This window comes from Etheostoma cragini, chromosome 9, assembly GCF_013103735.1.
Source record: "Etheostoma cragini isolate CJK2018 chromosome 9, CSU_Ecrag_1.0, whole genome shotgun sequence".
NCBI classification, from domain to species: domain Eukaryota; kingdom Metazoa; phylum Chordata; class Actinopteri; order Perciformes; family Percidae; genus Etheostoma; species Etheostoma cragini.
This window is the reverse complement of record NC_048415.1, coordinates 7,174,760-7,244,921: the sequence shown is the minus strand read 5'-3', so window position 1 is coordinate 7,244,921 and position 70,162 is coordinate 7,174,760. Positions and strand designations below refer to the sequence as shown.

Here is a 70,162-nt window from a genome sequence, read left to right as displayed (position 1 = left end):
ATATAATTTTTTAACTCGAGTGCAACCGAAGATTTGAGCTATATATGGGGGATGGGGGGGTAATTTAAAGAAAAAGATAAATATCTTCCTGGATGCTATGTTATGCTTTGTGAAAGCAGTGTTAATGTAGAGATAGTTATACCACGGGCAAGGTCCACAGTTTAAAGAATTAGTTTGACATTTTGGGAAATATTTGTTTTTGTTTTTTTGAGAATTAGACAAGATGATGTGATAACTCATATATCTGTGAGTCTGTCTGTTAAACATGAGGCTGGAGGTTGGAGTCAGGCTTTATGCTAGCTTAGCATAAAGACTGGAAGCAGCTAATCTGTTTTTTACAGAGATATATGCTGTTTATGGAAGGCAATGTCAGTCAGTTGATGTTTGGTCCAGACTGAAATATCTCAACTTTTAGATTGAATGCCATTACTTTTTACATTCATCTTTAGATGATGAATCCTACTGACATGTGATCTCTATAGCAGGTTGATGATTGTGGTTTGGAATGAAATGGACTATAACTATTGGACTAATTGCTAAACAGATTGGTAAAAACATTCAAGGACCCCTCAAGACGAATTAGAATAACTTTGGAGATTCCTTACCAGACTAATATGTTAAACTTGTTAAAAAATAATTGCTAATGTCAGTATGTTAGCATTGTAATTGTGAGAGGTTTAGCAGTTAGCTCAAAGCACCGCTGTTCCTAAGTCCAGTCTTTCTGCTGAGGTAATCTAAACGTCTCGTGTCTTCTGCTTAACATTCTCTGCTCAAGAAATTGAGTCAAGATATATCCCAGGGTTGTTGAACTTTTCTTTTTAATAAGGTTAAGACAATAAAAGCAATCAATTTTCCTCAACAGCAGTGATGATGTTTGGTGACTGTGGTACCACTACTGGAACACGATTCGTTTACTGGGACCAGCTTGTTTTTGTTGTTGTTTTTTTCACCTTTATTTAAACCTCATCAGAAAACACTTGTATTAATCCAACATTTTCAGTTCCCACATCTAGCCTAATATGTCTGATCTGTTTTCTGACCTGTGTCCGTTCACCTCAGTGGTACCTGATCTGATTATATCATGAGCACACCCCTAGTCATCCAACCAGCGCTTGTATCCATGGCTTTATTTTGCATAATCGTAATGGTCTCTGTGAGATGTCAAATTGAATGAAGTTGTAGATTGAGGTTAAACTGACCAAAATGCTTCTTTTTTTCTTCTTTTTTATTTTATGTGCTTGTACCCCGGACAGTCAGTGCTCTGTTAAAGAGAATAAGCTGAATATTTTTAAAATGGATAAAAAGGAAAAAATATTATATTGTTTAATGTGTAATAAACACTGTGCTGATGATGTTGAACTTCCTGAATGCTCTGACACTCAATAAGAAGAACAAAAAAGTGTGTTTGAAGTGTAGCCGAAGATCTCTGTACTGTACTGTGTCGGCATTCTGCTAAATGAAACCAATCATGGTCCTTTTAGAGCTGTCGTAGAAGCATCTTTGACTAAATGTACGTCGAGAGGACTATAAGCAACATGTCAATACTTCTATTAAATGATAGAGTACTTTCGATTGGACCTACTGTAGTTTTGATGTAGTTATTTGGCTAATAAAAAGATCCACTTTTAGCTGTGCAGTTAACATAAACGTTGTTTTTTTATTTATGTACCGATTCGGTCCAAAAGAGCATTGTGGATTTCTCTGACGTTGACGATGATTGGTGCCATTTAGCTCCCACATTAGTTTGGTAACGTTTCTTTCAGTCATGTCAGTCCTTCATCTAGTGGACTGGATGGATCCACATGCCTGAGAGGAAGCTGTAACCTTATGGGTGAATCTTGAAGCTATCAGTGCAACAGTCACTACAGCATTATCTACAGAGGCCCCACACACACATCCGCCATCATGCATCTGTTATATATCACCACTACACTACGGCCTACATGTCTTTCAGCTTGAAATTCATGTTGCAGTACTAAACTCAGTCTTTTAGTCTTCAAATAATTCTTTGCATCAGTTAAAAAAATGGAATACAACTTTTACAGATATTCATCTCTGTGGTGAATTTGACCTTCAGTAATTCATTATTGCATGCCGAGCATGCAGTAACAGGTGGGGCATCCATGATGATAGATAGTACTGAAATGACGTGTTGTGCTGTCAGTTACCTGTATTAATGTTAAGAAGAGAGCAGGGAGTGTGTTTATGTGTGCTATAAGCCAGAATGCTTTTTGGTTCTGTACCGTTAACCTCAAACACATGTGCAAGCTGTTTGTACAGTACATAACAATGCTAAGATGAACTGAAAAACTTAGTTTGCTTCTTTCCAAAACCAATAAAAGTTATAACTGGATGTCTGTGTTTGCCGTTTTCTCGGTTTAATTTAGTCTTTCTCATGAATACGTACAAAATAGTAGCCTACTGTATATGTCTGGGGCTTTTCTGAGACACACCAGCAGCACGGCGAGATGTTGGACTGTCATTGCCCCGTCAGTTCGGTCGGACTGAACGTTGGACGTGTCATGGTCCACAGAGCATGATTCTCGGTGACTTTAGTGATCCACAGAATTTTTATGTAGCAAATTTGTCATTTATTCAGTAAAATAGAACTCGCTAACAAAATTAGCCCTCAGTGTTGTACAAACATTCATGGCGATGTCTTACAGCAACTCTGGTGATCAAGCTAACATGTTCACATATATTATTTTGTTGACATCCGGATCGATTCCCGTATTAGGTAAACACACGTCAGTGTTCTACTCGTCAGTTATAAACTGTCCAAAAGTTTGGTTTATGACCAATTTAATGGCAAAACTAATTTAAATCACTTCACATTATTTGTGTGTATTGCTAGTTGCTAACACACCAAACTATGATGGTAAACATCAGAAAGGTAGCATCTCCATTGTGAGCATTTACTCAGTGACAAGGACTGCAATTTTAAAAAGATGTTACACCTCAAAGAATGTAACTCCCGTGCAAGAATATTTATTTGACAAAATGAGTGAAATGATAGAATACAGATCATGTTTCCTATACATACATCAAAGCAGAGATGGACAAAGCTGCAACCCTGTGGATTCATGGCTACATACAGGACACAAACCAGGGCTGAGACACTGATATCTGTCCATAAGTTTATTATAATAAAATATATTCTTATGGTTGCTCACACCTTTCAGCTTTCAGAAACATGTTTACAAACGTACACATTCACATCTACAAACCTTACAAGGGAGAGTAATAACTCACAAAAACATTAAAAGCAATCATTTAAAGTGTGGACATGAGCATTGTTCTACATACACTACAGTGATGGTATTGTTTTAAAACATTCAGATTTGCTTTCTACTAAGGCAACATGGGAGAGAGGAGAGTTGTTTTGGAGAAAGGAAGAAGAAGAGGGGAGGTTGACTTCAGCAGAGGAAGGTGAGGTCGCTCTTCCGGCAACCCACCTGGCAGCACACGGTGGTCAGTATGTTATTCATATCCCGTTTGGTCAACTCAGAGCCCGGGGTGCTGCTGCTCAGGCTCTCCAAACTGACCCGCTCCCCTGTGGGCAAACCTGGAACAACAAAATGTGACAAATGATTAGGAAACACTTCACACAAACTTCATCTCTTAAAAATGTCAGTGTCGAGGATTTCACAGTTGTTTCAAACAATAATATGGGAAATGGATAACAGATCAGTCTTGTGTAACTGAGCTCTATGTTCCCATTAAATGAGGAAATTCTAATTGACCGCACAGATTAATTTAGTGCTATTTGTCTTCTCCGGTGTCACTTTACTCTTTCTAATCAGCATGACCGATAGGCTAACTGGGTTTGTTTGTGTGTGACAGACATTAAGAGAGAGACAGGAGGGCCCAGAGAACAGACTACAGCAGCATTTAATTATGATATGTGGGATCCTCAAGCATAATAAGGTAAAATAGCAGACAATGTGTCTGGCACCTGTTTGCATGCACACACCCACTGAACTACAGACGCTATATTATTGGTATGCAATACACAGTACATGTAGCAAGAATTACAGCACTAGAAAGCTTCAGATTACTGGCTTATAGTCATGTAACTTTTATGTTTAAGTCTGAGTGATAATATCTTACATTACAATTTTGCAGTCTCCAGTTAAGTGGGTCAAGATGCCTGAGTCAGTGAAAGCAACATTAAAACGCAGACATTCTTTGAGAGATAATGTCAAAAAGTAAACAAAAATGAGAATGAGAGCTGATAGAGGTCACTTTTTACAGAAAAATTCAAATTAAATGATTACATTTCCACAAAAGTTGGATAGAAACTGCACGATTCATACCAGACAGTAGCCGCCAAGGAGTTGGTCTGCCAATACAAACTGTGTGGTCAAATGCTTGTTCAAGCCTACATAACTTTAGTTTTTAATTCGGGCGAAGAGAAAGTTTACAAAAATAGCATAAACATGTCCCAATAGAGCTTTACTGAAGAGCTGAAATAAACTTATACAGAATGTTGAAAATCTTAGACAGTGTGGAGTACAATGACTTTTACAAACAAAAAAATCGTTTCAGTGAGATTAATTTAAAATAAGTAGCAATAAGTAAATAGGACAAATATGTAGACACCCACCTGTTCATTGTAGGCAACCCTGTGGTGTAACTACCACAAACGATTAACATTTAGATTCACAATTTTTCAAGTCCGTCTCTAAACAATACTCACCTATGAAACAATAAACAAGTTTTTTAATGCTGTAATTATTCCTTCTGTTCATACTGACCATAAAAATATCACTTCCTTACCAGCTTCTAATCTAAGTGATGGGAACCAAATCCAAATTACTCGCTTTGTGCAAAATTGTTGTTTTTTCTATTGTTAATATGAGACTTCATCAGTTTAAGTTTGTTAAATCAAGTGGAAATCGTCCAAATGACAGCTTTTTTAGTTGGGAATTCCCTCTTTGTGTTTGCCGGCGGAGATGCAGTGGAGGGATAGCAACAAAAACAGGTATTTCTCTTTGCCAAAAAGGTTGTAACTTTGGAAGATACACATTTAACTCTGACAGCTGAGCCCTCATATTGGCTTCACATAAACTTTACAATGAAAAATAAAATGTCTCATGGAGGGAGGACTACAGATTTTGTCCTCATCACATACACTGAAAACGTATCTCTTATGGCTGGAATGGACAGAAGGAATAATTAAAGCCAGCAAAACCTGTTTCAATGTTTATGCGGGCACTTGTATGTTGTAAGGTAGACTTGAACAATTGTGAACATATCCTTTAAGGTTGAATCTAGGCAGAAACAGAAGAAATCCTACACCAAAGCAAAAAAGTAAACTTTGTTGAATTATTGGATTAGAGATGTAGAAATGTAGAGAAGTCATCTCACCGTCCATGTCTGACTCACTGAGGACTCTCCTCCAACGGGAGCCCCCGCAGGTGTAAACAACGGCCCTCAGGAACTCTCGACCGCATAGCTTCACTGCCTTCACCTCTGCTCTCACCTGGACCACGCACACCACTGCACACAACAGCAGAGGCAAAACCACCAGAGCACGCATGCTTGATAGCTGACGGAGGTTTATGTCTTTGTTGGTTCCTGAAACTACCTCAGCTGCTCTGTCCTGTTTTCTGTTGGTTATCTGTTATTTTGCCGACTGTCTTTAAGTCTTCTTTCTTGAGCCAATGCCTGCATCCCCATGTGTTATATACCATCCGACTTTCAAGTCATCAATGCAGAGTATCTCTCCACTTCCTCCCTTTAGCCCATCCCAATCACTCTCTCTCTCACACACACACACACACACACACACACAAACACACACCCACACACACTCCTATGTTTCCGGTCATCCCCACTATCACCATTTTTAGCCGTCTAAGAGAGAGTTATGACCATCAGCCTTTTTCAACCCTCAACTGACAATCACATTAGATGAGTGCAGCCTCCTTGGTGATTATGTGATAGCACCGACCTTCACCACACCACACGGGTTAGTAAGTGATGCAAAGTGATTCCCAAACAGATGTTTCGTCTGTTTACAACGCTTTATTGGCCCGGTTGTGCTTGTCTTTATGAGCAGATTGGGCCATACGAGAGGAAAAAAGTCAATGTTGACAGTCCCATTAAGAAGGTCATTACATTGCTGCTGATGGTGCAATGTGACACTCAGCATGACATTTCAGTTCGATCATTAGCGGTGCAATTTAGGATGTCAATGAAATTATATTACGTTTAGTTGGACGTGTTGTGTGGTAGAATCAAACAACGATATAAAAACAGAATCCACCAAATTAAAAAAAATAAAATAATGAAAAACGTTTTCTACTTCATAGATCGGAAGTTATTACTTCTATTATTAAGTCTTTTATTTGCTGTCTTTGCTTTTTCGTAATGATAAAACAAGGGAAACTTGATTGACAGGTTTAGTAGATTGATGGAAGTCAAACAAACCTCACTAAGAACTTACGAGAATTTCCTGATAAAGTGATATTTAACGTGGTAAATATTTTCCTATTTCCTTATTTTAGAACTGAACCCAAACTACAATTTGCTACAGTTTTTCCAGGTTAAAGCCTGGATGCTTGTATGTTAAATAGATTCTGCATCAATATGGATATTTTATCTCAAACAATGAGTTCCTAAATGTTTAAATCAGTAATAACTGACTGACTTTTTAGCTGAAAATAATCATAACATTTGCTTAGTTCCAGACCAGAAAACCTGCCGACTTTCCAAATGTAGTCGAGACTTGGTGTTGTTTCATGTTGGTGACATTATCAGAAAAAACATGGGAAACATCTGGGAAAAGTTGAACATTATGTTCCACTAATACCTTATGTACAGCAACCACATAAAAACAAGATATACTGTACATTCAAAATGCATGACTTCTAACAAATGTTTTCATTTTTCTTTAGCTGAACGTAGGAGTTCAGCTAAAGAAAAATGAAAACATTTGTTTCAAAAACATTGGTTCAAAAACAATTCACACACATTTACATCTGCTGAGCTCCACGGCCGTCATGGTACCGGAGCAGATACGTTTGAAAGCTCTGCAAATAGCCCGTATGTGGACCTTAAGTTGGGATTGTTTTGTCAGTCTAAAACAGACATGTTCATGATCTCATTCTTTTCAGGTAAGGTTATTATGCAGTATCAGCAGACATCAGTTTATTCATTTAACCCGACTATGCTGGCTCCCTAACATGTTTTTGACCTTTATGATTCAGCTCTGGCTCCTAGTTTTCCTTACGCTCAGCAGTTTTTTATGTTTAAGTCTACAGTATTTTGTCTGTATTATTTTCACTACTGCGTGTGTTAATATAAACTAACCCTAATGATTTTAATAAAGATATAAAAGTATTTTTGTTCCATTATTGTCCTCAAATGTCTGGAGCGGATGTACATTAATTATCAGAGCTACAACTTCCAACTGTTCTGTTTACTGACTTAAAGGAGACGTGTAGAAGATTACCTTAAATTACCCTAAATTATGTAAAATGAGTTAGAGTTGGGCGGTATCCAAATTATGATACGTCAAACCTCCTCCCTATTTCACCGCGGTCTACAGTATTACCGTGACTATAAAACGATGACGTAAGGCTCAGACCTGTCACCAAACTGTTGGCTTGTGCCTCCTACTTTCAGAAACTGAATACCAAACACTAATATTGAAATAATCCCCCCCCCCCCCTCTCTTTCTCTGTCACGTGATGACAACCACACACAAGCATTTTTAGGCAACAAATAAATGATACTTAATAATTAATCCTTGTTTCCTATATAAGTGCATTGCGTTGTTTTAATGATGGTATTGAACCTGATACTGTTGCTATTTTTAAGACCCCGCGGCATAACGTATTAAAAGGTTTTCTGTTTATCCCTCAAAATAATGTCTAACTGACGTTGTTCACTGATTCTGTGCGTTGAGCCAACTATGTGTTACTTCACATGAATTCAAACAAGAATTGAACATGCACTTTTTACAGAGTTGTGAGAGAAGATTGGCTCTATAGCCGGCTGAGCTGCAGCTGTTCTGAAGAAGAAAAAAACAGTTCTCTCCATTGTGGGAGCTTTGATCAAACTGCAATGCTACATGTTTTCAGTATTCGGCCATAATATCACGACTGAGAATTTAAACGGAAACGTGAAAATAAATATCACAGAAGACCATGTTTCATTGTACACAATTTGAATAAAAATACAGTTGAATTGAAGTCTGCTTTAAAATGAGGGAACGGGGAGGTCCAGCTGACATAATCCAGATTTAAGAAGGGAGGAACTGATTAAAATTTAGCCTGAGAAAAACATTTAATCTTGTTTTTTATATACTGTTTATACTTTCCTAAAGGTGCTTGAACATTAGTCAAAGACAGTAAAGGGTACTTGTCCTTTTGGTAAAGATGCAAACACAAGATTGTTTATCATCAAGTATGATAAATGATCTATCAAGGAAACTTAAAATAAGAAGGGTTAATGCAGCATTTCTTTCATCCAGATACTGTCATAAGTATGAAGCCTGATTATTAATTTCACCACAATATACTATTTACTTGATTCATTTAAATGAAGTAGAATTCACATTTGAACTTTTTTGCGTTGAAAAACTAACTTAATGACCTCATTTCGGTGACCAAACATACACCCTTGATAATGTATTATCCAGTTTATTTATAGTGCCAGATACACTTTTGTAAGACTCAAAAATTCAATATCTACTTTAAAACCAAACCGGCAAATGTGATATTTGCAGATAAAATCTGTCTTAGTGGGATTGTTTGTATCTCAAAGAGACATTCAGTCGCCCATCTCTCTGAGAAGCAATCTCACGACAAGAGCCTCTAGATAAATGGAGGAAACAGGCACAAACCTAATTGGCTTGAGCCTAGTCTGTGTTTGTGTGTGTGTGTGTGTGTGTGTGTGTGTGTGTGTGTGTGTGTGTGTCCACCTGAAAGAAGAGCCAGAGAAAGACATTCTGTTTGCCGTGAGAGCTGACCATCAGGTTTTTTGTGTGTCATTGACTGACTGAAGGAATAATGGTTTCAAATTGCTGACATAAAATGCTATAAAGCCAGCAAAAGTGCACTAACATGGACTGCAGTACAGAATAATGTCAACAAAGGGCAAAGATTGCCTGTGATAGTAGTATATGCAGGGTTTGAATTATACAATGGCCTTTGCATGGATGTACAGGTCTTTGGGGGAGCCCACTTTTATTTTATTTTCAACTCTAACCCTAAGAATTGCATGTATAGTTTATCTGAATGAATGATTTTTTTTGCAGTTTTACACATAAAAATCCAGGAGGATCACACTACAAAAAACTTAAATTACATGTCAAAATGACACATTGTAAATATTTTTTGAAAATTTCACAAATCATATTTTCGGTGGAGCCCATGTCTTATTAAGCGGAGCCGAGCTCCCTCTAGCTCCCTTATAGTTTGTACATCCAATGAAAACAAATCAATTGTGCCAAAAAGTGTTTTTTACATATCCTGGCTGATGGCTATTGTCATTTGTTGTGTTTTGTTGCAACAAAATTAACTTTTTAAGGCACTTTTCATAGTAAAGTTACAATGGCGTTACAGAAAATAGCCTAGCTACTCATATTTGTTTTGAATGTTTTGCACTGTATTTGATTTACACTTTTTTATCAGAATGATGTGGAAAATAGAGATGTCATCTTGGACACAACTGTTCATATTTTGCTGTGAGAGGGAAATGTTTGCATAGAAGCAACAGGAGGACAGTGTTTCACATTAACACGTTGAAATATTTGCTCTTTAATGAAATTTATTTATTCATTTAAATTGCAAGTATATATTTCATGTTTTTTTGTGGATAGCCGTGTGGACTTGCTCACACGGACATTCTAGAAATTTAAAGCCAACAGTAATTACCCTGTTTGCTGTGAGTTTTCCTTACAGATCCAGCAATAAAAAAAAAACAATTCATAAAATGAAGTGATTTGCAAGGTCCCAGTCCAAGTCACAGTCTCACGAAAAAAAGTCTGCACCTTAGTGTTCTTCTCAGTCAGATCATAGCTGAAAACATTGGGCTGTTTTACTTTTTGTTCGTAAGCACGTGACTAATGTAACTATACAATGTGGTTATGTAAACAGAATTATTTCGTAGAAATTGGTTTTGTACCTGGTATTGAAATGCAGCATGACTCTGTGAGGAGGTGAAGTAATGCTACCACCAAATGACTTATTAAATGTGTTTGCAGACCATTTAACTTTCATCCTTCCCCCCCTCATTACGTCTACTTTTCCTGTTGTTTTGCTGTGATGTCCAAAGCTACTTTACCTGTCTGTCCGTCTGTCGGTCCGTCGTCTGTCTGTCCGTCTGTCCGTCTGTCTGTCCGTCCGTCCGTCCGTCCGTCTGTCTGTCTGTGTTCGTCTCGAAACTTCGTTACTCCTCCAGACCTGCAGGTGGCGGGGTAACATAAGAGCGAAGAGTCTCCCGGCATGTAGCTCAGTCCAGGAAGACAGCATGGTGCAGGCACAGACCTTCAACGTTTTTCAATCTGGCAACTTCAAAGTAATGCCACTATTTACTTATTTTCTGAGATAATCTCCTCGGAAAAATTAGACAGTAGTTGCGGTCCCAAGGTGAGTGTTTATTGTTCTGTGTATGTAGCTTTTTGTTTTCATGCTAACTGAGGAAGCTAACTGGAACAAGCTAACGTCAACCACACAGCTATAAGTGTCCATCAGCAGTTGATAACATGGATCTATCGCTGCAGCGGACACTCTGGGAATCTGTCACTGACACTGGCATCGGCATCTAGACTTTAAGCCAGTGATCTATGTCTTACATCTGTAGCTTATTTCCAAAGAGTCAATATGTCTATATGTGTATATAAATCACTGTTGACGACCTTGATCACACCTGTTTACTACGTGCATGCAGCAACTATCTTTCCTATAACTTCACATGTGTCTGTGTATTTTTACTCGGATCTTTTACTTGAGTAAAAGCAGCCTTACCAGCATCGGGATGACTGGCGCGATGAGGCTTGGACCTCGTCATAACTGCAGTTCTAGTTATGCTTGTATTATTAATCTGAACTTGCAAAGTAACTGGAAACTAAATCTGATAGACAAATGTAGTGGAGTAAAAATTATATAGTTACCTCAAAAATGTAGTGGAAAAGTAAACTAGCACGAACTTTAACTTTACCTCGGAAGTACCTCGGAATTGTATTTAAGTGTATTGCTTGAGCAAATGCATTTACTGATTTAATGCTGCAACTAACCATTATTTTCCTTATCGAGTAATCTGTTTTCTTTTTTAATTGATTGGTTTATTGTACAATCCCCTTGTGCTAACTTCAGCGCATGTTAACGTCATAATGAGTGTCTGGGTGAAACCTGCGCGTGCGAACATGCATCACTCTACATACAAAATTTATAAAAAAGAATTATTGCAGATCTCGTGATAACAAATGGCGGCCAATTAATTGGGGGATCCCTATCGCTTATTAACTTTCTGTGAATTGACTATTGCTTCAGCTCTAACGGACTTGTGTCATCCAAAAGGTTTGGATTTACCATGGAGCCCATAAGGAATCTGATCTGGCAGAGAGTCTACCAGCGGCTCCACAGAACCTCAGTACTTCCACGGAGAAACCATTCAGGTTGTGCTGAGCATGCCACTGTTCCTGCCTCCACCAACTCCAGACGAATCAAGCCCACACTCCTGGTGTCCCGCCTCTACCAGCCTTCAAACCTGCGTGATGTGGGGCAGGACAGCCGGTTGCAGGGAGACCTGACTTGTAAGAGTCAAAGGCTCATGCAGCAGGCTGGACTCATCCATCCGTCCAACCCCGGTTGTTACTACTATCTACCTGCCACCGTCCGCTCCATGGAGAAGCTGGTGAGACTAGTTTTTGTCGAAGAAATTATCTGGTTGTGTGATTTCCACAAACAAATGTTTTGAGGAAAATGTAGATTTGTCTGACATAAATCTGTGACCCAGCTCATTTTTTATTAATATACTGTATAATATATAAAGAAAAGACACCAATTCAAAGACTCATGAATCATACAATTGTATATTCCCATATTCTCAAAAAAAAAACTTTATGCATAAGGTTATTCAGTTTCTAGTGGATAGTTCACATAATTTGTCTGACAGTCATTCATGACTGCGCTCTAGAGTGAACGTTCCCAACCATTTTGGTTTGTGACCCAATAGAAAAATAGCCGTGTCTATTTTTGTACCCTTTTCACAGGTTGGAGTAATTAAAGTCTGAGTACTTTTTTTCTTTTGCAGATTTATTTATTCAAATAATTGGCAAAGTCTATTGGAGGAGCAAGGTTGGGTATAAATGTATACACGTTCTCATTTTGGTCCTAAACATGTAATAACTGCTGTCTTCAATCAACAGGTGAGAGTAATTGACCAAGAAATGCAGGGGATTGGTGGGCAGAAGCTGGACATGCCCAGTTTGTGCTCAGCTGATCTCTGGAAAACCAGTGAGCGCTGGGACTTGATGGGAAAGGAGCTGTTCCGATTGAAAGACCGCCACGGAGCCGACTACTGTTTGGGTCCCACACACGAAGAGGCAGTGACGACTCTGGTCGCTCACCAGACAACTCTCTCCTACAAACAGCTGCCTCTGCTCCTTTATCAGGTAGCAATTAATCTTGTTGCGACCAGTGTACTTGTTGTAATAAGCTGCAATTTTCACATCATGATGTATTTATTTTTTAAAACAGATCACCCGCAAATTCCGAGATGAACCAAAGCCGAAATTTGGTCTGCTTCGAGGGAGGGAGTTCTACATGAAGGACATGTACTCATTTGATGTGAGTGAAGAAGCAGCTTATGAGACCTATGACTCTGTGTGCCAGGCATACACCAGGCTCTTCGTCCGACTGGGTCTGCGTTGTGTTCAGGTGCAGGCGGACACGGGCAACATCGGCGGTAAACTCTCCCACGAGTTCCAGCTGCCGTCGGATATCGGTGAGGACCGGCTTCTGGTCTGTGGGAACTGCTCCTTCTCTGCTAATGTAGAAACCATGTCATCAGACAGAACTGTCTGCCCACAATGCAAAACTGGCACACTGGGGGAGTCAAAGGGTATAGAGGTCGGCCACACCTTCTACCTGGGTAAAAAGTACTCTGATGTATTCAATGCCACTTTCAGCAACGCCCAGAACAAACCTAGTATTGCGGAGATGGGCTGCTATGGACTTGGGGTAACCCGTATTCTTGCTGCAGCCATTGAGGTGTTGTCAACAGAAGAGGGGATCCGCTGGCCAGGCCTCCTCGCGCCTTACCAGGCGTGTGTTTTACCACCGAAGAAGGGCAGTAAGGTGGACGAGGCGGCAGTGTTAGCTGAGGAACTGGTTCACACTTTGGAAGAGACCATGCCTCGTTTGAGAGGGGAAGTTGTTCTTGATGACCGTACACAGATGACAATTGGGAAGAGGCTGAAGGATGCCAGCAGACTGGGCTATCCGTTTGTTATTGTAGTAGGACAGGGAGCGCTAGAGCAAACCCCCAAATTTGAGGTGATCTGTCAGCAGACAGATGAGACAATGTTTCTCAGTAAAGATGGATTGTTAGAGCTTCTGGGAAGAGTGGAAACTGTATGAGTAACAACTCTGAATGTATTAGCCTTTTTAGGTTGTGTGTACTTTGTAATAAGTGTGTGTGAGGTGGAGGGTAAAGAAGATAAAGGCTTTGTATGGTTTGTCTTTTGTTTATACAGTAAATTATGTGTGTGTGTGTGTGTGTGTGTATATGTATATGTATATGTATATATATATATATATATATATATGGTTACCATGAAGTAATACACAATTCATTTTTAGCAGCCTGTCGTGTTTCCATTCAAATAAAAACGTGACTAGTGAACAGAAATATTGACAGTTTACTGTTGTGTTTCAATACACATTTACTTCCGTAGCATACAACTGACATCATAGTACACCTTAGTGCTGGCATTTGGTTTATAACCATATTATGAAAGTGAAAGCAAAAACCCTTTTCCAGTAATGGATATTTAAGCTAAAAGTACCAACAACAACAATATGTACTGAAAGTACTCGTTTACAAGTGAACTTAAAGAAGTAGTAGGTCAAAAAGAAAAATGTGCTGTTTAGGTACATTTAAGAAGGTTACATAATTTATTTATTCTGATTAAAAGTGACATTGTTGCCAGTAAAAGTCAGTTTAAAGGAGAATTCTGGTCAATTTCAACATGTAACTGTTTTTTGTAAATGCGTAGTGCTGTCAGTAGCAAAACGAATGAAAATAATCGGTCCTGCCTACACAGAGTTATACTCGTGCTAGCGTTGGCACCCAACAGGTTTAAAACGGGCAAGTTTTAAACTTGCTTTAAACCTCTAAACATGCTTGAAATTTCCTTCAGGTCGATTTCAACGACCTGAAGGAAATTACAAATTACAAATTATAAAACTGGCCTTTAAGGTAATAAAATATACCTCTCGTCTGACGGCTGTACTCTTAAATAATTGTAGTAATTCTACATAATATGAAATATAGCTAACATAATATATTGCTTAATGTATTAACTTCATCAGAATGTGGCCCTCTGTAGTTTGCGAAATACATAATATTTATTATACTTATTTTTTATTAGTTTTTGGATGCATGATATAATAGTAAAAATTACACAGTATAATTCCTGATTTCTTGCATAAAATTTTATGTCCTTTTAAATTATAGAAATGCTCTCCATTGTCACATATTTCAGCTTCTGTAATCCAGTACAGTTAAAAAAAACATTTATCAGAGGAAATTGTCTGTGAATATATTTCTGCCATGTTGTTTTTATACTAACTTCCTTGACACTTCTTTCCTTCATCTGTAATTTATGTTCTGTCGAACAGGTTTTTTTGTCAAGGCAGGCACTTCCAGCTTCATTGTTCAAGTGAAGGGTTCGTTATTCAGGAAGCAGTTTTTAACAGAAAAGAAAATACAAGGATGGTAACAACCTTGAAATCGTAGGACTTTTAATATGCTAAATTCTCTTTTCAACCCCAGAAAACTGAATTTTCCCCTTGAAAGACATGATGACAAATATATAAGTCTCTAGTGGTCAAGACCAAGACACATCATCATACTCTGTCTTTGGTATTCACTGATATTGGTATACAGGAGCCATCATCATTGGAGCAGGCTGCTGCACATTCACGTATATAACATTTTGATGGTGCACGTTGACGACAGTAGGAGTTTTTTCACAATGTCTGAACTCACGATAAAAGATGAACTGGACAAAGAAGTCTTATTAGCTAACTTTAAAATTCTTACCTGATGAAATTAGACATCCTGGAAACAGTGTCAATGTCTTGGATTGGTAGCTGTATCTTGTGTGTCAACTGCTTGACACAAAACAAAGCTGTAAAACCTGAATCTATTCATTCAAGGACATTTTCCCATTTTGTATGTTTGACTCCAGGAAAGTTATCCTCATTCCATTGTTCTGTCACTACTTAGTTCTTTGCGATGTTCACAAACAAATGTTTTGAGGAAAATTTAGATTTTTCTGACCTAGATAAACAGTATTGATGATACCGCAGCATCATCAAAGACTGTTCTCACCCCAACCACAGCCTGTTCACCCCACTCCCTTCCGGGAGGCCTCTCAGGTCTCTCCGCACCCGTACCAGCAGGTTCAGAGGAAACTTCTTTCCTACGGCTGTCACCCTACTGAACTCTTGCTCTACGTCCCGTGACAGTTTAAACTACAAAGCCTCCTCCGGACAATTTACACTACCCTACCCCAGCCATACTGCTCTATTTATTTATTACAGATCTACCTCCGCCCACTGTAATTACATCTGTACATATATTCTACTGCTCTTCATACTATCGATCCTGCATGCACTTATTCTTACTCTGATAATGCTACCACTGCACATAGCTGTACACACTACATATCTGTTTACATGGTTTATTCAGTATATCCATGTTTTTTTATTATATATTCAGTTTTACACTGTATATATCTATATAATTCGTACTACTAGTATAATGCCACTGTTACTATATTGCACATATGTGCACGTTGTTCATGTTATATTTTTATACATTTTGATATTACATAGCCATATTTATTCTGCTCTTATAACACTGCAATGTATTTCTTGTCATGTCACGAAGCCACAAGTGGGGAAGTGACAAGACTGTGTGTGAATGAGGGTTTTCTGGATGCTTCTCCTTCTTTTCCTCTCTCTCTCGTCGTTCTTCCGGTTTTTCCCTTTCCCTCTCAGTGTGTGGGTCTCCAGTGGCTCACCAGCGCAGCGTCTTAAGCTTTGGCTTCTCTTTGTTTTTATTAGAAATACAGCTTATTATAGCTATGTAATCTCTGCCTGTTTGATAATAAAACATATTAGTTGCTGTCAGTTAAGGCGACGTTGGAACTAATATAACGGTACTATGTTTCCGCACGGAGCTTCGTGCACGTCGTACCGCCCATGCCCATGTGTAAACAAGACGCTTGGGGAAAACAAGTTTTTACGGCTGATGTTTGAGGCAATAATCTCATGTCTTAGTTAATAGAATATTTATTTAATACAAATAAACAGCGCTTCAAACACATATTTAATCCAAAAATGGCGTCCTCCGAGGTGCAACATGACAGCGACGATGGCATGGACGAGTTCATGGACAAATTCAAGACCCAGAGATATAAAAGGGGCTTCAGTGAAAACAACTGGGAGGAGGTAATGCTAAGCTGTAGCTAGAAGCTCTCGTTTACCAACATTAGAGAAGATAGTCATGCAGAAATGAGATGTTAACTTTAATGTCGTCGTCGTCGTTGTTGTTGTTAGCCAGCAAGCTAACGGATCATTTGATAGAGTAACGTTACATTGTCGGTCCATCCGCAGTGATCCTCTGTTTTGTGTCATTCAGGAATTTAATAAAGTACCTATGTTCATGAAGACAGCCCCTGAAGAGATCGACCCACACACATACCCAGACCTAGCTTGTCTCCAGGCCATTATCCATGATGAAGATAGACCCCCAGAAGGTAGGTGGGCCACCAGTCCCTCAAGCTTTTGAAACATCATTTGTCTTCAGTGAAAAAAAGCTTTTGTAGACTAAAACATCTTTTGATTCCTCCCCAGAGCAAGCAAAGACCCTGAAAGATGAAGGCAATGAGTTTTTCAAAGAGAAGAACTACGAGAAGGCCATACTGTCCTACACAGCGGGGTTGAAGAAGAAATGTGTAGACCAGGACCTCAACACTGTCCTCCTAACCAACCGAGCAGCGGCGCACTTCCACCTGGGTGAGGTTTATTATTTACATGCCAGCTGTACAGGTTAGGGGTGGGAACAATCATCAATTCTTACATGCGTCACGATTCTCTCTAGAACGATTCAATGCTCGATTCTGATAAGTTAATAATCTAACAATTTAGAACAAAAAAAACATATGTACACATGATCTAATGACATACATAAAATAGTTAGTCAAAAGACATACAGGCTGTTCATCTACTTTATCCCATTGCATCTGACCACCTTTCATGTTCTAAGAAGCCAGTTCTCCACCTTTAAACACGACTGAGCCTCTGACATGGAAGATTACTGTGAGAGACGGCGACTTTCACAAGCATGTTTAAGGCTTAAGCATGGAATGACTACAAAAGAAGAACCTTCAGTGGACAAAATATTTAATTAAAACTTGTGACAAATACTGGATATGTCCAAATCTAACAAGCTCAGATTTATATGTACATTTTTAAAAATCATGAATGGAAATGTAAATTTAAAATTGTTGCATTGAGATGCACCAATAATCGTTTTAGAATCGAATCGTTGGCTTCTGAATCAGTATTGTGAGGTGCCCAGAGATTTCCATTTCTAATACAGATACATTAGCAGCTTTCAAGACATGCATGTATTGCTTGCACCAAACATGGTTTGTTATGCATATAAATAATAGGTGGTCTACCAGGTAAGTTTTTTTTATTTTTTATTTTTTTGTAAATGTCATATGCACAACAATTGCAGTGAAGCGGTTGTTGGCAAGGAATTTCTTATTTCTCAGGCTACCTCTAAACAATGCTCATACAAATACATATTATAAAGTCTGTAAAATCTAAATAGAATCTAAGACATAAGATGCTGTACTCAGCTGAAGAGCATCCTAGTGCTTATGGCACATATGCATATGGAGCTTGCCTAATTTCATCCTAATTGTTTTTCTGGTTTATATCACACAGGTAACATGCGCTCTGCCTTGAACGATGCTGCAGCTGCAAAGAAGATTAAGCCAGACCACCTTAAAGCCTTGCTTAGAGGTATGTAAGCATACCTTGTAAATATTACAATAGCATAACAGTACATGGTAATAATGAGAAAGTAGAATTGCTTCCTAAAATTAGGACAATAAAGCAGTCCTGCATATACAGTATGTTGTGTGTGTCTCTGCAGGGGCTCAGAGCTGTTTAGAGCTGCGTAACTTTGCAGAGGCTGTCCAGTGGTGTGATGAGGGACTCAAGGTCCATCCCACGGACAAGAAGCTGCAGGAGCTGAGAGCAGCAGCAGATAAACACAAGGTACAATCCCTAACGAGTTGAAATGAGATTTTAATGTGGAGGTTTTGGTTTCTGTCAAGCCCAAAGCCCTTTTTTGGTTTGTGTGCTTCAGAGAGCAGCAGAGAGAGATGCCAGAAAGAACAAGCTCAAAGAAAAAAAGCTGCATGGCGAGAAAGAAGCTCTTCTGGCCGCTATAAAGGTAAGCATCCTTTGTTTTATTTTAATTTTTTTAACTGAGTAAAAAATGAAACTACAGCGTGCTCGCAGCTAAGCATCAAACATGTGGTGCTTTGTATGAGCATTTGTGTTTGAAAATCAATATTATTAAATCATTTGTCAAATCTGACTTATTTTATTTCTATAAGCCTGTGTGTGTTTTTTAGTTTTTTCTCTTCCAATGATTATCAGATATATTTTTGTGTGCTTTACGCAGGATCGAGGCATCAAGCTCCTTCAGTCGGCGAAGCCTCGTCGGCGCTGTTCCGACAGTGAGGACGAAGGCTCCTCAGCAGCGACATCACCGCTGAGCCTGGATGGCCTCAGCTCTCAGGAGGTCACGGGGGCTCAGGTCTTCCTGGATGAGCAGGGCTCTCTGCACTGGCCTGTTCTCTTTCTCTATCCTGAACACCGGCAGACTGATTTCATCTCTGCTTTCTGCGAAAACAACTGGTAACCTCACTCCTCTTTTACTCCCAAATTTGTCCTGATTTGTTGTATTTCTGTGGGTTTCTTCATAGGTCAAATACATCAGAAGTTCTTTAACCAGAATCCCAGCTGCAATAACTGTGTCTTTTTCTTTTTGTTCAGTTTCATGGATCATCTGGCGGTCATGTTTGGAGAAGAACTCCCACCTTGGGACGAGGACAGAAAGTACCACTCACAAAATTTGCAGGTTTGTGTGCTTTTCCTAAATGTTACTGGTCTCTCAGGACAAAGAAGATTAAGCAAAAGGCACCTGACATAATTTTGTGCAAACAATGTCGGTAATAATGTGGTGTAATTTTTACTAAAATATTCTGCATCCCTAAACTAATAAAAAAAAAAAGCATAACAAATAGTATTTCTTTGCAAACTATAGAGGGACACATTCTGATGAAGAGAGTTCATTAAGCAATATATAATTTTAGTTATATTTCATATTATGTAAAATACTGTTTCATGATAACTGTAAATTAATCAAGTGTACAGCAGTCAGACGTGAGGTATATTTTATTACCTTAAAGGCCAGTTTTATAAAAATGTAGCTTGAATCATATTAAATGATGGTACATTTTTTATCCTAATAACTTCATTTGACCCTTCTCCACGCTTTTCTTCTAGCTGTACTTTGAAGATGAGGAGAAGGAGACATTCTATCAAGTAAACCCAGAGATGTCACTTTTAAAAGTGTTGCAGCATAAAAGGTATATTCATTGAGATAAAGTCTTTTTTTTAAATTATTCTTGATATTTTTATGACATACTATACCATGAATTTTTTATGAAATACTGTAACAAATATGACATGTGAAGCACCTTGTGACATTGTCTGTAAAAGGTGCTTTATGAAAGTTATTAGTATGACTTGAGGACTTTTTCAAGATTTGTGATTAACTGACAGGTGTTTTTATTTTTTGTAATGGACATTGTAAGTGACATTTTAACCTGCACATACTTTTTGTCTTATAAGGCCTCTACATTGAGGGGAAAAAAGTATTTGATCCCTTGCTGATTTTGCACGTTTACCCACTGACAAATAAATGATCAGTCTATAATTTTAATGATCGATTTATTTGAACAGTGAGAGATAGAATAACAACAAGAAAATCCAGAAAAACTTATGTCAAAAATGTTATAAATTGATTTGAATTAATGAGGGAAATACTATTTGACCCCCTCTCAATCAGAAAGATTTCTGGCTCCCAGGTGTCTTTTTTTACAGGTAACAAGCTGAGAATAGGAGCACGCTCTTAAAGAAAGTGCTCCTAATCTCAGTTTGTTACCTGGATAAAAGACACCTGTCCACAAAAGCAATCAATCAATCAAATCACAGCTTCTGTAATCAAGTACAGTTAAAAAAATTTTATTAGAGGAAATTGTCTGAATATATTTCTGCGGTGTTGTTTTTACATTAACTTCCTTGACGCTTCTTTCCTGTATGGTTTGTCAAACAGGTTTTTTGTCAAGGCAGGTACTCCCAGCTTCATTGTTCTGGTGAAGGGTTCGTCATTCAGGAAACAGTTTTTAACAGAAAAGAAAGTAAAAGGATTGTAACAACCTGCAAATCTTGGGACATTTAATATCCTAAATTCTCTTTTCAACCCAAGAAGACTGAATTTCCCCTTGAAAAAGACATGATGAGAAATATGCATGTTTCTAGTGGTCAAGAACAAAGACACCAAATAACAAAATAAAACGTAAGATTTCTAAATGTGGATTCTTTGTGTTTATGTGTTTTTTTGAAAAAAACTGGCAGATTGAAAATGGCGTTAATCAACTTTATCAAAGTTTTGTTTTTTAAATTTTCACTCTTGTAAATGTTTTTTTATATGCATTTTTGTTAAGTGGGTCGTACTAGGGATTTTGTGGCATTAACCAATTTTCTCAACAGTTAGACTTCATCGTCATCTTCTGAACCACCCCAAATATTAGGAAACCTCTGCCCTCGAATGGCTGAGCTGTGAGAGAGAGAAATTAAATGACTTAAATAAAGGAGTACTAATTTGTTTGGTCCCCTAGCTCACAACAAGCTTAGGTAGTTTTATTCTTTTAGTGAATAATCAAAAGCAAGTACAAAATACAGTAATAATCTTTTCCCATCCTGCCCTAAAAGCAAAAATTGTAAAAAAAACACAGAATTGAAAAGAAATGGTAAGTGGGTAAGAAGAGCAGAGCGGAGCGAGATAAGAAGCCACAATAAAGAGTTCACATCAACTCATATTTGTAGTCATAGTCAAGAAAACACCCTCCCTTCTGGAATTCAGGGTATTTTCACCATTACGTAATCACACAGTTGGCAACAGCAAAATACATATGTTACAGTTTGTGTGACCCCTAGCACAGTTAAAGGGTGCAAAAGGTCACACCTTTTTCAAACAGAAACTTCAGAAAAGAATTTGACTTGATGGTAAACAATTACTAGATTCTAATTGTCATGATTATTAAGAAACTTAAAGTTCTTCATCATCATACTCTGTCTTTGGTATTCACTGATATTGGTATCCAGGAGCCATCATCATTGGAGGCTGCTGCACGTTCACGTTTGTAACATTTTGATGGTGCACATTGACAATGGTGGGAGTTTTGTTACGATGTCTCAACTCACGATGCATCTGACACCAGTTGCACCACCCGCAGAAACAGGAAACTGCGATGTCCTTACAGAGAGAACCCTGCAGAGGATCGAAGAAATGTTGTAAGTTAAACATTGCATCCCTTTTATTAAAGTTTTCATGTGAAATCCAGTATTAATCCCCTTTAAAGCATCATACCTTGATACCATATTTATTTCGCATGGCAGCCCTCAAGGACAGGCCTGCAGGAGGAGCCGCACACAAAGGTATCCCCAATGCTGCTAATATGGCAGGGCTGAATATGTCACACAATGGGAGACAATTGTTCTCTCCAAATCTTCCTGAAACTGTGCAAGCAAGGCAAGGGCAGCACCAGAAACCATAGCAACCTGAAAACCATGACACACCAACAGAGTTGTTATACTAAACAAGACCTTTAAAGGGGAACTATTACAAAGTATTTTTAGGTTCATACTTTTATTGTGTTTTTTTTACTAGAACATGTTTAAATGCTTTAATGTTAAAAAAACAACAAGTCAGTAAAAAAAAAGAAGAAGTTGCTGGATAATGGCAGGCCACTCTAAAATATGCAGTTTTATTACACAGCACAATGCCACAGATGTCAAGTTTTGAGGGGGCGTGCAATTGGCATGCTGACTGCAGGAATGTCCACCAGAGCTGTTGCCTGTGAATGGAATAGTCATTTTTTTTACCACAACCTACCCCAATACCTTCCGCAATATTAATGCTTTCTAATAAGCATCTTGATATGCCACACCTGGGAGGTGGATGGATTTTCTCGGCAAAGGAGAAGTGCTCACTAACACAGATTTAGACAGATTTCAGCAGTAATGCAACCCAAAATTGGGGAGAATTTAAACAATAAATAAATATGTAAATGTGTTTACCTAAGTTTATGCAATGTTTAACATGAAAATCCAACATTATAACATTGTAGATATTTCAGAAAATACAGAAAAGCATAATGTGTCCACTTCAATAAAAAGAAATTCAAAAGGTTGGGTCTTGATTCTTACAAGTACTTGCGTTTTCAAAGCAGTCCCAGAGACCACTGCTCCAGTCCGTTAAGGGTTGTGATTCCATCGGATGTTGGACTACTTCAGCCACACACTGTGAACAATGAACCTGTTAACACACAGAAATCAGAGCTCAGCAAATAACTCAAACTCTAGCAAAAAGATTACAGATAGCTCATATCTTATTATCTGGACAAAAGCAACAGAATTTTCAATGCTATAATACTATTTTTTATCCCTTTTGTTGCTTTTTTTATTTATTACTTTTTATGATTTATGATACTATTGTATGACTTTTATTGATTTTTTTTATATACTACTACCACTATGATTGATCTTAACGTTCTATACTTTATACTTTTATCACTTTTTCCATATACTATACTTAGACATGCCACACTATAAGTTTGTTATCACTTTTCTCGATATGCTATACTATCACTTTTGACGTACTACACCATGACTTTTTTAATCACTTTTCCGACATGTTTTGACATCTATGACTTTTTGTGTATACTATAGCATTACTTTTTTGTCACTTTTTTTAACAAATTAAATATGACTTTGACATCAGTTTTTTGACATACACTGAACAAAATTATAAACACATCTTTTGTTTTTGCCCCCATTTTTCATGCGCTGAACTCAATGGTATAAGACTTTTTCCATGTACACAAAAGGCCTATTTCTCTCAAATGTTGTTTACAAATTCTCTAAATCTGTGTTAGTGAGCACTCCTTTGACGAGATAATCGATCCACCTCACGTGGCATATCAATCGATGCTGATTGAGCTGGCCAATCCCTAACCCTAACACCAGATACTGTTTTCGGATGCCCCCTGTACAGTAAAACAGCACAGTGGCCTTTAATTGTGGCCAGCCTAAGGCACTCACATGCAATAACTATGCATCTTGATATGCCACAGCTGTGAGGTGGACATACATACTGTGACTCTTCTATCCCTTCTTTTAACATGCTGGGACTTTTCTTATCACTTTTTTGGACATATTATACTATTATATTTGTATCACCTTTTTCACATACTTTACTCAGACTTTTGATATAATACACTTTGACTTTTTTATGACTTTTTTCAATGTACTATAGCCTGACTTTTTTGCTCACATTTTCAACATACAACTTTATCACTTTTTCTGACATAAATACCATTACTTTTTATATTCTATACTGTGATTCTTTTAAAAACACTATACTAGAAGGAGAACGCCTATTGTAACACATGTTGTATACCCCATGTCATATCTTTCCCTTTTCTGTTTGACTAAAATTAACTAAAGCTCACAGAGGCTTAAAAGTAGAGCTGCTAAGGTTGGACAGCATGTGTAACTTAATAACCTGGACCATTACTTTGTCACTTTTTTCAACACATATACCATGCCATCCTCTTTTTAACTTCAGCTTTTTCACAGATGGCATCAAGTTAGCGTCCAAAATTTACTGACATTTTATTGAATCCATTTTTCCTTCTACTCGTGAAATGTTCCCTGTGCCACTGGCTGCAACACAACCCCAAAGCATGATTGATCCACCCCCAGGCTTAACAGTTGGACAGAGTTTCTTTTCATTCAATTCTGTGCCCTTTCTTCTCCAAACGCACCTTTGCTCATTCCGGCCAAAAAGTTGTACTTTAATCTCATCGGTCCACAGAACTTGTTTCCACATGCATCAGGCTTGTCCATACGTTCACTTGCAAACTTCAAACTCTGATTTTTGAGGTGAGGACGTGGAAGAGGTTTTCTTCTGATGACTCTTCCATGAAGACCATATCTGTCCAAGTATCTCTTTATAGTGGAATGGTGTACCACAACTCCAGTGTCTGCCAGGTCTTTCTGGATGGATCGTGCAGTCAAACGTTAGTTTGGACTTGCTTTTCTTACAATCTTGCAAGCTGTTCTTTCTGATATTTTTCTTGGTCTTCCAGATCTTGCTTTAACTTCCACTGTTCCTGATGACAGCCTTTTCTTAATTAGATTCCAAACAGAGGATATTGGCATCTGAAAACGATTTGCTATCTTCTTATAGCCTTCTCCTTCTTTGTGAGCGTCAACCAGTTTCAGTTTCAGTTTTCTAGACAACTGCTTAGAAGAACCATGGTGCTGATTGTTGGGGCGAGGTCAGATTAGTCTGGGCATTTTAAACCTTAAGATTGAGAACAATCCATGACACTGTCAGGTCTCAGCTTTCCAAAGGGGGCGGTGCATGCTATAAACTCTGCAGGTTGCCCAAACTTTTGCAGTTGCCATTTTTTAGTTTTCTGTTATTTTGAAAGTGTAAATGATGTAAATAAAATCTAACTTTTTTGTGACATACTATATGAATTTCTAATCTGTCATTTGATGCCTTTTGGAGATTTTTTTTACCTTTTTTTGGCTTCCCCAAAAAGCCCAAACTTTCAAACCCCAGTGTAACATACTATGAATTTATTATCACGATTTCTGACATATTCAGTATGTTCCACAACTTTCTTTTAAAATATACTATACTATGATTTTTTAAACATTATATACCATTTCTTTTTTTGACATACTATACTATGTCTTTTTTTATCACTTTTCAATGGCTTTTTTCGACATACTATACTATGACTTTGTTTTTGAGAAAAAATGCTATGACTTTTTTAATAACTTGTTTCAACATACCATACTACAGCTTTTTTGACATACTATACCATGACTGTTATTACAAATTTTCACACAGTATCTTTTGATTCTTTTTATATAACATACAATGACTTTTTATGACTGTTCTTTGACATTACATACTAAGACTTTTCAATGGGTATTTTTCGACATACTACACTACGACTTTTATGACTTTCTATGACATAATATACTATGACTTTGATGACATTTTATACTGTCTTTTATGACTTTTTCATTACATACTATACTATGATCATTTATGGCATACCATAGCATGACGTTTATGGTAAACCATAGTTTATCTTTTATGACTTTTTTATGACATCCTATACTTTTACTTTTTTATGACATTTTTAAGACATACTATACTCTGACTTTTTATATATATACATATCCAACAGTATATCCCACTAGTAAGTCACACAGTGTGCTCCTAAAACAATCTTACAGGTGGTATTTAGAGGATGCCTGTTTTTTTGGCAAGGTTAATGCGTATTGACAAAAACTGTTGTGCAACATGTGCAACACAAAGAACGTGACAATCTATCTTTTAGAAACCCTACTTCTCTTCATTTTATAGGTTCACTTTTACATTATGTTCATTAAATTGTCACATAACTGTTTAAAGATGAACAGGACAAAGAATTCGTATTAGCTAACTTTAAAGTTCTTACCTGATGGAGTTAGACAACCTGGTGACTCTGAAGCTGTAAAACGAGTAGGAAGTCTTTTATAATTTCTTAGACGAGAATAGCATCCTGCGTGTCATCAACTGCTTAATACAAAACTATGCTGTAAAACCTGAATGTATTCACTCAAGGAAATTTCCACATATTTTTATGTTTGATTCTAGGAAAGTTATCATCATCATTGTTCCTCCACTACTTAGTTAAAAGAAGATAAACTAATAAAGCACTTTCAACCTGAAGCATTTCAGGAGTATTGTACATTGAAGTCATTAAAGCTTTTCTGTGGGAAATTTTAAAGCATCTGACTTTGGCTCTCTCCAAAAAGACACTGCAAAGTGTTACCCAGGATTAAACTCCTGGTGACAAGAACTTGACAAAAAAAACATAGCATAAAAACATCCATCAGGCGAGAAGTGTTTCTGACATTTCCAGTCGTCGTCACCTTAAGATAGATGCCCAGCTCAGCGAGAGGGAGACAACAGCTGTGTGTGCGATGTGTGCGTCATTGCTAATTTTATTCATTTGGTTAATTGCACTGGTAGATACTGTTGTGCCATTAGAATTAGTCACTATAGTTCAGTTTAGTCTGTTTTAATGTAAATGATGCAGCTAATTTGAAAATGACAAAATGACATTCATGTTATTTCTTGTTTGTTCTTGTTTATTTCAGACCACACACACACACACATAAAAACAAACACGCATGAAGACAAATATATTCCTAATCATCTACACATAGATAGCTATGTACACATATAGCCATTACTTGCCAAACAGTGTACCCTATTGTGCTGTGCTGTGTAAATTATTCAACACCTCAAGTAAAGTTCTGGTCTGGATTGAATTGGATCGACTCCCTTTGTGTTCTGACCGACACACCCCAGTTTTACACCCATTATAATAATTATTCCTAATACAGTCCTACCATATTTACCAACCCATCACCTGTTCAATAACAGTTGAGGCCTTATTAACAAAAAACTGTTCTCTTGCCAGTAGCAACATGAGCCTCTTCATAAATGTATTGGGTCCTCTTGTCATCACTGATAGAAGAGTGATACTAGTGTTGGTCATTAATGTGTAAGTTACTAACATTACTAGATTGGTATATAGAAATGCAATGACTTTGGACTTTTGTAGTGTCTGTTTAAAATAAACCCATTTCACAAAGATTTGAAATAATGAGAATTTTATTATCATTTTCTTTTTCAACCATGACACATTACAAGATGAAAAATTAAAACAATTTCTAACAATAAGTTACAAAATAGCACTTATAAGACTATGTATAGTAAGGTCACAATTTAAAGGTGGGTGGGTTTCTTCAGTATATAATATAATTTAGGGCAAAGCGGGAAAGGTGGGGAATGTCGATAGTGATAAACCTATTGCTTTAGCTAGTGTATTATCAAAAGTCCTGGAAATTTTATTAGATAGGTTGTTTGTTTATTTGTATAGTTCAGATGACCAGTTTGGTTTCAAGGCCAGACAAAAATCCTCTGTTTTTATTGGTTTTATTGATGCCCCCAAAGCTTTGGACCGAGTTTACCACCACAAGGAGTACAAAATAGTAAAATTAGAATCTTGGCTTTTTGGTATTCCAGTGGTGCAGGGTTTCAGGAGTTGTTGAATATATTTTCCAATCATGGTGTTGAATTTGATGTGAAATATAATGCCAAAAAGAGTTTGGTTATGATCTGTAGAGTGAAAGAGGATAAGGACCTTATTTTTCCATCTTTCCCTCTGGCAGGGCAAGTGCTAACTATTGGTTGTAAAATTAAGTATTTGGGTGACATCTTAACAGATCAAATTTTAAACGATGATGACATGTATAGGCAGCGTTGCATGTTATTAAAATAGGCTAACATGCTTGCCAGGAACACCTCCTGGTGTTCTGATGTTGTCAGGATTAACCTCTTTAAAGCGTAATGTACTGCTTTTTACACCGCCCCCTTGTGGATCAAATTCAAAAAGTCAAGCTTCAATAAGCTGCGGGTCGCTCATAATGATTGCCTGCACATTATATTCAGAAAACCAAGGTGGTGTGGCGCAAGTGAATTGTTCTGTTAAGCAGGAGTTACTACTTTCTCAGATTTACTGAGGAATCGGATGTATAAGTGCATTGGTCGCCTGAATTCTTCTTGTAACTCTGTTATTTTACATCTGATTGACCCGAGGTTCAGTGCTTTGTGGTACCAGCCATCCTTATGGGATTACTGGTATCTGTCTTTTTTAATTGGTCACTGCGTCACTTTGCAACAAGTAGCATACAAGATGCTAACGAGAGACTTGTGTAATGTCAATTCAGTAAGCATGGATAGCGTTTGCTGATAGCGACATATCAAGCTATAATAAGAAAACGACACTATCAACACATCGCTATCGTGATGCAGATGCAACTTGGCTTTTATTTCCCTCCGGCACTGCTGCGAGACAACTCTTTTTTTGAGACACGTCTTGCTGTTTGAGCGCCTTCCATTTCCTCCGGAGGACGTCCAACTGCTTGTCGTAACCTTTGTAGCCCATTTCTTTTGCGACTTCCTGATAAATTATGTAATTTGTTAGAGTTTTGCCACCTAAAATAGCCATTATATTTTGCTCGTAAATTAAATTAAAAAAGTCCATCAAATTTTACTGTTTGTTTACGTTTTTTTACTTAATTCGAAAAAAACGTGTGGATGGAAACATAGCTATATGTAGCTAAAACCTTTTTAAAATGATTCCCATCTTCTGTTATTGTTTGTAATGAGAAACGTTTATTATTTCATGGATTTCACAAATTTCAGTATTACACGTTATGCCAGAAACCATTTTAATCTATGCAAATCTGCACACGATTTACATCGGGGAGTGACAGGTGTATTGGAAAATTGCAGTTATGTTGATACAACTCCAGTTCTATGAGTATGTGCAAAGCCTTCTAAACAGGCCAGAATTATGCCTGAAGGCTGAAATTAGTGTGATTTAGTCTATTGATGTCAAATTTGAACTTGGATAAAACTGTGTGGACTTTTCTGGGAAAAACTCATACATCTTTGTTTGTTAAAGAGTTTATTTTGGTTTCCCCTGATTGCCAAGGCTCGGGATATCAATTTTTAAAAGCCAACAGGTTCTCTGTGAGATTTCAATACATTTTTATCATAGGATTGAGGCCACCGAAAAAAAAAAACTTAAACAGCACCACCTCAGGCACTTAATAGCAACTAAATCTCAAGATCAGCAGAATAGTGTGTATATACAAGCATTATTACACAAGGAGACCAAGCAACTTAAATATTAGAAAAGATGGATTAGACCTGTGAGGGTTAAGAAACTAAAAGTCACCATCATCATGCTCTCAATTTTTGGTTTCCACTAACTGGTATGCAGGAGGCATCATCATTTGGGCAGGGTTTTCAGGACCAATTGGAGCCGGGTATTGAGGAACCATCATCCCTGGAGCAGGGCATTCAGGAGCCGCCATCATTGGAGCAGGGTTTATAGGAGCCATCATCACTGGAGCAGGCTGGTGCACATTCACGTTTGTAACATTTTGGTGGTGCACATTAACAACAATAGGAGCGGTTTCGCAATTTTTTAACTCACGATGCATCTGACACCAGCTGCACCACCAGCAGAAACAGGAAATGACGATGTCCCTGCAGAGAGAACCCTGCAGAGAACCAAAAACAAATGTGTTGTTAATTTGACATCGCATTACTTTTATTAAAGTTTTCATGTGTAATCCATCCATCCATTTCAGCTTTAAAAGCATCATACCTCAATACCATATCTATTTCGAATGGCAGCCCTTAAGGCCAGGGCTGCGGGAGGCGCCGCACACATAGGTACCCCAAAGAAGGCCATAATGGCTGGGCCGACTATGTCACATAATGGTAGACAACGGCTCTCTCCAAATCTTTCTGAAACTGTGCAGGCAAGGCAAGGGCAGCACCAGAAACCATAGCAACCTGAAAAACACAGAGATTTACCGACAGAGTTGTCTTACTAACAAACCTTTCAAAACTATTTTTTTTCTTAAGTTGTGGTCTTAATTCTTACAAGTATTCGCGTTTTCAAAGCAGTCACAGAGACCACTGCTCCAGTTTTTGAAGGGTTGTGGTGCCATCTGATGTTGGACTACATCAACCACAAAGAGTGAACAATGAACCTGTTAACGCACAGAAATCAGAGCTCAGCAAAAAACTGTAAAAGATTGCAGAAAGCTCATGTCTTATTGTATCCTGTCCAGACCGGTGATTGAACTCTGCAATGCCAACTTGCTGTGAGGCAGAAGTGCTAAACACTGAGACATGTTATATGTCTAGCCCGTGAAACGGCATTCTTATTGTAGTTTAAGTCTTTACTAGTACATTTTTAGCATTGCTTATTTAAACATTTATCAATACTGAAATCTCAATTGTGAGGTTTATGTTGGATAAGATTTAGGTTTACTTCCCTCCTTTAGAATCACATCTTCACTGTTACAAATACTAAGGAATGCATGTGTGGCTGTGTATGTTTAAGGATATACTAAACATTTCAAAGGACATCGCTGCCTTCCGTGTCCTAACTAGACACCCCATATCAGTGACCAATTTTTGTTAACCAGTAAGAGTCCTATTAGAGTTAATACATTTGTTAAAAAATGTTAAATTTGGCTAATAAAAAGTGAGAGTCAATCATTTTGATCTGACACCCCAATTCTCTTCATTTTAGAGGTTTCATTTCATTCATCATTTTTACACCATGTCATTCAATAGTCACACAACTGTTTAAAGATGAACAGGATGAATAAGTCGTATTAGCTAACTTTAAAGGTCTTACCTGATCGAGTTGGACACCCTGTTAACTCTGAAGTCTTAAAACGAATCAGTCTTTTGGAAAGTGTTGGATAGGAATGGCTTCTTGTTTATGACAGACAAAACACAAAAATCTGATAACACAAAAATGCTGTAAAACCTGAATCCACTGACACAAAGCAATGAAAATGAAACTTCAGTAGCCCTACATGCTAAGAATATAACGTCTGTCGTATTATTATTTAGATTCAATTCAATGTTACGTCTTTTCATTTAAACACAGAAACACACTTGGCTGAAATTAACCAAAAAGGAAAGTTCCCAATTTTGTATGTTTAATTACAGTTATTATCAAGCCCTTGTTGTTCAACTGCTCAGTTAAGAGAAGATAAACTGTTAAAGCATTTTTACATCTGACTTTTGCTTTTCCCTAAAGACCCTGGAGGGTGTTACCCAGGATTGAGAAGAAATGACAGGAAAAGTCAACAAGATAAAAAGATCCATCTGGCGAGAAGTGATTCTGACATTTATTGACAGTGGAGGCCTCTTGCACACAAAAATGTTCTCTTGTCGGTAGCAACATGAGCCTCTTCATAAACATCTTGGGACGTCTTGTTATCACTGATTGAAGAGTGATACTAGTGATATTAGGTTGTTTTTGGAGCAAAAGAGGAACAATTAAAAGTCTGCGCCCAGCTTCAAACATCAATGTTAAAAACAACAGACAAAGCCAGAAATCTTGGTGTAGTCATTGACTCTGACCTGAATTTTAAGAGCCACATTAAGACAATTACAAAGTCAGCCTATTATCACCTTAAGAATATGTCAAGGGTTAAATTACTTATGTGTCAACAGGATTTGGAAAAACATGTCCATGCTTTCATCTGAGGTAGACTTGACTACTGTAACGGTGTCTTTACAGGTCTCCCTGAAAAATCAATCAGACAGCTGCCGCTGGGGTTTGGGGTTTTTGTTTGGGATTATTTTTCCCTTTCTTTGGCCTCCTTGTGTTCTTGTCTCAGTTTTCTCCGTGGTCTTGTGTTGCTGGTCCTGTCTTGTGTTCCCCTGTGTCTGTTTGTTCTACTTCCTGATTTATTTTGATAGTGTAGTTTCCTGGCTTGTCTAATCTTGTCTAGCTTTGCTTTGTGCTTGTCTGATTGTCCTTCCCAGCCCTAATGTGATTCACCTGACGTCTCACCTGGTCCCCATTACCTCGTTACCTCTTGTATTTAACCCGTGTTCCCTTTGTCTCTTGTCAGATAATTCTGGTTAGTTTGCCTGCTTGTTCCCCGGCTTCCTGTGAGTTCCTGTTCCTGCAACCAGCTAACCTGTGGTCTCCACTGCCTGTTCCTTGTCCTGTCTGTTCCTCCCCCTTTTTCTCCCTGGACCCCTGTGGATTTTGTGTTTAGGAGTTTTTCTGCATTTGTCCTTGGAGTTTTGAACTGTCTGTTCCCTGGTGTGTTCTGTTCGTTGTTTTGGACAATAAATTATCCTGCCTTCGCTTACTTACTCTGCGTTTGGGTCCTCCTTCATGCTGTACCATGACAGCTGCAGCTAATTCAGAATGGTACTGCTTGAGTCCTTACTAAGACCAAGAGACTGGAACCCATCAGTCCAGTTCTGAAGTCTTTACACTGGCTTCCTGTGCCTCAAAAAGTTGATTTCAAAGTACTTTTGATAGTTTAAACATCACTAAACTGTTCAGGGCCAAAAACATTTCTGATCTTCTGCTACACTATGTAGCAGAACCACCCAGACCTCTTAGGTTGTCTGGGACAGGTCTACTCTCTGTCCCCAGAGTCAGAACTAAACAGGGGGAAGCAACGTTCAGTTTCTATGCTCCTCATATCTGGAACACACTTCCAGAAAACTGCAGACCCGCTACTCTGTTCTTTTAAATCAAGGCTGAAGACGTTTCTTTTTGATGTTGCCTTTTTTTAAATTGTTAATTTCTTTAGTGTTTAATTTCTTATACTGCACTGTAACTTTTATTGAGTTTTGTTTTTATTTTTTTTAACGTTTTTTGTGTAAAACACTTTGAATTGCCCTGTTGCTGAAATGTGCTATAGAAATAAAGCTACCTTGCCTTACCTTAATAATGTTATACAGTAATCTAAAACTCACTAACATTATTAGATTTGCATATGAAATTGCACTCCTTTGTAGTGTCTGTAAAGAAAAGTTTACTAAAAAAGTTAAAAATAAGAATTTTATTATAATTTTCTTATTTCAACCATAACATATTACAAGATGAAAAATTTTGATTTCTTACAATAGGTTAGAAAACAGCACTTATAAGACTATGTATAATATACGTTAAAATAACAATTTAAAGGTGGATGGATTTCTGAAGTATCCAATTGAAGTTAGCAAGAACACAGGAGCTTTCACATCACTCAAAACAAACAAATTCTCAGTCAGAGAACAGACTGGAGGAAGGCTCTCTCTCTGAAAGGACTTATGATTGGCATAACATGATAGATTTTCTAAAGCCTAAAACAGAGCCAAGAGGAGATGCACAAGTCAAGTTTTCTCTCAGAACACTTCAATTACCATATGACTATGACATTTTTGCCAAACAACACCAAAACAAAGCGCCCACTACAACTTCAAGTGACTTTATATAGTGACTTCATACACGTGCCTAAATTATTTATTTTTTTGTGCCCTTTGTTTTGCAAACTTCTTGGTGGACAAGCTTTCTTTCATATTTAAGAAATCTCTGCAGTTTGAAATTCTTTGATTTATTATTTATCTATTCTTTGGTAACCTTTTTGTGAATAGAACTTGCCCACAAACAGAACAGGTGGCATTCATCAGGCTGAAACAAGTGATTTTGATGCAATTAAGAAGTTCGGTGAATCCAACTTTAAAAAAATGGAAGGTTTAGGAAAAGAATGCAAAAAAAAGGAATTACTTTATCTTCAATAAACAGGGAAACTTAAGACTAAAATTAAAATTGTCAAGGATTATTGATATAAATGAATTTTTTTAATATATACTTTATATATGTATATTATATATGTATATATACACTGTATATTGGAACTGTATGATCAAGTATCACTGTAATTAGTCTACAATTGTTGAAACAGCCCAAGCAAGGGCATATACAGTATATATGTTCTCTAATTGGCTCATTGTGTTTCTGTCTGAACCACCTTCTATATTTATTTATGTATAAACTGAATTTATTTAATTTTTAGATTGCATGTTGATAATCTCTTAACACAGTTTATATTCTAGCTGTTTATTATGCTTATTAAGACCACATGGCTTAGAATCATGTATGCATGTATTTGTGTGGCTTTTTATCATTTTTTTTGTCTATTCTGGTGCCAAAATCTTTAGTAGCAGTTTTGTCAAAGAGTTTTATTTTACTAAAGAGAGGGATTGCAATGGATCGATAACTTAATTTGTGGTCACATGACGTTAGGGCCCTCTCTTGGGCTATAGGACAAACTGCACTGTGATGTTGCCAAGTATTACTGTAGTTCCTATCCTAATACAACTTTATTATTTCTTTAATTATAAATAAAGATTTTAAAAAGACTAAAAATGTCACATTTGTCCTTGACCAGATGCCCATAGTAGCTGTCAATAAACAAAAACTAAAATTAAGGGATTTGGAACAATAAACGCCCTTTATATCATTAGACTGAAACTGATTCAGCATACTCTGATGCCGAGGGAAACAAATCACTGTGATTACTACTTTGGTTTTACCTCATAAACATAGACTTACACTTTGTCACTAGCAGGATCTGAACTGCATAATATTTCCTTAAGAAGACAACAACACACAAACAAGAAGCCACAGAGCTCAGGATGACATCACAAAGACTCCTGGTTGGTTCGCAAAACCAGCTTGGGGCGGGTATCCAGGAATCATCATCCCTGGAGCAGGCTGCATTTGGACATTGACTTGATTTTGCATGACGATGACAGTGGGAGTTTTTTTGCGATGTTTTAACTCACGATGCATCTGACACCAGGCGCACGTCTCGCAGCAACAGGCAGCTGCAATGTCCTTACAGAGAGAACCCTGCAGAGAGCCAAAGAAAAAGAACATGTTTTAAATTCAACATGGATTCACCTTCACAAAGCATGTGTTTGAAATCCAGTCTACATCAGCTTTACATGCATCATACCTTGATACCATATTTGTTTCGCATGGCAGCCCTTAGAGACAGGACGGCAGGAGGCACCACACACAGAGGTATCCCACAACATGCAGTAATGGCGGGGGTGCATATGTCACATAATGGGAGACAACGGCTCTCTCCAAATCTTTCTGAAACTGTGATGGCAAGGCAAGGGCAGCACCAAAAACCATAGCAACCTGAAAAACACGGAAATACACCAACAGAGTTGTCTTACTAAAGAAGATCTTTAAGCCAAATATTTACGTATACAATTTTGTTAAGTTGTGATATTGCTTCTCACAAGTTGCCACGTCTTCAAAGCAGTCAAAGAGACCACTGCTCCACTCGGTCATGGGTTGTTCTGCCATCGAATGTTAGAATATAGCCACACACAGTGAACAATAACGCTGTTAACACAGAAATCAGAGCTCAGTAAAAAAGATAAACTGGTCAAAAGATTACAGAGAGTTCATATCTTATGGTATGATTTATGAGGTATTTGATCTCCTTCAGATCTTCTGACTAGACTTTGGAGCACTTTGTTGCAAAACATGTTCATGAGAAAATGAGAAGTGTCTTTGAATTCAAACCTTCCATCTTTTTTATTTCTACCAGTTACAACCTGTTCAAATATTATTCTAATAGATTGCTGCATTTGTGCATACAGTATGTGCAGTCAATTAGCTTTCACTCATGGAATTTCATTTGCTATTAATGTGTTAACAAACACATTACCACCTAAAGTGGAGCCAATGGAAAAAACAATCTCTTCCCCGTTATTTTAAAAAACCTCTGAAAAAGGTTGTGCACACCGATTTGGCAAAAATAAAATGTAACCAAAGCCTGGGGCATTGGTTCAACAATTCAAGCAGTAACTCATAGTTTCTATGCATTTTTAAGATAATAGTGACTTTATAGTCAATGTAATCCACATTGAAGACCATGAAATGCAACAATAGCTTCTAAGACATAGGAATATTTTAACAGGGCTTGACATGATGAACAAAATAATGCTCCAACTTTCAGACAGAAACCAAATTACTTAAATCATATTCTACAGAAAATCACAGTGTCTTTAGAAAAATTAAAACATAGATCTCTTTCAACTCTCTGTCATTTTTATACAATTTGAATTTTATATTTCAATATATTTAAGATATTAATATATTTAAATATATTTAACAATCCAACTGGTAACTTTAGTTTAGAAAGACCCATGCGGCTGTGTTACAGTGAATGTAAAAATCAATCATTTTTGTCTCAGAAACCCGACTTATCTTACTCTTGTAAATTCACTTTTCTTTAAATGTTCATTTAACTGTTAGAATAAAGGTGTAACATCCTTTACCTGATTGAGCTTGGCACCTGCTCGCTTCTCTCAAGCTGTGAAAGAATGAATGAAATTGTTTTGGATTAGGAGTAGCATCTTGTGGGTGACGCTGAGCATAAAAAAAAATCTGACGCAATATAGGAAACTTTACCTTATTGTGCAGTATGTGTTTGTTTACAATACAGATAATATAGTGGTATAGGCTCCAGTGATAGCATCAATAAAGACACAACCCACAAGTTGTCTTCATATTGTGTTTACAAGAAGCTTGCTTTTACCACAGTTTATTTTATTTATCTTTCCTTCTGCACGTGCATTTTAATTTTAAATGTCAATTTATTTAACTTATTACTAATACATACATCTATTTATGATAACATCTACTAAATGTGTTAGGTCATGTTGTTGCTGTGTGACCCGGTTTCTGACACCCCTATACACACAAAGCTGTTCTCCGGTCCCGCTGTAACAACAGGAGCCTGTCTTTCAACATCTTGGGACCTGTTGTTCTAACCGATAGATACCAATGTCACTCACTGATTTTGTGTCGGGGCTCTTGGTGATTAGGGAAATTATTCACTAATATAATGTGTCTATTCAGGACACATGAGGAAGGGAATATCCTTGGAATATACAGTACAATAAAATATATACAGAGTCACAGGCACTATTTCCACTACTTTTAGAAGTGCGTGTGGTTCAGAAGGAAAGGGGAATAAACATGAACTCAACAAGTGGGACTTACAACTTTACATAATTACAAAAATAAACAATGCTTTGCGTGGCTTAACTTTTCCACTCCGTGGGGCCACAATCCTCAAGCTACCTGCCCTGTGTATTTTTCAGGAAGGTATTGAACTTTAGTAGGGAACTGCAGGGCTTCTTGTCACACTTTTTCTGTTGTCACTTCAATTTCTCGGTCTAATTACATCATAGTCACAAACTTTCCAAATGAAATATAAATAATTAATGATTGTGTACAAATGGGTAGAATTTGTATTTTTAAATCTCACTTTAGTAATGAATGGTTAAGATGTGTATGACAAGTTGCCCCCTCATAGGCTAAAGTAAGGTGTTACACTATGTGTGGGAAATTGTCACTTTATATCTTTCGACAAACAAGAACATATATCACAGACGAAGGCTTTGAGTTTGAGGGTTCTGTAACTGATGTTAAAGTGTTTGGCTTCGGGTGGTGTCATGCCATTCTTGGTCTTCCCTTCATAATTTCAAATCCTTTTCCAAGACTCCCTTTTTCCTTCCTTCCTAATTTTTCTTGGATGTTTGCATATTCCTACAAAAAGACTTGTATCATTATGTTGTCAATGGGACGATTGGCCTGAAAGAGACAACTTTCCCCTGAGGGAACATGTGTTTGCTACATAGGCCTACCAGAGACGGTTTAGTATAGAAGATCTTTATAAATATAGGCCTACCACAAGCAAGCTTTAGTACAGGACTTTGGTTTAGGTATCAACGTAAACTGTACATTTTCTCTCCACTGTTCTGTGCATAATAACATAATTAAACATAAGCCTACTTCTCAAAGTTGCATTAAATAAATATTGAGGTTTAGGTTTTTCTTTTTACTTTTTTGGTTGAAACGTGTTCTCATGTTAGACTGATATATAACGTTTCTGAATATCAAGAGCAAATTACTTTAGAACAGTGCATGGCATCCAGGTGTTGATTTTTCAGATAGTCCCCTCTATGGTGTTTGGAGTGAATCTTGTGTTAGAGGTCACTAGGCCTACTGCTGGTGTTTTTGTTCCGGTGCTCTGCACGGATCTTACACCCACCAGTCTCTCCACGGCTCTCTGGAGATCTGTGCGCCACTGTTGCCAAACGCAGCAGTGTCGGCGTTTTCAGGGACAGCTAGTAGGGCCTAAACGTTGCCTTTGTTGTTGGATTGGTCAAGTAGCAAGTTAAAAGGCAGAACAGGGCGGGACATGCCTTTGCCATCCTAGGAAACGCAAGATCGCGCCCGGTCGTCCCGGTTACCCGCTGATAATAACCTCGGGAGGGCCGGGTCGCCCCGGGGATTGAGTGCAACATGGAGCTCACTCAGCTGTTTGCACTGTTGCCATTAGCGCTTTCAGCGATCCCCGTTTCCTCCTCCTTCTCTCCCTCTTTGTGATCCACTGTTCAGCTCCGTATAAGCACATATAGGCTATTTCAATTAACGACTTTATTCTTTTAAAAATGGTCCGACCAGAGTCTCTCATGACTGCAAGACTCTGTTATACTTACCAACAGTAGAATGACGTGATTGACTAATCATAATCGACTATTCAACAAGCCGTGCTAGAGAACGTTATAGTTCAGCAATGTGGATCATATTGACGGATATAGTGCGGATGGAGAGACATGTGGACGGCATGCCCGAGGATGAATGTCTATCTACAGGCTACACATAATCCAAGGAGGTAGCCCGTCACTCAATACGCAATTGCTTATAAATTGCTCCATAAATAGTTTGTAAACATAGTTAGTAGGCTAAATATCATCTCTACAAAAATATAAATATAGCACTTACTTGTGGTTAGCCTACAGACACACACGAGCACCAACTGAAACTTCACTTATCGTTAGAAGCTATAGTCGTTCTCCAGAAGTCCAGGCGAATGACACCTAAAGGTGTGTGTAGCCAAGCGACGCATAGATATTAACAGATCAGATGTTAGCCTATTGTGATTTTCTAATTCGGGTGGGGCTGTGCCGAGTTTTGCATTTCGTATCCTGTATGCCTCAAGTGCAGCAAGAAAATGCTACAGCCTAAACTGAGTCAAATAAAACATTGACTCTAAATATTCCAAAATTAGACTTCAGATCATTTATCACCAATAATCAAACTGAAAAACAAGAATAGCCTATATCGCATAAAAACAGCCAAAAGTTGAGTTCAAATGGAAGTTTTGATCCGTAATATATTTGGAACTGTAGGTCATGATCAAGTATCACTGTAATAAGAATAATTGTTGAAAACGCCTAAGCAACTGTAGGCTAGGCATAGCCATATGTTCTCTGATTGGCACATGGTGTTTCTGAACCACCTAGAACCCATTACCATAGAGTGATTCTTGTTCTGTGTGCAGTGAGCTGTTCCTTCCAGTTTCTGCTTTTGTGCAGTGTGTGACTCCATCAAAGTACTGTAGCTTTTATATATGTTCACGAGTTTTAGAAGGAATCCCGCGCACTGATCATTACGCAAGCAATTCTTTATTTAAAAAATACGACGTTGAGGTAAATTAAAACCAAAGCCTTGTATTTTTTAAGTAGCCTATTTGCTTGCGTAATGGTCAGTGTGCGGGTTTCCTTCTGAAACTCTTGATCTGCCTTTGGTCACATCCTACCTGCCTGACAAAAAGAGGAGTGCAAAAAGTTTTACGTTATTTGGTCCTATTTATGTGGAAACTGTAGGCCTACTTTATTTTTAGATTGCACTGTAAAAGTATCTTAATGTAAATAGTTTAGATGCTAGAGTCATTATGCTTATTAAGACCACATAGCCATTACTTAGAATATGTGTATGCATGTATTTGTGTGGCTTTTTATATATTTTTTTTAGAAATCTTCTTTCTAAAGAGAAGCCGTTCTCCTGTCCCGCTCACAGATCTTTTTTAACAATCTATCATTTTCATGCAATTTGAATTTTATATTTCAATATATTTAAGATGCCAATAATTTCTTAATTACCATTATATCTCTAAAGTATGTTTCTAAAACACTGTTATAGTTCAGCAATGTGAATCAGGTGTGGATGCTCACATGTGTGGATGGCCAGCCCTTTAAACTTTGAACAGATTGTCAATCTATAGACTACACATAATTGGGATATAGAGCATGCCACTCAATAAAAATGTCTTACAAATTGCTCCATAAATAGTTGGTAAACATACTTAGTAAATATTATCTATACAAAAATATAAATAGAACACTTACTGTATTGTGGTTACAGAAACACAAGAACACCAACTTCACTTAATGTTAGAAGCTAAAACTTAACAGTTGTTCTGCACAAGCCAAGGTTGTTGACATCTAATTGTGTGTATGGCCTAGCAACTTAACCAGACATGTTGTTGTGTTAGGGCTGTGCCGAGGTTTGCATGCCTGTGGCCAATTTGCATCCACATCACATCCTCAGCAACAATTGGAAGTTGCCTATTGCTCTCATCCCCGCCGAAAACTGCATCCGCCTCACTAGCATCAAGGAAATGCTACTGCTTAAACTAAGTCAAATAAAACATTGACTTTTAATGTTCAAAAGTTAGACTTCATAGAATTTATCACCCGTGATCAACCTGACAAACAAGACTATTATTATATATAAAATTATAAGATTTTTAGGAGTGATATGGCTAGATTGGAAGCGTTTGAAAGTATGTAATATAAATGGTTTGCACAATTGATCTACATTAGAAAATGTGTGGTAGGCTACTTTGTAATTCTTATATTTCTCTACACAACACATTAGCATGTTGACTGAATAAGCAAGGTTACTTCACTGAGATTGTCTCATTTTTAACAAACAAAAACCTTTGTCATCAGAATAATTTGAAAGTCACAATCACATAACACATTTAATGTGTTTTTCAAAAATATAATTTTTACAAGACAGAATTGTTGTAATTTGTATGTACTTACTGTCGATCACAAAAATACTGGTTCTGCTCTCTGTTGCGACTGCTACTGGCAGTAAAACGATCTTAGGGACATCTACAAATTACAACACCATAAAGAGATGCAACAAAACTATTTATTAATTTAACTTATTTCTTAAAAGTAAGTGCTGTAGTACAACTTGCAGGAGAAAAGTTATAACTGAGATAAGTTTAGAGGCACTGACTTATATAATCATTAAATTAATAAATATGTTTCTTGTATCTCTTTTCGGTGTTGTAATTTGTAGACGTCCCTAAATACTCGTCTTGCTGCCTGTAGCAGAAGCACTACTGTAGAAGTTTGGTACAATTTCAGGCATTATTAGTGGGGTTATTAGATAGGCTACACAGCTGGTTCAATTAGCGCCTGCACTAAAATAATCTGCTGTTAACGCTAACTCGCCCAATGTTCGACCCAGGTGAAAAAAAAGCTTCTGGCGGGTTGTTTGGCTTGAGGTTGGGGTGCAAAGGTCCCTAGGGTGAAATTATTCCGAACCATCAGTTTGAGGTAAAACTACTCAATGCAGACATGTCCTCAAATTTTGGAAATTATCAAAACTATTCTATCAACCAAAGTATTTTGATAATCTAATCAGTTCAATTTTACTGGTAGGCATTCATATTGTTGGGTAGTTTAATTTATGATTAAAAAAAAATCATATTTTACAAACTACATGCACTTTGTGTTTAAAAGTCTGAATTTGGAAAGTAAAGAGTCTCTAAAGTTGTCAGATTGATTTAGTGGAGTAAAAAGTACAATATTTCCCTCTGAAATGTAGTGAAGCATTAATAGAAAGTGTCATGAAGAGAAAAGACCTGATTTCTTATTAGCAAACTTAAAGTCTTACCCATTTAGTTGTCACCTCGGAAAGCTGGGAAAAGAATATGCCTTGTATCTTCACCCCACAGTGTTGTCCAATTTTAGACCAGTTTCTCATCTGCCTTTCTTTTCTAAGGTTTTGGAAAAAGTTATTTGGCAAATCGGAGCTTCTGTGTCATGACTGGTGACCTCTCCTTGTCAGCTGCTCCTCTCTCTTGTAGGGTACCCCAGGGTTCAATTCTTGGCCCCATCCTGTTTTCCTTATATATGTTGCCTTAAGGGGCTATTATAAGAAAGCACAACCTGTAATTTTGTTGTTATGCAGATTATTTGCAAAGGTATTTGCCTAAGAAACTGAATGACAGTGTTGCACTAAACTCCCTGCTTAGTTGTAATGATAGTATTAAGTTGTGGCTTTCACAATACTTCTTTAACTTGAACAAAGGTAAAACTGAGGTTATCATCTTCAGTACTTCATGCACGCCAAACGGTCCAGCTTTGAGTTTGGGAGCTCTGGCTTAATACCATAACCCTCATGTTGTCCTCAGGTCAAATTTGACCCATTTTCAGTTTTTTCATCACAGAAAAAAAGGGCCTTTGAAATAAGCTGCAAATCTCAATATTAGAAATATGAAATATCTTTGGAAAAAACATCTGAAAAATGCACCCACATTGAAAAAGTGACAAAAATGTCAGAAAAAGCGATAGTGTTTTTTTTAATGGTTGAAAAGACAACAACACAAGCTGTCAAAACTTTGAAGGTTACTTTTGATTGCAACATGAATTTTGACAAGCACATCAGCACTGTTGTTAAAATTAGCTTTTTCCAGCTTCGTCTCCTGGCTAAAGTTAAACCCTATCTTAACAAGCATGATCAAGAAAAGGCGATTCTGTACTTTCCCTTGCCTGTTGATTTGGAAACTGTTGCCAGTGAGTACTACAAGACTACATGACAAGTAATTTAAAAACTAGTCTTTTATTCATTGCCAAAAACAAAACCTTTCATGAACCCGGCAAAACCTAATGGTGTATACCTGTATCTTCTGGTCAACAATGGTAGAGCATTGAAATATCCAACTCAAAGAGAGGTAGCGTGATATGATTTACATATTACAAAACTATGCAGCAATAACTACTTGTGGTGTCCTTTCTACAGCCACTGTGTAAGAGCCAACAGGGCATCCTTTTATTTCATTATGAATACACCCAACCACTCTTTTTTCAATTCAACAATGATCTCAAAAGCTGTGTCGATGAACATATTTTGCATTGCAAAGCAAGCTTGAAAGGAATATCCTTCTGTGCTTAACACTGTAACTGTAGTACACCTTTCTAAAAGTTGTTCCTTAAAAATATAAAATGAGTTAATAGTAAGTTAATAGAAGAATCACAGTTTAAAAAAATACAATACACCGCTGCCGTTCTTTTTTGTCTGCGAAATGCTGTCAAGAAGTTAATTATTAATGCATGTCTGTTCTGGTTAGGTCATGCAGCTGTATGTCTACTAAAGTCACATATTTGCTTCATGTACAGGAGAAAGACCTAGCCATTGGTCTCTTCTTAACATGCTGTCTAGGCACCACTGTTTCCAGAAGCCTCCTCACTAGGTCCAGTCTGCCTGTCCTGATCAGAGCCCTGGATAACTCTGTGACCTCTGCTGTGTGAGTCCTGTAAAGGCACCTCAGCTCAGACTTCACAATGTCCTCAGGGTACCTCTCCTCAGCCTTTCGCACCCACAGCTCCAGTTGGGTGGTGGCTAGGCTTGGGTCAGGGCCTCCCTGCATGAACAGATTCAAGAGTGCCTGTAGGAGGCAGCGGAGGGCTGTGGTGTCTGTGCTCCCTGGTCTCTCTAACTCTACAGCCTGTTTGAAGCAGTCTGCAGCGTTCTGCTCCTCCCCCTTCAGCAGGAGGCAGCGTCCTCTGAGCACGTGGAGGTCTGGCAAGGTATCACCTAGCTCAAACTGTAGGGCATGTGACAGACTCACCATCGCGCTGTTCACTGCTCCTTCATCTACCAAGAGACTCTCCTGGAGTGCATCTACACCCGTGTAGTAGTACACCTAAAGGGACAGACATAGATTAAACAAAATATTGCTGTAGAAAATCACTATATATTCCCCATTAGTAGTTTGTCATTACCTGTGCCATCTCCAGGTGAGTCCGCAGACATGGACGTACAGTCAGGACCTTGTCCAAGTCTTTTCTGGCCTCAGTTAGTTTCTGTCGGTCTGGGATTCCACCTTGACCATGTTTAGCCTTCTCTAGGTCCCTGGCGTAGAGCATCATATTGATCTAAAAGGAAAACGTCCAGTACCGGTCAAAATGTTGTGCATTATAGACTTCCTTGTTTATCAAATATATAGAAATGATTACTTTATGCAATACAAGTATAAACTTAACTTTTGTCACATAAACTTAATACAAATTCAGTCCACAAATACCATTTATAGTTAACACCAGTTCAGTGCAAATATGTGAATGCTGTGCATCTTTCAGACAGTAAATTAATGCAAATTTTTAAGCATTAAAGGGATTTCAAATGGTAATTGACTGAGTTTTGCCAGCTTGGTTTTGGCCATAACTTGACCGGCTGCAGTACCTTGGCCCTGGTACAGTATGCCTGCCAGTTGAGCTCTGGATCTGGGAGCACATTTAGGGCCATGTTGCAGATACCTGTGGCCATCTCATGTTTGCCCATCAGAAAGAAGACCTTTGCCAAGAGGTTCAGGGTGAATGTGTCATCACTGGCCAGGTTTATGGCCTGAGGACACAGACAGTCATAGTGTATATTATGGTGAAAATATGGAAATAGTAATAAATTAAAATTCTCTTGAAAAAGATCTGTTTCTGTAAATGTGTGTATTTCCATTTTAAACAGGTTGTCGGTGGGGATGCAGAGGTTCATTCAAATGGGGTAAAAAGGGGACGGTCAGGTATTTAAAAAAAGCTACGTTTAAAAAAAGAAATTCCAGTGTAGGTGTGGACTAGGACTAAATGTGTGAGTTAACTTACAGTTCCATAGCAGGATAGTGGATCAGAGGCTGAGTAGCCACAGTCATGTACAGACATTGGCACAGTAGTGAACTCTTCCTTTCTCTCCAACATGATGCCAACGTAACACCAGGCAAGAGCTGAGGGGAGAGATCCGAATCAGTTATTTTTTAATTTTTTTTACCAGGTTCTACTTAACTGCAATACTCTAATGCCTCAAAAATGTACAATCAAGCATATGTATTCATAGAGAAGCAATAATATAGAAACATATTTACCTTTGTGTTGTGGTTTCTCAGATTCTAGTGTTTCTTTGAGGAGCTTCAGTCCCTTATTGTAGTGAGAGAGTCTGGAGTATTCAGAGTCCTCTTTGGTCTTTACTATCTGATCCAGTCTGCAGAGAGAAATACACATTACACATTAAGTTGTGTAGTGGTTATGTTGTGATCATGTTGTTTCTTACCGTATATACATGGTTGCCATTTTAAAAGACCAGCTTCGTTTTTCCTCTACTGGTAGCTGAAAAACAACAAATATGCTTTACTAATGCTTTACTAAAATGACATTTGTTGTGCAGGAATACATATTTAAGTCTTCATGTACACGTCCTGTGTAGAATTGTTTAGTTAGTTTTATATCCATGTGAGTTAAGTTTCATATTCATTCATAGATCTTCTGAGCATTTTGCTGTGTGGTGAGGATCCCAAATGTGTGTCACTATGTTCATTTTGAGAAAATTAGATGTACATTTAGGGACTAGTCACACATGTTTTCTTTATTAAAGCTCAACCATCTAACGGCAACTTAAACCCATTTCGTCACGTTTTCTTCTAACGATGTACATGCATTGAAAACAATGAACTGATGTTTGAAAAATAAAAATTGTTTGAGCATAGCCATATCCTATTACTTCAGTAAATATTTGTAGGTGAAATGAGTCATAGAAGATGAATTAATCATGTACTGTATATCTAAGGATTACCAACACTGCATGGATAAATTAACAACCAGTGAAATGCTGGAAGGTTATGAGTCATTGTTTCAATGCTCTTCCCTACATTTACAATTTACATATAAATCCTAAAATAAAATAAAATCCTTTACAGATTTAATTTGAGTATTACTGTATGTGTCTCACCAGCTGACCCCCATAGTCCAGGGCTCTGTTGTATAATGTCAATGCTGCCGTCAGTCTGTCTCTCAGGTTGTCCTCACTGTCTATTTCTACATCGTAGGGATAAACATAAGCCTGCTCAGCCAGGCAGCGGGCCGCCAGGAGCCTGGTCTCTTCTTGAGAGGCCTCTCCACCGTCTAAGCCCATAAGGTAGGAAACCTTCTCCACACACTCGCCTGCATCCAGTTCTCTCCCTAGCTTGTCGTACACATAGCCCAGGTTGGCCCAGGCATTGAGGTTCCCAGGGTCTTCTTTACAGATGCTTCTGGAAGGCCAACAGACAGAGAAGTGGTATGTTCGTTATGCAGCTTATTGCATTTGTGGCCCAGCCATTTAAAATCTGTCAACTAGTGTGTAAGATCACTGTGAGCTCATGGTCTTAATTTTTGTTTTTTACTACAGTTGCCAGAAGGTCAGGTTGTGCTTTTGTGCTGCTTTTTCCACTGGTTTAAAGACATAGTTTAAGTAGGTACTGTATATAACTAGTAAGACACATTTCAACCTGTGTGGTGTTTCAATTGTAAAGAATGCCACAACATTACACATAAAAACACATCACTAGTTGAGATCTCATTCCTTAATGAATATTCTGCCTTTTTAAATTAATAAATGACAGTGTATCCTCACCTGAATATTTCTTCAGCTGTCTCCAACTGTTCCAGGTGAAAAGCCAACAGACCCATCAGATTTAGAACAGCGTACTGTAGATATCCAGTTTCAGCCTCTAGCTCGCCTCGCAAGCTCTCCTGTTTTAGGTAAGTGTCCCTGTGTCTCAGCTTCACAGGCCCAACAGGATCACAGTTAAGGTTGAGGTCCAGGTGGAAGTGGCCGGGGATGTAGTCCATGTCCTCCATGAGAGACTGAATGTCCTCTTTGCTGTCTGCATCCATGGCCTTCTGCTCCTTCTCTACACCTGCTGTTTAAAAAAAAAGATACAATAACAAATACTGCTTTCATTTATTTTATATTACCTATGATTCTGCGCGAGAAAATACCTTGTCCTCTTCAGCCTACAGTTCAATCTATTATCTAGTGACAGAAGTCACCCACCCACTCTTGACACACAGGTTCAAACAGGTCGAACAGGTTAGGCTTGGGAGTGACTATAGGGAGTGGACCAGCTAGTGTAAGGGTGAAATAGTATGACTATTGATACATATTCTACCCACATTTTTTTTTTATTGCATCAACTCCTCTTTTTCATTCTCATCCAGAAATTCTGAAATCTCAATAATTATCTCTTTAAATGTTTTATCACCAACAAACTATTGTGTCACATGGTTTGCTTTTTGTTGCCTTTTCTCATTTGGCTCTGCAACAGAACCACCAACTGTCCAACAAGTCCATTCTGACAGTTTGATATTATTGATGTTTTGTTATATTAATGGTTTTGAAGTCTTGTTTGGGAGATTGATTCAGTTACTCTCTGTCCCTACCTGTGTCAGCTGTTGGTAACAGAAGAATGTAAACCATCAGGAACAGGGTGACTGGGGAAACACTGGAGGAAACTCAATGAAACTTCTGTGCTAGCACTTTAATCAATGACTATTCACTTCATTATAAAAAATAGTTAATTACAAATAATTTCTGTACATGTTAAGTTGTAAATGTCATAGCCTATTCTTTTCTATTCTTATTGCACAGTTCATGCTGTTAATACCGTTCATTACGTATGTAGTATATCTTTTAAGGTGCAGTAAGCAAGACTTATAAAACTTTCTGTCATATTTGCTGAAACTGACCCTATTTTCCAGTAGAACTACATGCAGCAGGTAATTAAAAAAAAAAAAAAAAATAATCTGGTTCCTCTGGCACCACCTACAACCTGTAGTGGGATTCGCAAAAATCCACAGTTCCCTGTTGAGATGCACCAATCAGGGTCAGGCGGGATGTCTAAATGCGTGTCAGTCAATGCCCATGCACACGCATTCATTCTCCCTTGTGGGGGGAGGGGCTAAAGATACCGTTTTTTGGCTTTAGCAGAAAGAGGGGGAGAGACTGAGAAGTTAGGTCAATTTTTGGCTTAGTCTTGGATCGTCGCAATCCTATTTACCACACCTTAAATATTCTTAAATATCCCCTACTATTTATTATTTTTATTTTTATTTACCCAGATACAGGTAAATTACTCTGCACTTGAATGTTTTTACACTTCTGGTTGGATGATAAACTGCATTTATTGTCTATATACTTACACGCAATGACCATGAAGTTGAAGCTAATCTAATCTAAAGTTTAAAAAAAGCATGCAGCTGTGTGATGAGCTGTTGACCAAACATAAACACCTCCTCTTCAAAAAATTTAACAAAAGCAAATATTGACTGTGAATCCTCACTATCCTGCAAGTGACAATGCTATCTTAGTAAAACCTACAGCTACACACACATGTTTTAGTTTTAGAATGGTTTTGCATGCAAATCTAAACTCTGCTACCAGAGGATAAACTTGGATTGTAATAAACAATTCTAACAAGAAGGACAGGGTGTTAAGTATTTTAAACCAACTAGCACAGGCCGTGTCTCCATGGGCTTTACAGACCCACATCAAAAGTGGTACCCAGGCAAGTGCAAGCTCTCTAACAACCTGGAAAAACTCCACAGAGCCTCAGCACACAAGAGGCTGTTAAAAAGATAATTCACTGAGAGACAATCCATCCTCTGACAGCTGGGGTACAACCTAAGCCATTATTACAAATTATATACAAAAAGTACAGGATTATATCATATGTGCAATTTACAGGACCAATATACAATATGTTCAAATTGGTGAGACCCAGGAACAACTGTTATATGTCATATAAAAAATCCAGATAAGTGAAATACTCAATACAAGTTGTTTACAACTTCACTGAAAAGTCTATTCTCAGTGTGCACACGGAACGTTTTAAGTTTCCTTAAAACTGAGTATGACTGAGTATGACAGGGGCACAGGTTGGAGGGATAGGGGCAGAAGAGTGATCAATTAAATAGTTACTCAAATATGGAGAAATCATCAGCAGTCCTGTCTGAAAAGGTAGAAGTTTGCATGAACCGATCACAACTAGCAGCAATGGACCATCAGCACATAGGTCACGAGAGGAGTACTTATAATAAACGTGCATGTTTTTAATGTGGTTGAAACTGAGTAACCTGGAGCATATCCACACAAATACAAAGAGAAGAACTAAACTAAACACACACAAATGCCTCAGTCAGGTTTGAACAGTGCTGAACCACCTATGTCGCCTCTTAAACAGATTCAGAGTTACTGTCAGAGTGTGTTGCATAATGTGTATTTAGTACTGCAGATCTTCTTCATCGTGGGCAGCCTTTTCGATTTGTATGTGGGTGTACAGAATTCGGAAAAGTTTCTCCTCTCGACAACCGTTGCCATGGTGGCCATCGTGGATCCCAGGCTGATTGCATAGTAACATAATGGTTACAGACGCTTGTTTGTGTGGTTGTGCACCCTCCGAGTCAAAGACAGAATATACAGCATTTTGTTCATAAAGGCTCTAGTTTAGATGATAGATTTTGCATCTCAGAAGCCAGGAGACAAAACAAATGTATTCTGGGGAAATATGTTGGCCCTAATAATCCCTCTATTTTAGCAGTAGGAATCCACTGTAAAGTGGGATTAGGATATGTGTCCTACAAACTGATAGCAGGTCCCTTTTCCTTTCAATCTAACCCCTCGTTAACCTACTTAATTGTTTTGGTGCTTGTCTTAATCTTTGGCACAAAAGACAGTGTACAACTGATGAAGAATATTATACAGACAGTCAGGGATGAGAATGGAAAGAATTCCTGGGTATATTGTGAACAGTATGAAGGTAAGTAAAGAGGGCAACCTTGCAGTATCAAAGTTCTCTGAAATCCTTCTCTGCAGAGACATTACATTTACATTGACAGGGGTATAGTCATAGAGATGTGACACTAAACACAAAGGATCATAGGATCACAGGAACGCCTTCGGAATCCAGACTTCATATCTTCTCTCTAAACTGACCTCTGCTCTGTTATTAAGGCCTTTGAGGCATGCACATTCACTATTTGTGTCTGTTCCAAAGCATTATTAACAGTGAAGGGACTTAATGATTAAGTATTATATTCTATGTTCTCCATGTCACACTGAAGACTCTGGTATCCAGGCTCAGTAGCTCTTCTGCCATATCACAAAGAGTAAAACAGCCCTAATGCGCTTCAGACCCTGAATCCTGATTTTAAAGTATTGTTATTTTAATGCACATGGCCCCCCATTTTTTTACTGCAGACTCTCCCTTAATCCATTATTCCCCTGAGACACACTTGTACATGTAATTACTGTTTATAGCTGAGAGCCCTCTGCCTTTCTAAGCCACCTGATCAATGCATTTCCATTCTTAGTCAGCTTCTCTCTGGTAGCTTGAGTGAGTGTAAAAAGCAACTCTTCAGCTCTCTAGAGGCCTTCTCTGAATGCAGCTCACATAACCAAATGTCTCTTTGTACTGTCCCAATGTGTAATAGTATATGTTTGCCCATACCATCTTCAGGAAATCTTAGCAGAGCAAATCTACCAAAAATGAAAACTATTGAAATTTCTTTTCATGATTTGTTTTATCCGTCTTCTGTCAGCCTTATTAACAAGGCCCCGGACCCCCAATGACATTGACTCCAACGGTTTTATACTGCATGGATAGGCTTGCTTTACACTACATAATGGATGGAACTATATAATGTAGCCTATCTATGCTGTTTTTTTTTTTGTTTTTTTTGCCAAAGACTGTTTGGTGTAAAACTAAACTGAAGGAATTACACTTTTTTTGTTATTTTTTTTTTTTTTTTTATTAATACATGGGCTACCAGTTTATTTAATAAAAATCAACAATTCATAGGTAGCCCATGTGGAGAGAACCTGACCAGTATGTACAAAAACAGTGGTGTTTTTAGGTGGGGAAAAAAAAGGCACGAATGCTCACAATTTTATAAAGATAGATATTTATTCCTACTTTTTACTAAAGTCCACTACATGCTTGTTACTTCAAGTAAATAGTTGCCATTTTGATGCTTTTTCATTTAGCCTACTTAACTAAAATGTTGAATGCTAGACTTTTAGCCTGCTTGGAACTTAGGCTACACAATTGCTACTTTTACTAATAAGAACATGATGAGGGTAGGTCGACCTATATGCCCCACTGTATACAAGTAGCCTACCTTGATTTCGTGCTTAAATAGGCCTACTCGAGTAAATGTAGCCTACTTAGTTACATTCCACCACTGTTTTGATCAGTTCAGACGGGAGAATGTTTTATTTTGGTAGTCAACAATATTCTTACGTGTTTCCTTTATGCGTATTTTATTTTGAAAGTCATATCAGGGAAACTACGATGTTATTGCAGCTGACTTGACAGTCTGGGGTCCCCTCTCCTCTCCCACTCTGCGGCTGCTGGTCGCTGTCATGCAGGTGGAATCTGCGCAATGTAGCTCAGCATAAGAATCTCCAACCCAACCAGACACATCAGCGGCCTGCAACGCTCATACACCGGGCACTGCACTCTGGAGATCAGGCTGTATTTACCGCTTTGGAGGAAGCACTTAATGGAATGGAGAATTTGAAGACCTTATTTCTGCTTTCACTTGATGATCATCAGTTTGTTTAAATATACGGGCATTGTTAGTTTTGATACAGATACATCAAGATTTTTTTAAAGCATTATTCTGCTGAAATAACACAGTGTTGTGTTGATGCTGAGGTAATTTTTCTCTCCTGGCGCAGTGTAACACAGCTGGAGTCGCATAGGATGCCATACAATCCTATAGGAAGTGACTTTCGCAGCTTACCAGGCAACAATTTCCAAGAAACGAAAAGGACGTAATCTTGCGGATCTTTTCACTTTAAACACACGAACACGATGGATGAAGGCACTGCCAGCGAGACCCTCCCAGATCTGAAAGACATAGAGGTGAAAATCGGCCGGAAGACCCCCGAGGGTTTGCTCAGGTGGATGCGGGAAGAGGCGTCCTCTCTCCGGGGAGACGCCAAGCTGACCACCGCGCACGATACCTGTCAGGACACGGGGAAGAAGAGTTTGGATGAAAAGATCAGGAAATTGAAGATGGAGATGGTAAGATTGCTTTAGTCTAGGGTGTGTGTGTGTGTGTGTGTGTGTGTGTGTGTGTGTGTGTGTGTGTGTGTACGCGCGCGCGCACAGGTTGTTGATCGTGTGGCAGACTCTTTCCAGGTTGTGGCATTTAATGAAGTCAGTCACCACAGCATTGAGATATAATATTGATTGAGAAGAGCCAGCCAGTTCTGCTACATTGGAGTCTGTTGTGAATATTTAAACATTTTAGCATATCAGTTTATCATGACTCAGAGATGGCTGAAAACTAAGCAGCACAGTCATTGCCTAAAGGTGTAGGCTACAAGCGAGATTAGCAGTGGCCTAGTATTATTAATGGGCTATTAGCTAGATTAATTCATGAACAACACTTTTAGTTACAGTACCAAAACAACAACAATATTATTATTTTGTTTTGATAGAACTGCAAGCTAAATCATCACAACCAAATTGTTATTTAAGACCAATACATGTGATCTCAATATTATATGTTGAGCAATAACGATTAGCCAATATTGGCTGTAGACTATTTTTTTTAACATAATATAAACCAATAATAATGATTCCGATCCCTTAGGCCTATATTTTGTTTTAAAGAATTGTAATCAAGATAGGCAGGATATATTACAGTTAAAAAAATCAACTTGTCACTGCTCTCTGGTGGACAAACCATGTTGTAACACTATGCTATTACTACTACAAAGTGACACTGCTTCCAACCTAGTTTGGCATTTATATACTGCAATTTCTTGTTACCTAAGGCCAACATCAAATAAACCAATACAATCTCTGCAATGAACTAACATCGGCTTGGACAATTTATCAGTCTAACTCTAATTGGTACTCCCTGAAACTAACCACTGTTTTTGTTTTGATTTATTGGGACTGAATAGCAAATGTATGGTATTTTCAATACTGTAGTCTGTGTGGGGAATATGCAGTTAAAACCAGCAAGCCGCTTAGCTTAGCAAATAGACTGGAAACAGCTAGCCTAGCTCTTTTCAAGGGTGGTCAAATCTGCATCTGAGTCTCGTAATAAATTATACTGTTACACAACAGTAACAATTACAGAGTTACAAACAGTTATATTTACACACAGTATACTCTACATCTACATATACATATATATATATATATATATATATATATATATATATATATATATATATATATATATATATATATATATATATATATATATATATATTACAAGACATTTTAAACTTTATGTTACTAAGTAAAATGCATCAGTGATATTCGTCTTTTGAAGGCTCTTCATACTCAGTTAACAATGCAAGATGCTCCTTACCATGCCAACAGCTGCAGATGGCTGCTTGGAAATTAGTTGACCACCTGAAGGCCTGCACAAATGTGAGGAATTCATTGTCAATCTATTGTCAGATCGTTGATCCTCATATTATACCATTTATGTACATTTTTACTATTTTAGGAGTTTTGGTGTGATATACAGTATTGGTAGGCTACATTATTTATCCCATTGAAATATATTTTAGTTTGAGTCATATGTAAAAAACACAAATTTTATGATTTTCACATGTAAAAGTGAACTGCAAATTAACATATTCTTTTCTCCAGACAATTTGTTTTGTTCTTTTGTTTTGACAGCAGATTATTTCCTGTTGAGCTGTGGTCAACGTGTTTCATTAAACAAATATCTCTCTTACTCCTTGTTTACATGGAGCCTTCTCCTCCAAACAGTGGAGGCCTGTATCAGTAATGCGCCACTCTACTGTTGTTTAGTTTCCCCTTTTGTGATCATGTCATACATTCTTATGGTTGCAACACTGCCACCACACTCCCAAACAAAGCAAGCTGTCTTCTGAGAGAGTTGCTCTAAAACATGTTGGTTACATTCAAATAGCCTAAACACATTATCAGTTTGGTCTAGCATTAGAAATATAAACATATTTCACTCCAGTGTCTTAGCAATGCCAGCTCATAAAGCTGGTAGCCCAGGCACTTTAATAATAATAATAATAAATTGAATATGTGTAGTGCTTTTCCCAAGCTCAAAGTTGCTTTACAGAGTAGAAACAGTAGATAAATATCTACAAAAAAAAAAAAAACTAAGGATAGGCAGAACCGAAGAGATGGATCTTCAGATGGGACTGAAAGATGGTGAGGGACTCGGAGATGCGGAACAACGGAAGTTTGACTTGGCAGGTATTGTGAATTTCACCATTGGATCAATAAAGTCACCTCTTTATCCACTTTGATACACTAATCACAATATTTTGTATAATTAATTTGAATATGTTAAATAACTAAAGCTATAAAAATAAATAATTAATATGTACAATAGCCAAGTAGGAGAAAATTAATATATTCAATTAAAAGTACCTTACAGTTGTATTGAAGTAGGGATACTTTCTACGGCTGATAAAATGCAATGATATTTAAGTGTAGCGAGCCTAAACGTCTGTCAGCAGCTCGGACACACGGCTGTCCGTGCTGAAGTACCTGTTGGGACACAGATGTTGTCCGTACCGTCTTGTTCTGGCTCTGGCCAAGGGAACGGTGATGGGACAGCTCCTGGCTTCAACGCAGCGTAATAACTCCTGAAAATAATATTCAGCTCGCAAATGTATCTGTCTCTGCAGTCATTTCAACCATTGAAGTCAGCAGCAGCTATCACCAAAAATGAACAGATTTCTGTACTTGCGTTACTTTTGTAACGCGCTACTGCCAACACTGTCATTCCTCTTGTCATTCTATCTCTCTGTAGATTTTCCCTGTCATTCTCTACCTCTGTCTTCCACCTTTGGGCAGTTAAATGACATTGCAAAGTCAGCGTTGAGTGCAGAGCAGAGCTCTAGGGAACCCAAATCTAGTCTATTTAATCTCAGTCTTCTTTCTAGCTACTGGCCATATCTCCTCGAAGAATTTGTCTAATTAAATTATTGCCAAAAGGACCTGAGGACCTGTATTCCCCCCAAAAATGTTGTTTTCAACCCTGTCTCAATGCATGTTTATAAACTAATTGGTTTTCCCTAATATTTTTTCATAATAAAAAAATATACTGCATGTTGTGATTCAAAACATGTCTGCTTGGTAGTCTGTAGGGGACAAATAGAACAAGGAGATGGAGAAAGATGATATAGAGGGAAGTAAAAACGTACAATGCTTGAATCAGTCACAACACGAAAGAGAAATTAAGACAAAATACAAGGATGAATAGACATTTTACGGATCATTCGGGGGTGAATGTAGACAGATGGAGCAGTGGGAGGTTTACATAGCGACAGAACCAACCTTCTGTCAATTGAGCCTATGCAAGGACAACCTATGTCTGCAGAGTTAGATTGGGTAGGTGAAACGACAGACAGGGACACTAGAGGACATGACAGAGAGACTGTGCAGAGAGAGACAGGTTAGGTTTTGCTGTTGTATGAGAAAATGAGTGTGTTTGTGCTGTCCCTGCTGGCAGTGATTCAGCAGTCTGTTAGGTGGCTGTGTGACATTGGGAAGCTGTTTTCGCCCACATGGGAGAGTCTGCATCACTGATCACACGTCAGCTGGGCATATGTTTTCGCAGTGTACCGTATCATGACTGAATAAGGTGTTCAGACACTCAATCTGTCAATACATGATTGAAAATGCATTTTTACACTTACCATTGCCCTAAAAAAAGAGGATGGTCTGATCAGATTAACCTTGCTGATCCTTTTGCATTATGAAAAGCTGGTCTACAATAACAATTAAAATAAATCTAAAAGGATTATTCTGTTTTATTACAAGTTGGGTTTTATGTTCATTATGAGTGTAATGATAAAGTAACACTCACCAAAATAATTGATAAATTCATGCAACGAAGACTGATGGCAAGAAATACAAGCGGTCTGCCAATAATGGTTGTAAATAACCCAAGATTATTATTACAGATTAGAATGAATGATGGCCAAAACTACAAAAACAAGACCTAAATCATATCCACTTAATCCTTTAGTATCAGGCCAAGTTTTATTTGAAAATAACACATTGCTTCTGTTTGAAAAAAAATAATATTATTTCATAACTTTTCATAAAAGAATAAAAAGAATGATTCTGAATATTGTTTGCAGTGCAAAGGCAGAAACAACTTAACTTTCCAGAATCCTATATCAGCCTAATGGTGCTTGGCCTCACGCCTCTGCAGGAAAACTAAAGTCTGTTTGATATGATTAATAGCACAAAATTAAAAAAAAAAGAAGATGATTAATGTATGTTGCAGTCCTCAAAGCTGTGGAAGTCCTGGACTCACTGCTCTCAAATGGCTGACTCGGCTCGCCTAAAAACCTTTAGGTCCCAGTTTGACCATTTTTATTCAAGTCGGTCCTCCTCTTATCCTCTCCGATAAGTCCTTTTGACTTCATCGTATAACTAAAGGCTTTAATCAATTCGGAAATAATGAAAAGATTAAATAATTTTCCTGCTGCAAGAGTTGCATAACAACACACAATGTAAGATAAAGCTGGTGTGTATGTAAACTGGACGAATTTTAAAAATGAAAAGGTTTCTGGTAATTAGACAAAAAGCAATGCTGAATTTTAGGTCTGAATTTTGGTTACATTTCTGAATATAGATTATGGAATAAAAGGCAGCCTTCCGACTATAAAGGAGAATTAATTTAGTGGATCTATGTTGTCAGGCAACTCAGCAGCAGAGTGAGCACAGACAGCTTTGTTAGCATTGTGCTACCTCAGCTCTGACAGACATGGAGCTACTTTTACTGCCACCCTCTAGGCGTTCAGTCTTTCCCAGCCTAAAGAAAACCTCAAACCCAACCCCAAATGTCTGACTGTGCCCCGTGACACCAGCCATTTTACAGGCACGCACGCACACACACACGCATTTCTTGACTGTTCCAGGTGACTTTTATACATCTTTTTACACATACAGTAGTTTCATTACATTCATTTGACAGATGCTTTTGTCCAAATAAGTGTATTCAAACTCAAAAACAAACACGTTGAAAGTGCAAATCTCTCTCTCCTCAATAAACAGCTGAGGGTTGAGGTGTAGCCTGAAAAAGAAAGGGGTTTTGTCTTGAGGTGACTCTACTCCCATCTGAAGACAATAAGATGGTCCCCACATGCTTGACAATCTTTGCAGTAAAGACTTGGGTTTTGGGTAAGATTAAAGTTATGCTTTGGTAAAGTTTGGGTTAGGCATGTGGTGGTTATGGTTTAGGTTAGGGTAAATCAATGTCCTCACAAATCACATAAACAACCCATTTAAAGATTTCAAGGCAATCAGACTAAGTAACGTCAGGTGTTGAGCTAATGATGTACGTAGGTCCATATTACATGGGCATGGGTAACACAGTGGGCTGCACGTTACAGGGGCAACCCGCCCATATTCAATGTAATGCAATGAATTATTATCTGAACAGATGGTTCCCAGCCTTTGAGGCCTTTGACTCCTGGAAATGAAGCTGTTTGTAACCACTTATCAAAGCTTATGACCTCAATGTGGACCAAAGGAGGATTTTCCTTCTCTGATTGTATCGTTTGAATTAGTTATGGAGGCCTAAAAGGGTAAAAGTATTCATTGGGTCACACAAAAACCAAAAAAATAGAAGAAAAAAGATTTGATCTTTATGTGACTTCTCAGTTTTATCTTTTGGGGCTTCCAACCCACAGTTTAGAAACCAGTGATCTAAATCACCCATCTTCAGTATTCAGTATCTGATACTGCTAAAGATGAGGGGAATACATTGAAGATGCTTAAGTAGTTTCTACAGCAAGCAGTGGTTTCAACAAATGTTAGCGACCTCCTACACTTAAAAGGTTATGAATGAGACATATTTTTCTCTGCACATGCACCGTTTTTTTTTGCAGATGGAGGAATCTTGGGTTGGCAGGGAGATTTTTTTTTTTAGAATCATGAAAGAAATGCCATACAGACTAAATCTATAATCACACATCGCTCGATGGCATGACTATTGATACTAACAATATCAATAAAATGTGCTATATAAATACAGCACATTTAACAAGATGCAGGATCAAGAGATAAATAGTTTGGCTGGTCTAAAGAATCAATGCCTTTCCTTCCCTATATAGTATATATAGGAAATGAGCAGTGTACAAAGACTATTAAAGGTCAGACAGCAGAGGTCTTAAGGTCCCTGCACTTCTACCTTGCTTCATATGCAGTTTTTGACCTCGTATTCTACAACATTTTGCAAGTATTAGCAAGAGAGAGTTTCTATTTCTCTGTATATGTTTATCTTTCTCTTTTTAATGTTTGGTGTATGTCATGTCTGCGTCTTCTGAATGGACCTTGAGTCTGGCAATAAAGTTGATGATGACAGAAAATAAATCAGAAAAATATTACTACGTTTTAGAAAACTGAGATACTGAAAGACTGAAGGTGTATGCTTTAAAAGAGACTTGTTATCTGCAGAGAGGACTGCATAGCTTGTCGGTGCCATATATCACCTCTTGGCCCTACACTTCACCACAGACCTCTGCTAATGTATTCTGGGGAGGAATTTTCCATGGCTGCGGCAGTTTGGCTTTTTCATTTACTCACACACACGCACACACACACACACGCACACACACACACACACACACACACACACACACACACACACACACACACACACACACACACACACACACACACACACACACACAGAGTTATTTTTGTATTTTTGGCAATCACTACTTTCATAATTATATCGTGACTGAATAAATATATTCAGTATATATCAAATATTATTTTAACCATTTACAGGGTATTTAGGAATATTCTACAGTCATATTTTCCACTCTATCAGATTTCCATCTTTGAACATCTCCTGCAGAGTTAGTTTTGGTCAAATGTTGCTGTTAACACTTTAAACAGCTTAATCCACAATTTCTCAAAACCATCTTATGTCTCGTTTGCATCAGGATTTTTAATAGGAAGGGGAGGTTGGATATTGTTTGGAAGTTGGATATGGTGTCTGGATTTAGACCAGGTTTCTTGAGGATGGGGGAGACTGATGCAAGCTAGAGTGTTATGGGGACTGATCCGGAACTGAGAGAGGAATTGATGATTGTAGTGATGAGCGGGCTGATGGATGGTAGACAGGTCTTAATGAAAGCCTGATGGGGTGGGATCAAGGCAGCAGGTGGAGCTGTTTGTACCTGTGCAGAAATGTGAAAGTTCCACAGGGGACAGCAGAGAGAAATAAGAGAGTGACTGAGAGGTTGGAGGCAGGTGTGGTGGTTGAAGGAGCAGGGGAGATGGTCAAGTTGTTGTTAATGGTGTTGATCTTTCAAAACATGATCACAAAGAAAATAGTCATACACTTAGTACATTCATTCACATCTCTTTCTATTCTCCGCAGGCTCACTTGCGTTCTGTGGACGTCAAGATCTTGCAGCAGTTTCTGGCGGTCCATGAAGGCATTGAGGCAGTGAAATGGCTGCTGGAGGAGCGCAGCACGATGACTAGTCACTGCAGCAGCCTAACCAGCAGTCAATACAGCTTGGGCGAGGGCCCCGACACCTCCTGGAGAGGCTCCTGGAGCAGCCTGCAGGACCCCAATGACAAGCTGGACAACATCTCCATCGGCAGCTACCTGGACACCCTGGCGGATGACATGGATGAGTACTGCCCCTCCAGCTCAGAGTCAGTCATCTGTTCCACCACGCCACTGGTCTCAGAGGCTACTGCTGGGGGCCGGACAGGGGGAGGCCCTGGGGTCATGGTCACAGGAGCTGGGGTAGGGGTGAGGTCTGGAACTGGGTCTGGAACTGGGATTCGTGCTGGGCCAAGTGAAAATGGAACTGGGGTTGGAAATGGGATGGAGGTGAAAGGTGGACCAGGGACAGGGTGTACCAGTGCTATTAGTGGGACTGGGAATCCAGCTGTTCCTGTCAGCTCTCCCCAAGCTAAGTCTGATGGCCCCAAGCAAGACGCTCCGGTCTGGACGAAGATTTCAGAGAGGGGTGAAGGAAGTCCTGTTTCTAAGAACAATACCCAGACACGAGCCATCAAGACTAATGGTGTCCTGGAGAAACCAATCACACAAACAGGCAGCCCAACCCGCTTCAGCCTCAACGAGAAACTGGGAACCGGCCAGAGCCCCAAACTCAAACCTTACAAAAATGGAAAGATTGACTTGGATACTTGCAAAATGACTGGAAAAATGCATCTGGAGTATGACACCCACTGGCGGTGGGTGCAGTCGCAAGAAGATGTGACGTTTCTGTAAGGAGGATTATAACAGAGGGCACTAAAGCCACTATTGAACACTCCCTCTGTAACATCAAAGACCAGATCACTGAAGGATAGAAGAAGGGTGAACTGCAGGTCTGACATGCAAGTGAAACTTTCCTTGTTGGAAGACACTGGGATGAAAGATTATGAAACTTTTTTTCTGTCCTGTTGTTCCCTCATGTGACTGCACTAACTTTCTATAGAACATTGATGTCAGTATTACAGTGAAATGGATGCACATTCCAGGATTTTGACAATGTTTAGCCAAACTGGGCTGCCTCACACAAATCAATTTTAAAATCCTGTGTCTCAGGGTCTTTCTATTCCCTGATTTATTTTCTTTTCTTTTCTAAAGCACAGTGAGACGATCTGATGGAGCGCTGAAACACAATTTCTGGTTGCTTGACATTACATTAACCAATGTAACTGGAGAAGATTTTAATTATAGTTTGACTTTATTAAGCAGAAAAATAATTCCCATTAGATCCGTTTCTCTTATTACACGCAATCTATAAATAAAACCCCAGAGGCACAAGATCTCCCCTTAAAGAGTATTACACTGGGGTCTCCTTAATTACTTCATATGCCCAGTAATGGACCGTTAACACCACTACAAACAGCACTGATAGAGCCGGTTGTACTTCTAAAGACCAAAGTTTTCCCCTATCAAACCATCATGTTTGAGTTACAAATTAAATTTACTATATGAAACCTTTGTCTAAGACAATATAACTGAACACTTAATGGTAATACAGTATTACTTGATAAAGTATTAGCAAAAGATAATATTAAAGACCTTTTGATAAAATATGTGTGTTTCTCCCCAAACTCGTAGCTGCCTGAACAAAACAAATAGAAGAAATTAAATAGAAGACAGAGCACTGGGGTTAGTAAAGGTTTCCTCATTGAAAAAATGCTACCCTCTGTTAGCATTTGTGTCATTGTGGAGCTAAATCCCTTCAGCGCTTAACCAACCATCAGCAATCTTGTATATTCAATTAATCGCAATACAGCTACAGTGTGCATCAGGTAGCAGTCGTGAATTGGTTGTAGGCAAATACTGAATATGGCTGAATATTATTTTTTCTTTTAACCGGTACCCAATACCTAAGCAGATGTTGTGCCTCATTGGTTTAAACCTTAACTACACATGCCTGTACTTTTCCCTATTGAGATGATTGCACTGCTGTTTTGATAATCTGAGTTTTTTTACTCTCTTGCTTGCGTGTACAAATGACTAGACCAATAAGTTTGTGTGCTCTCGCTATGCAAGTGTTGACTGGCAAATGTGTTATGTTGGCTGGGTGGATATTGCATGCCCTGTGCTGAGAGCTTTATTGGTTAAAGCATGAGAAATGTGATTAAGACCTAAAACAATCAGAAAAGAAAAGCAATATTTCTTGACACCTTTCTTGTGGCTTACATAAGCAGCCTGGAGTTTCCAAGACTACTTGTGTGTGAGTGTTTGTGAGAATGAGAGAGAGAGAGATGCTGACTTCCTGCCTAAGCACAGCTGGCCTGTTCTGATACGAATAGATGAGTCCCAAAGGTTTTTAACCATTTTCAGCTCATTCCTCACAGCCTTACTTCTTCTCCTACCGGTCTGCAGTTAATAATGTTGATGCTGCAGGGGTAGAGCAGCACATTTGATAAACGAACGGCTAACCGGTTACATATTCGGTCCACAACTTTGTGTGCTACAGTGTAGCTCATCAACATTTTTTTCCCTGTGATAAAAGGTTTGGCTTACCCTCTCTCCTACCTCATATGACCTTTTGAAAAACTAATAATTAGGCATGAGTTTACAATAATTGAAAAAAAAATGAATGATCCAGCTCTTACAGTTTTAGACCTCAACATGTGGAGAAATCCGGCTGATTTTTACCTGAATCTTGATTGCTAGATGTCACAGAGTAATATCAATAGGAAAAAAAAAGTTTTCAACTCAGACATTGTGAAGAAACAGTTTACAGACAGAGGTCGTGCCTTCGTGACAAAAACTTGAAGTTTATTTCCCCCTCAAAAATAGGTAGTTGACCACTGGAAAAAGAGGTAGATTACAGAACAAACTTTGCATTTGAAAGGGTTTCTTCACAATGTCTGAGTGGAAAACGTATCTTGTTGTCACGTAAGGGCCCTGTTCATGTTGCACAGACATTTTAATTGTATTTTAATTATCTGTTAATAGCCACAAAGGTACTCTTAGGACATGCCCCCACAACTGGCATTATAGCTAACTGGGAGCTCTGACCATTAGCTGCAACATATCCAGTTTGCTAGCAAACTCAGCATGTCCATTTGTTTGAGCCCCTAAAGTGTTTTGTCTCTCCTCCTGCCTTTCTTTTTGTCCTACTTTCCCCCACCACACTGGTTCGATGGAAATGCGCAGTCTGTGCCAACACACACATCATGCATACACAATGCCTTCTCACTTTGAGACAGCGCCATAAACCCGGCACCACAGAAACAGCGACTGTAGGCCGTTCCTGGAGATAGGAAAGGAAAACTGTTCTCAAAGTGGACCATGAACTCTTGGACGAGTTGGAACATTCGTAAAAAATCTTTTTCTTTCCCTGTCAATCTCTTTGAATACAAAAAGAAGAAGTATTTTCCATCGCTGGATACGTATTTCAACCACGTTATATCATCCAGTTAGAGACATGAAATCATTTGAAACCGTTCCTTTTTAACATATGTGTTGGCCGTAAAGCAACATTGCATGCCAAAGAGACTCTCTGCTCTGCTAGTTTGTGGTTTTCTTTCCAAATTTGCCAAGCCACATGGAAAAATAAGTTGCCAAGAACAAACCTGTAAAACACATTACACCAAGCTCAAATGTCTCTCTGAAGGTTTACTGTAGAAAGATGTTGTCAAGTGTTTTCAGTGAGCACATCCAGTTTAAAATTAGACTATGTTTTAAAGCACTCAATGGCAGAGATTTAATGAGAGCTGACAGTCTAGGTGCCAAGAGAAATCGCTTGTGGCCTGATTGATTTTAAAAGAGGGATATAAGTATAAGCATGGTAGTGCTGCTAACTGGCAAAATACTGGAAAACACATTTCGGCCAAAGCTTTCCAGTATATTTGAGAGAGTATGGGGGTGAACACAACTCGGCAGGCTTGCTCCCTTCCGTCCAATCCTATTATGATGTCTGGGATTTATCTGATGTCCAGTGCGTGGTGTGTTTGCTTTGGCTTCAGGTGCCAGGCACCCTCCCGCTATTCTGGGCAGCAAGACAAACACCATGATTACATAGGCGAGTGGCTATCCACAGGGTTGCCATGACAACGAGAACACCAGGCTTCAGCTCTAGTGGGGACATAAAACAATGTTTACTGTGTTGCAAATGGCAGTAGAGCAATAGTGTTTGAATGATGGCAGGTGAGCTGAAAGAGACGAGATGAAGGAACCCTGTATAAAAGGGGTTGTAAGTTTTAACTGAGCTTATTAATGATTTATTTACTAATGTTTTATAGATCAATTATAAGCCAATATTATTATCGTTGGGTTGCCAGGTAGCGAACAATCCCTTATTTCTAGAAAAGAGCTGCAGCAATATATAACATTTACAACTGCAGACTTAATGGATATTTAGAAAGTTAGACACTGATGAGCATTGATTGATGGATTAGTAACATTTAACTGCATTATTACCAAATAAAAATACAAAGGATAAACATCAATGGGATGTTTTACCATGTAGCCAAATGTTATTAATTAATGCTAATAGCTGATCAATAATGCATTAGTAAAGGCTTATTTAACATTATAAAAGCCATAATTATGTATTAGCACGAGAAGAATTCTTATTCCTTGTTCATATCTTTTGAAAGAGGTCTTCAAAATCACTTTAAAATATTTTTTTCTTAGCTCAGTACCGTAGGTATTGACATAAATATTGTTCAAACACTTTTAATCACTCCCTTAAACTTCATTTATTCTAATGTTATTACATTAGAAATAAAAAAGGTTTAATTCTATAGTAACTTAAGCTCAAAACATTTTTTGTAATTTATTAAAACAGAATGTTTTTATTTTTATTTTTTAACAGTGTTGAGAGTTCGTGAGAGGCAGAAATCCCAAGACATCCACGGTAAAACCAAATAAAAGGTCCCGATGAAAATTATATTTCTCAAGATATCAGGAAGTTCATTTTCATCACCATCTTTGAAGTCTTTTTTTTTGCTGACTTCTTGTCTCACCCCCCACTGTTCTACATTGGCACACTGCTTAGCCACTCTTTCTATTAACCACCTGAAATGCAGTCAAAAGCCCTTTTCTTTCATTCTTCCATTTTGAAGACGCTAAGAGACAGAGTGCTTGTGCCCTTCTGGAGGCAAAATAGAGGGATAAACAGCTGAGCTAAACAGTGATGCACACAGCTTGCAGCTCAAAGCAAGCTTTCACCCCCGGTATCCTGCTGTTTTCTTCCTTCCTCTTGCACATACACAAACACGAACAAGCACATTTATCCCACGGCTGACATGGGTCTCTTGGTACCTGACAGCTCCTCAAAGAGAGCCATTAAGCATTTCCTTTACTTGAATCTTATTTATCCCTGTGTGTGTGTTTGTGTATGTGTGTATGTTTTCACATCCCTAACTGCTCAAAGACATGGAAGTGAATAGAAATAAACCCCACAGAGTGCACACTGGGCTCTGAACCAGGTCCAAAACTTTACTTAGGCAACACAAAGCTTAGAGGATTGAAAGATAAAAGCCAGAGAGAGTGATTGCAGTTCACTGGATCTGTCCCATCTATACCTTGCTTGAGTGAGTGGAACGGCTTTTATTTCCAAGGTACGATGAAAATACTATGGTATTATTTTGTTATGCAAGAAAAAATGTATTTTTTTCCTTTGTGAAGTGGAAATGTAAACAAATAATGGATTGTGTTCATTAATGTGGAGAATTATATTATGCAGTATGTAAATTATACAAGCTTATCCAATGCATAAAGATATTTTAAATGTTTGTTCTTGTTTTCATTCCTTGCTAATGAGAATATCCTGTGCTATTAGTATGCTATCAGCTTTTTGTTTTTTCACATCCTTTGGACAAACTCTGTATTCAATATTTCCCCTGAGAAAAGCAAATAAGAAATTCAAAACCAACCCACCTTCTCTTGAACAGCAGCTGTTTTTCACCTGACCTCTTAAACTCTTAAACTACACTGAGTGCTTTCAGTGAACCTTATGTAGATTTCTAATCAATACTTGGCTTAGCTCTCCCACAAAGGTTTATCAATGCAAATCCATTAGCACTCAGAGCACTCAATGACCATTTCACAAAACAACAACAGCATAATATCCTGTTTGATGAAAGTGGAAAAAGCATCCCTGTCCTTCTGGCAAGAAGTCTCAAGCTTTTGCAGTCACTAACAAACCATCATCAAAAGCAGTTTAATGTCAGGGAACCACAGCGAATATAGGCTATCAGGTTTGGCCTAATCGAGGAACACATACACATATGTACACATGTATACATTCACAGGTGTCATGCCCCTGGTTTATATCTAATTATGGAAAATACTTCCTCAAAAAGTAGACTGTTCCAGTATTTACTTTTTATGATTCCACTACTTCAAATAGAGGTGTGAAAAAAGAAATAAATAACACATTCTGAAAATGCAAGTCAGCACTCTATTCTAACAGGATTTTGTTACAGAGCTTATTTGACGCTCAAGGTAAGACATCAGATTGCATAACTGTTTCCCTTTTTCCAGTATTTGTACCTAGCTAAACTAACCAGTTTCATAATGACCTTACAATTATGAGAGCAGCAATCTTCTAATAGCATGAAAGCGAATATCAAACACAAAAAGGTGATTAGCATACATCTTGTGCATTCAATGGGCCATGCTCACACTTTATAAATAGAAAGGGTTTATCCCCACAGTGCTATTTCATTGTAAAGTGCTTCTAATGAGCTGACATAATCCCATGTGTGTGTTCAGTGTGTGTTAAGCTGGTTACAGCTCAGCACTATTACGATTGATTTGTTCGAATGGGGGGCAGATAGTACCATTCTTGTAATTTAACAACAACATTCTACTCACTGTGCTGAGATTACACTGTAAAGGAGGGAAGATGACAGGGACGAGATGCAGGTGTGTTTTCTCCAGAAGTGATAAAAAGATGGTCGGGTTAACAGACTGAGGTGATGATGGCTAGGTGTGAGGGTGAGAAAGTGTTGGAGTAGAACGGTGTGTGATTCCCTCCGACATATACGTAACAATGTCCATGTCATGACCTTTTTCATAAAGTCCACAGAAGGTTTTCCTTAACAGACACGTAAGCAGTGCTGCTCTGTAGAGATGATGGACTGCTGTGTTACAATGCTGTTGTCAGTGCCAGCCATTGATTTTCACTTCCCAGGAGACAGTGGTTTTGTCCGGTAATGCACAGCTCTGCTAATTGAAGCGGGCTAAGTGTTTCCGGCTGTTGTTGACGCCTGTGTCAGCAGAGACTTTTATATTACAACCAACAACCACAGGAGCTGTGAGACCCGCTGATGGTAAGCAGAGGGGCATTTTAACCGGCAGTTAATCGACTGATTATGCAAATGTCACAGCTTCAACCTGCGTCTTATTTGGAGCTCTGACAAAGGTATTTTTATTTCCACTTGAGTGTGTTTTTCCCCACAGTGGGTGGTAAGTGTATGGAGTGCACGTAAACAATGTGGGCAGGCTGTAAAAGCACAGTGAAACAGTGGGAGGGAGGAAGGTTTCCTGCTTATAAGACAGGGTGAAGGACAGGGGGGTTGGTGGAGAAAATACGGACAAAAGGAATAATTTAACATTTCGGGAAATACATTTTCCTTCTTGTTGTGAGTTAGATTTGAATAATAATAACACTCTTGTATCTATACAGTGCAAATGAAGCCTGAGCCAGCAGCTAATTAGCTTGGCAGAAATACGGGAAGCGGGTAAAAATAGCTAGCAAACGTGACATTTCATTGTTGAAAAACAAAAGTAACTTATTTCAATAACTATGTAAAAGGTGTTTTCTCTTCACTGTCACTTGATCGATCAGCACCTCAACGTCACAATACATGTTTTCCTGTCTGCGGCGGGATAACCCATAGTGATGGGACAAAGAATGACGTCGGGGGTGCATTTAAAGTAATTTCCATATTCATTTATGGGCGGAGGCCAGGCGGGGTCTGTGGCTCGTTCCTGTGCGCTCAACTTCACGTTGATTGTGATGTGTAAAGGAAAGGTGTCCAGGGCTTGGCTTAAGCTTGGTTTTATACATGTGAATATTTCTCTGCGTAGATACTTTTCATGTTTTGGCCGTACGCCATCTTCTGGCATGAAAGCTGCACAATCTTTTATACATGAGGCCCCTGGTCTCCTGGCTGTAAGTCCTATGTTTGTCCTGTGTTCCGTTACCCATCCACCACCCCGACCAACCACTCTACTCTACATTTCATACAACTCGCTACAGCATTAATACACATTATTCCAAGGCAATGCAACTCAATGGAGGCCAAACCGTGTTGATATACACGCTAAAAACTGAGTATGTGTCTTGATAACACGGCAATAACGGCATACGAATTGGCATATCATGCATACGCCATTTCAAGAGAACACACACCCACACCCACACCCACACACACCTCCTTGAGTAACCCTCAATGTCATGACAGCAACCATTCAAAATAGTTTGTCTTCCAAAACTAGAGTGAAAAAGCACCACATGCCATTCTCCCCACAGCGTGGTGAGAGGAAACCACAAATCAGCCTCCATAGTCAAATGTTGTTTTTTGACCAAACGTCACTACAGTGGGGACAAATAAAGATTTTCAGGGGGAATCTAAAAAAAACATTTATTAGTGAGATTCAAATGAATCATCTTGAAATAAAATACAAAACGCTGAGGAGCGGAGGCGTGTCATGTTATGGAAAAAAGGTGAGATGTTATAGAATGACACAGTTTTCTTTCACGGTTTAGATTTGAGTGAATAAAGAAGTCCATGGCCAAAAGAACACAGAGAGCATGAGCTCACCAACTTCAGCATTATTGAAGCAAATGAAATTAAATTTGATGTGGATTTGTAAACATTGATCCAGGGATGCCAGATTTCAGGTTCTTCATCGACTGTGACATAAGACAGTGACTTTGGTAGACTAGAGGAAAATCGGACAGGACTACAGATTTGGTATAAGGAATTCAATTGTGTGTGCGGTAAAAAAAAAAAAAAATTATGATTCAGTAAATTTGAGGTTTTTCCAGTTTAGCCTTATTAAAAAAAATGTATTGGGACAAAATCAAAATGTAATCACAGCCCCTTAGGATGCCTGGAAAATCTTTTGACTCAGCAACACTTACTTTGAATACACAGTAAGTTTCTTGTTTCGGTTGTTTTGAGCTATTCAACCATTTTTTTTACTGTATTACTGTACTATATGTAATAGCTCAAAAGTCCTCCCCCAGAAAACTACTGTATAGATCAGTTGTACAAGCGGCTCATTATGACCAACAGTAAGATTTGATGTTAGGCGGAAGTCTTGCATTAAAGGAAGGTCTGGCTAGTCCACACAGCATGTTTGTTAGGATGTTCCCAGACAGAGGAATGTGCCACGAGTGGGTTGCTACTGTCTTGTGTTTTTACTCCAGACGTCCCCGGGCTCTATGGAACGCTGAGGCAAACAAACAAAGGGCCAGAACTAGGCCGTGGTGTTCCCACCGAGTGACGTTATTTAACGTGGGTCAAGGTCAGCAGAGGCCTGTATTTTGGGAACTGTTGTTGGGAATTTCAAATGGCTACACGAAGATTTTGCGGTGGGCTAACTCATTACATGGATTGAGGACGAAGCCATCTGTTTTGTGTTAGTGACTGCCTGTGTTTGTGACTGCATGCGTGCGTGTGTGTGTGTGTGTGTGTGTGTGTATGTGAGTGTGTTAAGTTTCTCAACAGGATGGTGCCGCATACTCAGCATGCAAGTTGTGATTTTTTTTCTTTGCGTTCACTGCTCACTTTTTGCAAGACGTGAACACATTTTTTAGGCAGATGTCTAGGCGGCAAACTGACAGAGACAAAATACAGCCAATCAAAATAATAAGTACAGGGAAAAAAGATTATATAAAGCTAATTATATATATTATCATATACAGAAGTTCCATTTTGATTGAAGATTGAATGGAGTATTGATCATGTTATCCCTGGTAAATGAGGAAACGCTCTTAGATTATTATTCCACTTGAGTGCTTGATATTAAGCTGAGGTTCTTGTGTTCTTAGATCAAAGAAACCTGTAAAAAGAATACAGTATAGAGCGGAAAAAGGTCAGCAGGGACGAGAAATGTACAAGTAGACTTTTCTGAAATGCACTTTTCCAGTTTGTGTTACCTTTATTTGAATCTCATCAAACTAAAGGCAGATATTAGGGCTGCACGATTATGGCCAAAATGATAATCACGATTATTTATTGATTTTAACCAAAACAAATTTTATTGTCACATAGGCAATTTATAACTGCGAGAGGGAGTGTGATGGATGCTACTCACAGAACGACGGCTGACTCATTATGAACGGGTCCAGCACGGGTCGAACCGCGGACACAAATGTCGTGTGTATGAAATGTCTGTATTGTCACTGCGCTGCATTTTTATGAACTATGATATTCTGGCCATGGGTCACATCTCTGGCCCAGGTCCAGCAGCTCCGTCTCACACGCTGTTACTCTACCAACTGAAGTTTGTTGCATTCAATAACTTCTTCTATGTTCTTCGCCGTGGCCGCCGCCATAGCAGAGTTACCCGCGGAAACACTGGTACA

At 38.3% G+C, this 70,162-nt stretch overlaps 7 protein-coding genes across 25 annotated transcripts in view; 4 read left to right on the top strand and 3 right to left on the bottom strand.

Annotated features, from left to right (window-relative positions):
* The window catches only part of sgip1a (SH3GL interacting endocytic adaptor 1a), a 66,378-nt gene extending 64,025 nt beyond the window's left edge, over positions 1-2,353 (top strand). For 15 of the 16 annotated variants that reach the window (XM_034881097.1, XM_034881100.1, XM_034881107.1 and 12 more), the window contains one exon: positions 1-2,353. This exon is cut by the window's left edge and continues 1,318 nt beyond it. The gene's annotated coding sequence lies outside the window, so the exon portion shown is untranslated. The other variant, XR_004657853.1, reaches the window with a different exon arrangement.
* A 619-nt stretch (positions 2,354-2,972) lies between these two features.
* Positions 2,973-5,685, bottom strand: insl5a (insulin-like 5a). Its single transcript, XM_034881129.1, has 2 exons — positions 5,371-5,685; positions 2,973-3,565 (listed from the first exon to the last, which is right to left on the bottom strand). The coding sequence occupies exons 1-2, from the start codon at positions 5,540-5,542 to the stop codon at positions 3,417-3,419; spliced, it is 321 nt and encodes a 106-aa protein (XP_034737020.1). The 5' UTR covers positions 5,543-5,685; the 3' UTR covers positions 2,973-3,416.
* A 4,654-nt stretch (positions 5,686-10,339) lies between these two features.
* Positions 10,340-13,683, top strand: pars2 (prolyl-tRNA synthetase 2, mitochondrial). Its single transcript, XM_034881121.1, has 4 exons — positions 10,340-10,601; positions 11,532-11,868; positions 12,383-12,628; positions 12,714-13,683. Exons 2-4 carry the CDS (start codon positions 11,545-11,547, stop codon positions 13,593-13,595), a joined length of 1,452 nt encoding a protein of 483 aa, XP_034737012.1. The 5' UTR covers positions 10,340-10,601; positions 11,532-11,544; the 3' UTR covers positions 13,596-13,683.
* A 2,690-nt stretch (positions 13,684-16,373) lies between these two features.
* ttc4 (tetratricopeptide repeat domain 4) lies at positions 16,374-20,890 on the top strand. The gene is made up of 11 exons (XM_034881122.1): positions 16,374-16,697; positions 16,888-17,005; positions 17,103-17,264; positions 18,204-18,281; positions 18,415-18,539; positions 18,631-18,717; positions 18,952-19,187; positions 19,326-19,410; positions 19,839-19,921; positions 20,671-20,763; positions 20,827-20,890. The coding sequence occupies exons 1-11, from the start codon at positions 16,587-16,589 to the stop codon at positions 20,852-20,854; spliced, it is 1,206 nt and encodes a 401-aa protein (XP_034737013.1). The 5' UTR covers positions 16,374-16,586; the 3' UTR covers positions 20,855-20,890.
* Positions 20,891-21,805: 915 nt separating this feature from the next.
* On the bottom strand, positions 21,806-36,550 carry LOC117950260 (protein PLANT CADMIUM RESISTANCE 9-like). 3 transcript variants are annotated; one of them, XM_034881128.1, is made up of 6 exons: positions 36,454-36,550; positions 35,407-35,512; positions 35,112-35,302; positions 34,898-35,005; positions 29,414-29,711; positions 29,239-29,332 (listed from the first exon to the last, which is right to left on the bottom strand). In XM_034881128.1, the coding sequence occupies exons 2-5, from the start codon at positions 35,471-35,473 to the stop codon at positions 29,517-29,519; spliced, it is 561 nt and encodes a 186-aa protein (XP_034737019.1). In that variant the 5' UTR covers positions 35,474-35,512; positions 36,454-36,550; the 3' UTR covers positions 29,239-29,332; positions 29,414-29,516. The 3 variants fall into 3 exon arrangements, 2 of the variants coding, with proteins under 2 accessions (XP_034737019.1, XP_034737018.1); XM_034881127.1 differs by lacking the exons at positions 34,898-35,005; positions 35,112-35,302; positions 35,407-35,512; positions 36,454-36,550 and adding exons at positions 29,939-30,129; positions 30,221-30,348 and having other exon boundaries at positions 29,414-29,831; XR_004657854.1 differs by lacking the exons at positions 29,239-29,332; positions 29,414-29,711; positions 34,898-35,005; ... (1 more) ...; positions 35,407-35,512; positions 36,454-36,550 and adding exons at positions 21,806-21,888; positions 29,939-30,017.
* A 6,304-nt stretch (positions 36,551-42,854) lies between these two features.
* ttc22 (tetratricopeptide repeat domain 22) lies at positions 42,855-47,163 on the bottom strand. 2 transcript variants are annotated; one of them, XM_034881119.1, is made up of 9 exons: positions 47,077-47,163; positions 46,709-46,997; positions 46,046-46,346; positions 45,371-45,426; positions 45,186-45,301; positions 44,929-45,047; positions 44,516-44,677; positions 44,056-44,208; positions 43,440-43,976 (listed from the first exon to the last, which is right to left on the bottom strand). In XM_034881119.1, exons 2-9 carry the CDS (start codon positions 46,969-46,971, stop codon positions 43,440-43,442), a joined length of 1,707 nt encoding a protein of 568 aa, XP_034737010.1. In that variant the 5' UTR covers positions 46,972-46,997; positions 47,077-47,163. The 2 variants fall into 2 exon arrangements, with proteins under 2 accessions (XP_034737011.1, XP_034737010.1); XM_034881120.1 differs by lacking the exon at positions 47,077-47,163 and having other exon boundaries at positions 42,855-43,976; positions 46,709-46,971.
* Positions 47,164-51,449: 4,286 nt separating this feature from the next.
* lurap1 (leucine rich adaptor protein 1) lies at positions 51,450-65,351 on the top strand. Its single transcript, XM_034881124.1, has 2 exons — positions 51,450-52,163; positions 59,503-65,351. Exons 1-2 carry the CDS (start codon positions 51,951-51,953, stop codon positions 60,370-60,372), a joined length of 1,083 nt encoding a protein of 360 aa, XP_034737015.1. The 5' UTR covers positions 51,450-51,950; the 3' UTR covers positions 60,373-65,351.
* Positions 65,352-70,162: the final 4,811 nt, after the last annotated feature.

Excerpts from the sequence above, each read along its gene's own strand:
- insl5a (XM_034881129.1), bottom strand. The coding sequence starts at position 5,542 with ATGCGTGCTCTGGTGGTTTTGCCTCTGCTGTTGTGTGCAGTGGTGTGC. Across the intron at positions 3,566-5,370 it reads CAGTGAGTCAGACATGGACG|GTTTGCCCACAGGGGAGCGG; the intron begins GTGAGATGACTT and ends TTGTTGTTCCAG.
- pars2 (XM_034881121.1), top strand. The coding sequence starts at position 11,545 with ATGGAGCCCATAAGGAATCTGATCTGGCAGAGAGTCTACCAGCGGCTC. Across the intron at positions 11,869-12,382 it reads TCCGCTCCATGGAGAAGCTG|GTGAGAGTAATTGACCAAGA; the intron begins GTGAGACTAGTT and ends TTCAATCAACAG. Across the intron at positions 12,629-12,713 it reads TGCCTCTGCTCCTTTATCAG|ATCACCCGCAAATTCCGAGA; the intron begins GTAGCAATTAAT and ends TTTTTAAAACAG.
- ttc4 (XM_034881122.1), top strand. The coding sequence starts at position 16,587 with ATGGCGTCCTCCGAGGTGCAACATGACAGCGACGATGGCATGGACGAG. Across the intron at positions 19,411-19,838 it reads ACCACTCACAAAATTTGCAG|CTGTACTTTGAAGATGAGGA; the intron begins GTTTGTGTGCTT and ends CTTTTCTTCTAG. Across the intron at positions 19,922-20,670 it reads AAAGTGTTGCAGCATAAAAG|GTTTTTTGTCAAGGCAGGTA; the intron begins GTATATTCATTG and ends TTTGTCAAACAG.
- LOC117950260 (XM_034881127.1), bottom strand. The coding sequence starts at position 30,287 with ATGGCACCACAACCCTTCAAAAACTGGAGCAGTGGTCTCTGTGACTGC. Across the intron at positions 30,130-30,220 it reads CTTTGAAAACGCGAATACTT|GTTGCTATGGTTTCTGGTGC; the intron begins GTAAGAATTAAG and ends TGTGTTTTTCAG. Across the intron at positions 29,832-29,938 it reads GAAATAGATATGGTATTGAG|GGTTCTCTCTGCAGGGACAT; the intron begins GTATGATGCTTT and ends GGTTCTCTGCAG.
- ttc22 (XM_034881119.1), bottom strand. The coding sequence starts at position 46,971 with ATGGATGCAGACAGCAAAGAGGACATTCAGTCTCTCATGGAGGACATG. Across the intron at positions 46,347-46,708 it reads ACAGCTGAAGAAATATTCAG|AAGCATCTGTAAAGAAGACC; the intron begins GTGAGGATACAC and ends TTGGCCTTCCAG. Across the intron at positions 43,977-44,055 it reads CTCACCTGGAGATGGCACAG|GTGTACTACTACACGGGTGT; the intron begins GTAATGACAAAC and ends CTGTCCCTTTAG.
- lurap1 (XM_034881124.1), top strand. The coding sequence starts at position 51,951 with ATGGATGAAGGCACTGCCAGCGAGACCCTCCCAGATCTGAAAGACATA. Across the intron at positions 52,164-59,502 it reads GGAAATTGAAGATGGAGATG|GCTCACTTGCGTTCTGTGGA; the intron begins GTAAGATTGCTT and ends TATTCTCCGCAG.